At 39.3% G+C, this 72,089-nt stretch overlaps 3 protein-coding genes and 1 pseudogene across 3 annotated transcripts; 1 reads left to right on the top strand and 3 right to left on the bottom strand.

Moving 5' to 3' along the window:
- Nucleotides 1-6,597: 6,597 nt before the first annotated feature.
- Nucleotides 6,598-7,403, bottom strand: LOC122653058 (annotated as a pseudogene).
- Nucleotides 7,404-15,931: 8,528 nt separating this feature from the next.
- LOC122653059 lies at nucleotides 15,932-24,620 on the top strand. The gene is made up of 4 exons (XM_043846990.1): nucleotides 15,932-16,136; nucleotides 16,233-16,314; nucleotides 16,427-16,543; nucleotides 24,242-24,620. Exons 1-4 carry the CDS (start codon nucleotides 16,018-16,020, stop codon nucleotides 24,290-24,292), a joined length of 369 nt encoding a protein of 122 aa, XP_043702925.1. The 5' UTR covers nucleotides 15,932-16,017; the 3' UTR covers nucleotides 24,293-24,620.
- A 4,101-nt stretch (nucleotides 24,621-28,721) lies between these two features.
- LOC122650915 lies at nucleotides 28,722-41,559 on the bottom strand. Its single transcript, XM_043844276.1, has 6 exons — nucleotides 41,241-41,559; nucleotides 41,075-41,138; nucleotides 32,462-32,789; nucleotides 31,294-31,504; nucleotides 30,526-31,055; nucleotides 28,722-28,995 (listed from the first exon to the last, which is right to left on the bottom strand). The coding sequence occupies exons 1-5, from the start codon at nucleotides 41,557-41,559 to the stop codon at nucleotides 30,541-30,543; spliced, it is 1,437 nt and encodes a 478-aa protein (XP_043700211.1). The 3' UTR covers nucleotides 28,722-28,995; nucleotides 30,526-30,540.
- Nucleotides 41,560-50,041: 8,482 nt separating this feature from the next.
- LOC122652102 (mitogen-activated protein kinase 9-like) lies at nucleotides 50,042-71,825 on the bottom strand. Its single transcript, XM_043845776.1, has 12 exons — nucleotides 71,797-71,825; nucleotides 71,333-71,763; nucleotides 69,278-69,686; nucleotides 69,064-69,191; nucleotides 68,839-68,898; nucleotides 57,681-57,830; nucleotides 57,244-57,399; nucleotides 57,004-57,141; nucleotides 56,834-56,907; nucleotides 51,111-51,212; nucleotides 50,769-51,018; nucleotides 50,042-50,350 (listed from the first exon to the last, which is right to left on the bottom strand). The coding sequence occupies exons 2-12, from the start codon at nucleotides 71,705-71,707 to the stop codon at nucleotides 50,279-50,281; spliced, it is 1,914 nt and encodes a 637-aa protein (XP_043701711.1). The 5' UTR covers nucleotides 71,708-71,763; nucleotides 71,797-71,825; the 3' UTR covers nucleotides 50,042-50,278.
- Nucleotides 71,826-72,089: the final 264 nt, after the last annotated feature.

Below are 72,089 nucleotides of genomic sequence, written 5' to 3'. Positions count from 1 at the left end.
TGTGTTCCCTATGTGAAGTCTACTGATCAACTGGCTGATGTGTTCACAAAGGGTCTGAGTGGCAAAGTGTTTCGTCCTTTTCTAGCCAAGTTGGGCATGTGCGACATCTTTGCACCAACTTGAGGGGGAGTGTTAGAATATATGGGCCAGAATACCGTAGGGGTATTCTGGTCCTTTTTCCCACTTTCTCCCTCTTTATTTTCTGTTTTTATTATTCTGTAATTTGCCTTTTATTTCTGTATTTTTCCCCTTGTCGATCTCTATTAGAATAGACAAAGGGAGCACTCCTAGTTTGACTAGGAGTGTGCATTCCTAGTTGTTTCTATTTCTGTTATTAGCATTCCTACTTTGATTAGGAGTTGTACTCTTTGATTCTATTACTATAAATAAAGGGCTAAGTGATAGGATTAATCACTTAAGCATTAATCAACTAGTTGTTCTCTCAACACCTCCCCTTCTTCCCTAACAAATCAAGTTCTTCTCTTACATTGATTTAAAACTCACCACCAGCATATCATTTCTCCGATCTGCATCACTACATGTACATGTAATTTCGGTACAACTACATAGATTAGGAAGTTAGTTATGCATTGAAAGTGCTAACAGATTCTGCTGAGACCACTCAAGTGCCTTGCCAATTGCCATGGCTGTGCTGCTATGACCCGAGTAAAAATGAGGGCGGGGGTTATAGAGACTAATATATTGTACAAGGAAGTGGGGGCTTGGCACAGTCTCAGCTGGAAGTGGAACAGCACACCCTGGACCCCAAGGTCATCTGCTCACCTAACAAGTTTCAGCCCAATCTAAGTTTTCCTAGTGTCAAAACAAGGTATTGAAAAAAATAGGGACTACAATGGGGTGCATGGACATACATAGGTGGGTTGGGTATTTGGTATTCCTACATATGAGAGGATACCTTGTTTTGCCACTCAAGTGCCTTGCCAAATGCCAGGTTTGTGCTGCTCAAACTAGAGGAAAAAAGAGGGCGGGAATTATAGACAATGATAAGATGTAAAAGGAAGCATGGGCTTGGCATGCTCTCATGATATAGATCGAAGGAGGAAAAGAAAAGAAAGGGCAGTCCAACCAGCCATCGAACCAGTAGCCCAACCAGCCCGCGGTTCTGTTTAGGGCTTGACAACTGGGCTGGGTATCGACCAGCCTTATTTCTCAGCATGATTGGAAGAAGATCAGATCTTGCGTGGGATCTACTTAGAAGATTGGATGCTGATGGAAACTTCTTGGTTGCTATGGAAGGATTCTGTTGGAGGCTACTTTAGATAGTTTCTAGTAATTATTTAGCTAAGGAGGAAGAATTCTGTTCAGTAGTTTCTATTTAGAACTTTCTATTTTTCTAGATAGTTACTAGTTATTCTATGGCTTTTTAATTGTAAAAGATCTCTTACTACTTGAGGGAGTTTTCTATTTGGTGTGTAGCCATCAAGTTATTATAAATAAAGCGAGGGACTTGGCGTCCCACGATTTTTACTCTCTAAAAAAGATGTGAGAAGCAGTGTTCCCTGGTGGGATTCCAGGATGGAGACAGGTGGGATGCCTTCTGCAGTAGGTGATATACCTACATATTTTTCTTCCTTCCATTATCTTCTCTTCTTCTCCTACAAATTCAAATCTTACTGTATTGCTGGAACAGCCTTTCAAGGCACTCATCGATTTTCCATTTAGGACAGAATAATATCTTCTTCTGTATGATGCGGCAGGACCCATTTAAAGCTTCACTTATGTCTACCTTAATCCCTTTCTGTGTTGCAGGTTCAGGCTCTGTTGTACAGCTCCCAGCCCTTCGAGTTCTGATTCTGCAGGATGGAAGATTGTATCCATTGATCTGCCATCCCAGTTACTAATTCTCGTTCTTGTTCTTAAATTAGAAACTGCTGTTATTCTTAGTTCACTACTATTTTTTCTGTTTCAAAAAACCTGAGATTAGTTACAGTACCTAATTTTTTAAATTCTGGTTTAGTATAGCAGTTACTAATTACATGCCCTCTACTTTCTAATTCTATCTCACGTTCTAATTTCTACTGGTTGCTGTTCCTCCCTTGTGATGCAGATCCAAGCACTAGGAAGAAGAAGCTGAAACTATGAAGTGGCTGTTTTACTATTTTGGTTGGAGCCTTTTATTTTCTGTAATTTGTTTTTCTTTAAGTAGGGGTAAAACAGTCTTTTAGTGTGCTTAGTATCCCCTCCACGATTTTAGAGGGATAGGTTGTTCTTTTTATTATTTATTTTATTTGTTGAAACTTGTATTCCTAGTTAGAATACAAGTGATTCGGTTGTAATTAGATTTCAGATTAGTGTCACTAGTGTAGGATTAAGCGCTTGCCAATCCCCCAAAAGACGTCTTGTGAGGGAAGGTGCAACTTTAATTCCTTTTGCACACCAGCCAGCACACATCGCTCCCTCGCCCGAGCCGGGATCTGGGCAGGGCATTTTGGGTCACTCCCAACAATCCCCCCCCAAATGTACGCCCAATAACAGAGCACCCATGGCACTAATGCACGCCCAATAACAAAGCACCCATGGCACCAGGGAGACTCGAACTCGCGACCACCTGCTCTGATACCAATAGTAAGATTAAGTGCTTGTCAATCCCCCAAAAGACGCCTTGTGAGGGAAGATGCAACTTTAATTCCTTATTGCACACCAGCCAGCGCACATCGCTCCCTCGCCCGAGCCGGGATCTGGGCAGGGTATTTTGGGTCACTCCCAACAACTAGTCCTAGTCTGATTAGGACTGGTTTTAGGACTGAACCTAGGATTCCAAGTTATATTTGTGTAAGGCTTTTGGCCATCTCTTTTTATTATAAATAGATAAATCGTAGGAATCTCCCCCACAACTTCTACTTCAAAAATTCTCTGATTTCAGATCTGAAACTGCTGCACTCGAACTGCTGCATCTTCTCCTTCTGCGAGTTTATATCCTTGTGGACTCAAGGTGGTTAAGGGTGGGTTCTCCTGCGACTCCTTGCACTGTGAAGGTTAGGAGGTTTCTTCAAGTATTCAAGCTGTTGCTGCTTCTGCACATTCAGACCTGCAACTGTAAGTTATAGCTGTTCTCTTACTCCCTTGCTTAACCCTAGTCTGCAGCCCTAGTTCTTCTTAAAACTCCAAAGCTCTTAACACTGCCCAGCCCTAACCAACCATCCAAATCCCTCCAAACTTCAGCCGAACTCTCTCCCCCACATCTGTGACACTCGGCCAGAAGCCCTTGGCCTGTCTCCCCTTAGAAACCCTAGATCCCTTTATTCCCTTCATGCCCAAGACCCTAACCCTATAATTCTGAAATCTTATTTCCTATTCAAACCTAATTAGAACCTATACCAATAGACTTCTAAAAACCTGCATACCATTACCTAATAAAACCCTAACTCCAACTCCACTTCCTAACCCTAATTTTGCCCTAATCAACCTAATCTGCCCATTCGGCCAACCCTATTACACAACCTGGTCCTAAGTGAGACTTATTCCACCTAGGCTACATCAAATTGGTATCAAAGCTATGGAAGGACAAAGCAACCCTGTTGTTGATCCACCACGGCCACCCACACCTGATCCAATGGCTGCAATTCTCGACATGCTCCATAAGATCAGTGATCGGTTACAGATTGTTGAGCAAAGGCCAGTTGTGCCTATTGTAAACAACCCTCTATATGTAGAGGAGGATCGATTACAAGTACATTCTCAAGTTCATGGAACTCGGGAAGGGATGAACATCACAAAGATCATCCTAGACGTCACAGGGGACCACAGAGATCGCCTAGACATTAACGAGGTTACAGGGATCGACGTAGGTATGACGAGATGACTACAGAGAAGACAGGGACAGAACTACTGAAGCACCTCGAAGACCTAACTTTGAGGAATACTTGAGATCCTACTTCACTGGAGATGAAGGCCATAACAGGAGATTTGATACACAGAAGGTCAAGCTCGAACTGAAAGAGTATGATGGGCATGGTGATCCACAGAAATTCTATGATTGGCTTGCTGCTCTAGATGACTATTTTGACTGGTATGACTTGCCTGAAGGCCGAAAGATGAGATTGGCACGTACTAAATTAATTGGCTCTGCTCGAGAATGGTGGCGTAAGACAGAGAGGGACATGGAACGTGAAAGCAAAGCACCTACCAACTGAGAGGATATGAAGTATGATCTGAAAGAGAAGTACTTACCAAGACACTATACAACTCAGATGTAAGATCAATTCAACTCCCTTCGTCAAGGGAACATGATTGTATCCGAGTACATGCAAAAGTTCGACTCTCTCTCATCTCGTACTGACACCATAGAAAGTGCTACTCAGATGCTATCTCGATTTCGGTTGGGATTGAGATTTGATATCATTAGAGATATTAGCGTTGTGGATGTTCTGGACATCAAGGATTGCTTTGAGAAGGCATTGAAGGCTAAAAACCTATTGAGCACCACGAGAAGGTTTGGCTCCACTGCTATTGACACCAGAAAATCTTTTCCAGCATCCAAACCAACTAATGGTTACAATAGAGGTAATAACACCACTGCTGGTTCTACACGAACAGCCCCCTACTCTGGCAACTTTTCACGTGTGGGCAAGGGCAAAGCCCCAATGACCACTAGTGAGTCAAATACTTGTTATCGCTGCAATGAAAAGGGACATTATGCTAAGGACTGCCCACAAAGACAAAGACCAATCAATGTAGCTGACAAGGAAGAAGATAGCCCTGACGAATTTGATGAACAAGGTATTTATGCATTACCCCCTGATGATGATAATGATGGGGCTGCTTATTTTGACGACTTGGGTGATGAACTTGAAGATACCCGAGGTGTACACGTAGTAGCACGTATATTGAGTGCTGAATCTAAAGGTGAAGATTGGCGACGTAGTTGTATCTTCTATACCCGCTTCTGAGCGGTGACGCACGCCGGATAATTGTTGATAGTGGTCGTTAATGTTGTGTCCGAAGATCTTGTGAAGAAGGCGAATCTGAAATTTGAGAAGCACCCGATGCCCTATAAAGTCTCCTTATTGAATGGGAATAAGCTTGATGTGAACAAACGATGCTATGTTCCCTTACAAGCCCAAAAATATTCAGAGGAAATTTGGTGGGATATCATTCCGATGAGAATGACTGATATTCTACTAGGGAGACCGTGGCTTTATGACAATGACGTTGCTCTCCTAGGAAGAAAAAATCTATGTGTATTTCAACATAAAGGAGAAGAAATCAGGTGGTACCCACCTAATTTGCCTGCAGAAATATGGAAACGTCGTGTCATGCGCACTAATCAAAAGGGGACAGAATCTGAAAATAAATTGCTAGCTGTTCCGCAAAAGGAATTTGAACAAACCAGCCATGATACAAGTCTGGTTCTTGCCTTGGTGACTCAAGAGGTTGCTGCCCCATCCGAACAGAAGTTTACACAGCTCATCAAGGAATTGCTGCAGGATTTTTCAGATGTAATACCCGAAGAACTGCCCAATGAACTACCTCCACTCAGAGACATTCAACATGCCATCGACTTGGTACCTGGTGCTATGTTACCAAATCTGCCCGCCTATAGGATGAGTCCCTCCGAGCATGAAGAGCTTAATAAACAAGTTGGAGAGCTTCTCAAGAAGGGGTTTATTGAAGATAGCATAAGCCCTTGTGGTGTCCCAGCCTTGTTGACACCAAAAAAGGATGGTTCGTGGCGCATGTGTGTGGACAGCCGAGCTATCAACAAGATCACCATCAAGTATAGGTTCCCAATTCCTAGGCTTGATGATATGCTAGACATGTTGTCCGGTTCTAAAATCTTCTCCAAGATTGACCTTCGCAGTGGATATCATCAAATTCGCATCCGGCCTGGAGACGAATGGAAGACAGTCTTCAAGACCAAAGATGGACTATTCGAGTGGAAGGTCATGCCCTTTGACCTGACGAATGCACCTAGCACCTTCATGAGAGTCATGACCCAGGTACTTCGTCCCTTCATCGGTAAATTTCTTCTTGTTTATTTTGATGATATTTTGGTGTACAGTAAAGACCTAGATGAGCACATAGACCACCTGAAACAAGTTCTCAAAGTACTCCGACAAGAGAAGTTGTTTATCAATTTAAAGAAATGTCCCTTCATGCTGCCCAAGGTTGTTTTCCTTGGTTTTATAATTTCTTCAAGGGTAAAGTAAACGCACCCCCCTAGAATGCACCCAATATTCCTCGTACCCCCCTAAGCGGCTCAATATTCCACGTACCACCCCTGCTTTACACCCCAAATGCCATTTAAGTCCACACTAGGTGTTAAATGCTATAAAATGACCAAACTACCCTTTCTTCTATTTTTTCTAAAATTTGAAAAGACCTAATTGCCCTGACCTATTTGCTAAAATTTGAAAAGACTAAAATGCCCTCATCTTCCCCAAATCATCATCTCGTTTTACATACCCACCACCACTACCACCACCGCCACCACCACCCCCAACCATTAACTCCATCACCATCCCACAGTGAAGCCCCACCTCACTGTCTCTCCTCCCCTCCTCTACTAAAAGCAAAATGCATTGGTACACATTGCCTCAGATAACTATAATATCAAACATAGCCCCAAAAAACATATGAAAGAAACCAAAAAACAGCTTCAATCTTTGTAACAGCCCAAGAACTTTGCTAAGTCAAAATGTACAGAAAAGTGAAAAACAAAACAAAATAAAGCAGGGCGGGGACAAAGCATCACCTCCTCCGATCCCCTGGATACTGCGACAACGGCACGAGCTCCGACAGTGGGGTCGATAACGGAGTGGGTAACGGAGAATTGCGACAAACAGGGCAAGAAGCATTAAGCCTCAACCAAGCATCTATGCAACAGAGATGAAAGAAATGTCGACAATCGGGCATCATCCTCAGCATTTCCCCGTCCTTGTAATCACAAAGACATATCGGATACATGGAATCTCCATTCCCACGATCCCTCGGCTTACAGAACAGGAACTTTGGGTACGAATTGATGACCATTTGATCGAGCCCAACACCATTCTCCTCGTCTCCACTGCCGTCGTCGTCTTCGGCAACAAAGATAATGCGAGGGAGGATAACACCGTTAACAATTGAGGAGTCGGAGTTGGAGTCGGAGCTACCTAGGTTTAAGAACGAGAATCGAACGGCACGGCAGCATAGGAGGCAAGGAGGATAGTGGAGAGGAGGACAAGAAACCCTAAAGCGATGGCAATAGCGTAGCCAAGACCCAGGCTTGTGAGGTTCCTAAGGAAGTAACCGGAACTTCCACTACCACCACCGTTACCGCTGCCGGTGGAGGCGCCGGCAAAAGCGCTGTTGGACATTTTGCGGCAGGGTGTGAGATGCAGAGTTTCATCTCTATGAGAAGAGTGAGACGCATTAGCGGAGCCGGAGAGGTTTTCTTTTTTTTTTTTTTTCCTTGGGAGGTGGGTGGGTATCCACAACTGTTGCATTTAAAACAAAGTTAAATGGTGGGGGGTGGTGGTGGTGGTGGTGGTGGTGGTGGTAGTGGTGGTGGGTATGTAAAACAAGATGATGATTTGGGGAAGATGAGGGCATTTAGTGTTTTCAAATTTTAGCAAATAGGTCAGGGCAATTAGGTCTTTCCAAATTTTAGAAAAGATAGAAGAAAGGGTAGTTTGGTCATTTTATAGCATTTAATACCTGGTGTGGACTTAAATGGCATTTGGGGTGTAAAGCAGGGGTGGTACGTGGAATATTGAGCCACTTAGGGGGGTACGAGGAATATTGGGTGTATTCTAGGGGGGTACGTGTAATTTACCCTTTCTTCAAAGGGTGTTGAAGCTGATCCGGAAAGGGTCTGAAGCGTTGTTGAATGGCCTACTCCGAAGACATTTATTGAAGTGTGAAGCTTCCACGGTTTGGCTTCTTTTTACAGGTGATTCATTCGCATTTTCAGTGCCATCATGGCACCTATAACCGAATGCACCAAACAGAACAAGGGTCCGTTCGCATGGACATCAGCCGCTCAAAAGGCCTTCCAAATGATTAAGAAGAAGATGACTGAAGCTCTGGTGCTACGCCTGCCCAACTTTGACCATATTTTCGAAGTTGCTACTGATGCTTCCCATGTTGGTCTAGGCAGAGTTCTTATGCAAAATGGGCACCCTATTGCATTCTACAGTGAGAAACTCAATGATGCCAAGACTCGGTACTCTACTTATGATATAGAGTTTTATACTGTTGTTCAGGTCTTGCGGCATTGGAGACACTACCTCATTGGCAAAGAGTTCGTCCTGTGCACTGATCCTGAGGCTCTCAAGCACCTCCACTCACAGAAGTCCATTAGTACCAGGCATGCTAAATGGGTTGCATATTTACAGGATTTCAACTTTGCCCTCAAATACAAGTCAGGAAAGGAAAATACAGTAGCTGATGCACTGAGTAGAAAAGTCCTAACCTTGAACACTTTCTCAGCCCATGCACTTAGCATCGAGTAGATCAGAGACAAGTATGCTAGTGACAAGGACTTTCATGTCCTATATGCTGATTTGAAGCAGGGTGGACAGCACCCTAAGTACTCATTACATGATGGTTACTTGTTCTTAGGAACCCGACTGTGCATTCCCGATTCGTCCTTACGACACTACATTATCCGGGAGTTACATGGAGGAGGTTTAGGAGGACACTTCGGGAAAGATAAAACCATCTTATAGGTGATTGATCGGTACTATTGGCGTCACTTGGCCAAGGATGTGGAGCATGTAATCAAGCAGTGCCGAGCTTGCCAACTAGCTAAAGGTACCAAGCAAAACACGGGCCTTTATTCGCCATTACCGATCCCTCACCAGCCATGGGGTGATCTCAGTATGGATTTCGTACTTGGTCTTCCCCCTACTAAAGAGAGATTTGACTCCATCATGGCGGTGGTTGACAGATTCACCAAGATGGCTCACTTCATTCCTTTTCGGAGAACCCTTGATGCTTCCCACATTACCAACCTATTCTTCAAGGAGATTGTTCGCATCCATGGGTTACCCAGTACCATTGTATCCGATCGTGACGTGAAGTTTATGAGTTATTTCTGGAAGACTCTATGGCTGAAGACAAACACCAAACTTTTGTTCTCTACTGCATTCCATCCCTAGACTGACGGACAGACAGAGGTAGTCAACAGGAGTCTTGGCAATTTGCTGTGATGTTTGGTCCGAGATTATGAGAAGACGTGGCCCTCTATCCTTGACATTGCTGAATTTGCATACAACAGCTCCGTGAACAGGACCACCGGTCGTACTCCCTTCGAGATTCTCCTTGGGATACAACCCCGCCGCCCGATTGATCTCATTCCCTTACCTCCTCAAGCTCGGGTGAGTGTTGAAGCCGATGAATTCATTTGCCATATCACCGAAGTGCATGCAGATGTTTGCCGCAAAATTGCATTCAGCTATGATCACTACAAGTCCACTGCCGACAAGCATAGCCGGTTCGTTGAGTTCAAGCCAGGAGACATGGTCATGGTACGGGTGAATCCAGAGAGACACCAACCGGGTGTCAACCGTAAGCTCCATCCCAAGAAGATAGGTCCATACAAGGTGCTGAAACGTATTGGACCTAATGCTTATGTTCTAGAGTTGCCTGATGATATGGGCATAAGCAATGTTTTCAACGTGGCTGACCTATACTTGTACACGGGGCATCATTCAGATGATGGCGATTCAGAGAACATGTTGCGGCTGCCCCAACTGAAGCCACCTTCGGAAGATGTGATTGAAGACGTTCTAGATGATATGCTCAAGATGACCCGGCAAGGAGCCGGTTACCATTCTTTCCTTGTCAAGTGGAAAGGTCGCCCCCGTCAGGAAAGCACTTGGATGCATGTTGATGATTTCAAGAGGCTCGATCCGGAGTTATATGACCGCTACATGGCATTCACCCATTCATCGGAGATGAATGTTTCTAAGCCGGGGAGAGCTGATGCAGATCCAAGCACTAGGAAGAAGAAGCCGAAACCATGAAGTGGCTGTTTTACTATTTTCGTTGGAGCCTTTTATTTTCTGTAATTTGTTTTTCTTTAAGTAGGGGTAAAACAGTCTTTTAGTGTGCTTAGTATCCCCTCCACGATTTTAGAGGGATAGGTTGTTCTTTTTATTATTTATTTTATTTGTTGAAACTTGTATTCCTAGTTAGAATACAAGTGATTCAGTTGTAATTAGATTTCAGATTAGTGTCACTAGTCCTAGTCTGATTAGGACTGGTTTTAGGACTTGGAACTAGGATTCCAAGTCATATCTGTGTAAGGCTTTTGGCCATCTCTTTTTATTATAAATAGATAAATCGTGGGAGGCTCCCCCACAACTTCTACTTCAAAAATTCTCTGATTTCAGATCTGAAACTGCTGCACTCGAACTGCTCCTTCTGCGAGTTTATATCCTTGTGGACTCAAGGTGGTTAAGGGTGGGTTCTCCTGCGACTCCTTGCACTGTGAAGGTCAGGAGGTTTCTTCAAGTATTCAAGCTGCTGCTGCTTCTGCACATTCAGACCTGCAACTGTAAGTTACAGCTGTTCTCTTACTCCCTTGCTTAACCCTAGTCTGCAGCCCTAGTTCTTCTTAAAACTCCAAAGCTCTTAACACTGCCCTGCCCTAACCAACTATCCAAATCCCTCCAAACTTCAGCCGAACCCTCTCCCCCACATCTGTGACACTCGGCCAGAAGCCCTTGGCCTGTCTCCCCTTACAAACCCTAGATCCCTCTATTCCCTTCATGCCCAAAACCCTAACCCTATAATTCTGAAATCTTATTTCCTATTCAAACCTAATTAGAGCCTATACCAATAGACTTCTAAAATCTTGCATACCATTACCCAATAAAACCCTAACTCCAACTCCACTTCCTAACCCTAATTTTGCCCTAATCAACCTAATCTGCCCATTCGGCCAACCCTATTACACAACCTGGTCCTAAGTGAGACTTATTCCACCTAGGCAACATCACCTTGTATTACTATTTGTTTCCTAAAACTGTTTGTTGGACTTTCTATTTCTGTTGCTGCCATTGTTATTCTATTTTCTAGTTCCTGTTTTCATCTATTTTATAATTCTGAACAGGGTATAAAACAAGATACAACCATTGGATTGAGGGGATACTAGAAGGCATTTGTTCCCTCCCACCTAATAGCCCATCGGCCAGAGTTATACCCCCATCTGATTGGTTGCATGTGAGACAACTAAGACCACTAAATTCCGGTTTATTAAAGCTCTGTGATTCTGGTCATTGCTGGAATCCCTATTTCACCGTCGTGTGACCTAGGTTTCCACATTACCTCACCTGGAAAATAGCCAGCAGTCAGAATTTCTAAATCACCCTTCCACATGACAAAAAACACAGGCATGGTGACCTACTTTTGGGTGAACTGTATCATTTCTTTGTGAATTTCTATATGGAACTTTTGTCTATGGGTCTCTAGGTGGTTCTATTGCTGGATCAGTTTCCTCATTTCTCTTCTCTTCTCTTCCTCTACTCTCTCTCTTTCTCTCTTTTCTCTGGTTTTGGTTTCATCTAAGTGCTTATCTATTAAATGGTAACAGAGCACTTCTGAGATACTAATTTCATCACTAGATTCTGGTTTGAAGTTCTGTCAAGATCTTGGTTGAAAGTTGCAGCAACCTATGCTGCTTTATGTATTGTTCTAGACCCTAAATATGGGAATAATATGATAGATAAACTAGGGTCTCTTCTGTCAGTATTATTGATTACATGGAGTTATGAATTTACTGGATCAATCTACTGCAATTTTTTGTTGAAGTCTACCGGCGGCATGCTCTGTTTTGATGGGTTGGAAGATTGATCACACTATTCTATCCAACCAGCAAATCAAGTTGAAGTTTGAGGGTTTGTTTAACCCCCTTGGAGGTACATTTGATCCCTATTGTTGGGTGTTTTGAACCATTATGTTTCTATCTCTCACTTTCCTTCTTCTTCACATACTCTTACCTTGTCCATATCTACTTCATTCCCCAGACTTATCAACCAACCTTATCTCATCCTGAGTGGAAGGCCGTTATGGAGTAGAGAGGCACATCCGGAGTGCTGTGTGATCGACGTATTCCTTTAAAGCTCAAAGAAAAGTTTTATAGGACTGTTGTACGACCGGCTATGATGTACGAGGCAGAATGTTGGGCAGTTAAGAAGTGTCATATTGATAAACTTTGGGTAGCAGAGATGAGGATGTTAAGGTAGATGTGTGGAAAAACAAGGAAGGATAAAATACGGAATGATCATATTAGAGCGGACTTGGGAGTCGCCTGATCAATGACAAGCTTCAAGAGAGTCGACTGGGGGTATGGTCATATTCAACGGAGGCTTAGAGACGCCCCCAGTAAGGAGGAGTGATATGATTCCGATTGAAGGAGCTAAAAGAACTAGGGGCAGGCCTAAAATGACCATAGGGGTAGTGGTGAGGAAGGATATGCATAGTCTGGGCCTTGTACAAAGTATGACCTCAGATAGAGCCTATTAGAGGGCAAGGATCCATGTACCAGATCCCATTAAGTCCTGACGTGTTGGGTTGTGCCTCTTCCATCTTACTATCTATTTCCTTTTTTTCATTCGTATTTTCCATTTTCATTGCTCTTCTCTTCCCCCACCCCTCTATTCCCATCTTTTCCTTCCCTTTTTTGGTTAGAGCTCAGTTTTCTTTACTTTGTTTTGTTTGGATCCATGTTGCCGACCCCATTAAGTTGGCATAAGGCTGAGTTTGTTGTTGTTGTTGTTGCAATGACACAACTGGTATTGCAGAGGTTAAATCCTTGTACCATTAGCAATTTTAGATGAAGGACTTGGGTGCTCCCCCTAGTTTTTTTCTTGGTATTGAGGTACTTCGAAGCAAGAAAGGCATCAGTTTGTTACAACGGAAATATGTTTTGGATCTTTTATTTGAAAGTGGTATGCTTGCTTGTAAACCAGATGACACCCCTACGGGCCCCCCATCAAAAGCTTGGCACAAATGATGGTGAAGTATTTGATGATTCTTACCAGTACAGGAGATTAGTTGGGAAGTTATTTATTTGACTGTAGTCGAACCTGATATTTCATTTGTTGTGGGTGTTATTAATAGTTTATGCGGTCACCAAAGAAAGTTCATTGGGAGGCGGCTTGTCATATCTTAAAGGCACCTAAAGGGGGCTCCAGGCAAGGGGCTCATTTACCGTCCACACCAAAATGTTGATTTGGTAAGATTTTCTGATGCTGATTGGGCCGGTGCTGATGGTGATAGACGGTCTACTACCGGTTATTGAACCTTTGTTGGTGGAATCTTGTTTCCTGGCGCAGCAAGAAGCCAACTATTGTGGCCATGTCTAGTGTTGAAGCTGAGTATAGAGCTATGGTTCATACGGCAGTTGAGTTGATGTGGTTGAAGTTTCTTCTTCAAGGGTTGAGTTTTCCTATTACTCAATCCATGAAGATATTTTGTGATAATCAGGCTGTTATATACATTGCCAACAATCTAGTGTTTCATGAGCGAACCAAACACATCAAGGTTGACTATCATTTCGTGCGATATGATGTTATGAAAATGTTGATTGTCAGTCCGTCTGTTTCATTGGCTGACTAGTTGACTGATCTATATACCAAGTCTCTTTTTGGTCCTACCTTTTGGAAGTGTTGTTCCAAGCTGGGCATGGGAGATTTGTATGCTCCAGCGTGAGGGGGAGTGTTAAGAGTGTGCCAGTAATTAGCTTGGGTGTATTCATGATACGGGGAGAATCCCCATCATGATATGTCTCTTAGTTTTGGCGGTAATTAGCTTGGGTGTATTCATGATAGGGGGAGAATCCCCATCATGATATGTCTCTTAGTTTCCTGTTTTATCTTTCATTGTTTCGTTAGTTTCCTATTATGATTGTGAGTCCCTATTAGACCTTGTAACTGTTTACTATTTTTCTTATATATATAGTGGTGGAAGACCAACGAGAGAACACACAGTGGTTCTATCATTGGATCAGTTTCCTCTCTTCTCTTTCTCTCTTTTCTCTGGTTTTGGTTTCATCTAAGTGCTTATCTGTTACAGTAACAAAATATAAAAAACCAAACTGATATGGCAGCATAGGTTGCTGCAGCCACAAAGGGAAAACCCTAAGAGAACTTCAAACCAAAGAATAAGAGAGTCGGTACTGGTTAAGAGAGCTCTGATACCATGTAACAATACAAGAACCTGAAACCAGTACCTATGAGAGGAAGGGAGGAGAAGAAGGATATATGAGAGAGATTACGATGGAGAAGAAAGGGGAGAATCCTAGAGCTTCGACAGGATTCAGAATCTTATCATGGTCTAGGCCTAGTACTTATTATATATTAAGAAATCTACTAGGAGTCAATTTATAATTAAAGTAAATAACAATGACTCAACATAAAAATCTGCCCTTTCACGATTTAACAATGACTCCCCCTCACAGTACTGCTTAACCCAAATGAAGTATGTGAGGAAGGGCAACAGTGAGACACCTTTTAGAGTGATGTGTGTGTGTGTGTGTGTGTGTGTGTATATATATATATATATATATATATATATATAGAGAGAGAGAGAGAGAGAGAGAGAGGGAGGGAGAGGGGGGAGGTAAAGTAGATGTTGGCAAGACATGTACATGAAGAGGAGCTTAGGTAACAGTGAAGAGAAACTTAGGTGGAATTAGACTCAATAAGAGAACATTGTTTGTTTTGTGGCAGTGGTACTTGTCTGGGGAACAACCTTATTGTTTGTTGAGGTAACGTAGAAGGTGTTGACAGAAATACCAAATAGGTTGTTGGATGAGCCTGTAGCTTATGTGACCAACAAAAGAGAAATATAGGTGGAGGAGAGAGAACTATGTTAGTTTTGTTTGTTTGCTTTACTAAGCTGATTGTCTGTGATAGATAAAATGCTGATCTGGAAAGTAGACCTTACAGCAATTGTTTGGTCAAGGCTGCTTGGGAACTCATACTGGTGGATTAGACTTCTGATTGTGATTGGCAGAAAAGGATTTCTTCCTGCCTCCCTCTTTCTCCCTTTTCTACTCATTTTTTTTTTTTGGGGGGGGGGGGGGGGGTGGGGTTGAAGGAGCTTCAACAAAGAAGTTTGATTGGTGACACTATCCAAACCTTTTGTCTACAGGTCACTCTCGATGTTGTTTTTGCTGTTGTTGTTGTCGTGTTACCATGCAGTTATAAGATGTAAACCATCTTTTCAGCAGGGGTTTCCTAGAAGAAAAAAATACCAACCGAGGCAGAATCTTCGCCAATCTGGTAGTTGTGGAATTTGTAAGGCTCAAGCTTCACATATTGGTCGCATTTCGTTTGGTCAAGCTTTGTATCTGAGACTCTTACTTACAGTCTGATCCTATCTCTCTTAATCTGTCTCTCAATCTCCACCTTCGACGTTCACTCATCCTGAATCCAGAATTCCAGATACTGGATTACCGTCTTGAGATTGTAGTTTTTGATAAGTTGACATAAAATCATTTGTTGGGGGGAACACACAGCATAAGTTGTTACTACTGACCTTACAAGCATTGGAACAAGAATTGTTTAAACCTCTATCTACCTTCAATTGAACATCCTGTGGCAAACTTCTTGAAAATTCCATAGTTTCTTTTTATATTATTTTGAATATTAAATTCCATTTTTATTTTTATTTTTTGTTGTTTGAGCAAGTATTGAAACTTTGAACTCATGTCCTTGTGTTTGTGAAAGCATAAGATGGTTTTCTTTGAGCATAACAGACATGTGAAACTTGCTCAGAACATGTCCTTGACAATGTCTAGGGACTGAAATTTGCTTATTTGGCTATTAAAACATTCTTTTCTGGTATCCCACTCCACCCCCCCCCCCCAAAAAAAAAAAAAAAAAAAAACTCTTATTAAATTGGAAAAAGAAAAATCTTGAAGCTCAACCTTTTCCTTGATTCCTAATTTATTTATTTGCATAATTGACTTACGCAAGCACAGGGAAGTGCTTGTTCCTTCGATTTTCTGTGGATCTTTAGATTTTTTTTTCACAATCATCAGGGAGACAGTTGTGATAAATCATGAGGGTTTACGATACTTGGAAAGCCATTCTGAGGATACAGAAGTTCAGGAGAATTGTGTCCTACACTGGATTTTATTGCTTTGCTTCCCTCTTGAGCTATGCCTACACAAGCAATACGTGAGTTATTTTAGTGCTCTGCTTATGTGTAAGGAAGCTATTTTATGGTTTCCCATTAATTTTGGTTAATTGTTTGTTTTGATTTTTTTCTTACAGAACTAGAGCTGGGATCTCAAGAGCTGACCAGTTTTATGCATCATTTCCAGCTGGTACAGAGCTGCTAACTGACACTGCAAAAGTATGTGTGTTAACTTGAAGAAGACCTTTTGTGGCTTTTTTCCCAAGCAGCTTACCATTTGATTTCTGACCTTCTGGTATTGGATATGGATGATAAACAATTTTGTCTGCAGTTATATAAAGCTGCACTTGGCAATTGTTTCGAAATTGAAGAGTGGGGTCCCATTGAATTCTGCATCATGGCTAAACACTTTGAGCGCCAAGGGAAACCTCCTTATGCATACCATTCTGTAAGTTTGATACCTCTATATAGACAAACCTACTATCTTTCTTTGTTTTTTGTATTTCTTTCTCATCTCATAGCCACTGTTGGACGCATTATAATCCAATGATCTCTTAGGAACAAAAACCTCATCTCTCTATTGTTTCATAACATCTTGTGCAATGCCTATATTTACTTCAAGTAGGGTGCATGTTCCAATTTCTTTTCACATGGAAAATTATTGGAGAAAATATAAATTCTTACTTGATGCTCTTGATATAGTGCTTGGATCCAGAGGAAGGAATAAAGCATAGGGTTGCTTCTTGGAGGGAAAAAGTAACTTCTCAGTGAACAATTTTTTGGACACGCTCTAATGGTTTTCTCATGTAGAGTGGTGGCAGGTTTGCAGCTCAAATGTCGAGAAAAGGGGATGTTTGGCTTTTGGGGGGTGGGGTAAGAAAAAGATGTTGAAACATAATATGTTTTTGAAGAAATAATGATAATAATGGCTTGTGTAGAGCAATGAGCCCTCCACGATTTATTTATAAAAGTAAATCCATAAGAAACCAATTACAATTAGAACTCTAACTCTAACTAGCTGACTAGGCAACATAGTATAGCTAGGAATAGGAATAAACAACTAAATAGAAAAAACAACCTCATGGGTCGACCATATATCATGGGTCAACCCATGTCTCACGGAAAGCCCATATTCCAACACTCCCCCTCAAGTTGGTGCATGAATATCTATCATGCCCAACTTGCACACTAGAGGTTGAAAAACTTTTCCACTTAATCCTTTTGTGAACACATTAGCCAACTGGTCTCCAGATTGCACATAAGGAACGCAAATAGTCCCAGATAAAACGACGGTCAATTTCAATATGTTTCGTCCTATCATGCTGCACTGGATTATGGGCAATACTTATTGCTGATTTGCTGTCACAGTAGAGTCGCAGAGGTAGAGTAATAGGAATGCTCAAATCTTGTAACAAGGTTTTGAGCCACAATAGTTCACAAATACCGAGAGCCATAGCTCTAAATTCAGCCTCTGCACTTGAATGGGCCACTACTGTTTGCTTCTTGCTGCGCCATGTAACACAATTTCCACCCACAAATGTACAGTAACCTGTGGTGGATTTTCGATCAGGGAAACCAGCCCAGTCTGAATCAGTGTAAGCCTCAATCTGTAGATGATCATGACGGGATAATAACACACCTTTACCAGTCGACTTCAAGTATCGTAAAATCCTGAGTACTCGCTTCCATATGATTAGACCGAGGATCATGCATAAATTGATCGATAAGACTCACAGATAGGCAATGTCAGGCCGAGTGTGAGATAAATAAATGAGTCGCCCGACTAACCTCTGATATCTCCCTTTGTCTACTGGTTCACCATCAGTGTCTCGGAAACGAGCATTTGCCTCAATAGGCGTATCAACAGGAGAACAGCCTAACATGCCAGTTTTAGACAGAAGATCTAGAGTATACTTGCGTTGAGATAAGAATAGCCCTTGAGAAGAATGAGCCACTTCAATCCTTAGAAAGTAGCGAAGTATGCCTAGATCCTTGATCTCAAATTCCTTGGCCAAATATGTCTTCAACTTGGAAATTTCAGCAGGGTTATTTCCAGTTACAACTATATCATCAACATATACTATGAGGAGAGTTATAATGCTGTCTGATTTCTTGATGAATAAGATGTGGTCTGCGTTGCTTTGTTTATAACCAAATGTCAACATTGTCGTCTGAAAGTGACCAAACCATGCACGTGGTGATTGTTTCAGGCCATACAAAGCACGCTTAAGTTTACAAACCTTGCCGTGAGTTGCAGCAGATGAGAACCCAGGAGGAACATCCATATATACTTCTTCCTCTAATTCACCATGGAGGAAGGCATTTTTAACATCAAGTTGCTGTAGACTCCATCCTAAGTTCACAGCACAAGAGAGAATTACCCTAATAGTATTCATTTTGGCAACCGGTGCAAAAGTTTCCAAATAATCTAATCCCATATGTCTGAGTAAATCCGCGAGCAACCAGCCTTGCTTTAAAACTGTCAACAGTTCCATCAGCTTTCTGTTTAATTATAAATACCCACTTGCAGCCAACAGTCTTCTTCTGTGGTGGAAGTGTGACAAGATCCCATGTACCACTCTTCTTAAGAGCTTGCATTTCTTCGACCATGGCCTCTTTCCACCTAGTATCTGCAAATGCCTCCTGCCAAGTTTGTGGTATAGAAACAGAGGATAAAGAGGAAACAAAAGCATGAAATGAGGGGGATAAAGACTCATACGAAACAACCTGTGAAATTGGATCATAGTTGTCATGGCGTCGCCATGGCGTCCTGGCGCTGGAGAAGCATGCATGGCGACCTACGCCATGGCGTCCCTCTTCTATTTCTTCTTCCTGTCTCTCTTTCCTTCTTCGATTTCTTCTTCCTGTCTTCGATTTCTTCTTCCCTCTTCGATTTCTTCTTTCCTCTTCGATTTCTTTCGATTTCTTCTTTCCCTCTTCGATTTCTTCTTCGATTTCGTCTTCGATTTCTTTCGATTTCTTCTTCGATTTCTGAATTTTCTTCTTAAAACTTGAGAAACAATAGAGAAAAAAATAAATAATGGCTTGAGTATACATCTATTAAAACATTAAAAATAGAGAAAATAAAAAATAAAACATGGTCGACATGCTGCGACATGTCGATATATCGGCGTGACACCCCTCCACCGACTTGGATCGCCGTGACGCCGTGACAACTATGAATTGGATGTTGCGTACAAGACCATTTTCCCTTCCTAAGAGCAATGGGTAGATCAAGTGATGGATCAGAAATAATAGGAGAAGGATCTAAAGGATTAGAGATATTACCAGAAGAAGTGTCATTTGGTCCTGGTTCAGAGGAGAACTCTTGGTGTGGTAATACTACATTGGTGGGCTATCTTAGCCCTTTTTTCTTTCTATAATACTGCTGATTAATGTCTTTCTCTGGCTGTACCTGCTGCCCCCCTGGACATCATCATCTAAAGGTACATGGTAACCATCAATGGGTTCATCTAGAGGAGGTGGAATAGTAACCGGCACATCTTCTAGAGTAGGTGTAGACTCCCCCTGAAGAGGTGCCGAGGAGGGAAAGAAAGCCACCGCCTCATGAAAAACGACATCCATGGAAACAAAAACACGACGAGAGGTAGGGTGATAACACTTATACCCTTTTTGAGTAGGAGAATAACCAATGAAAATGCAGCGGAGACCACGAGGATCAAGCTTACCATGGGCATAGTGATTCCTAACAAAACAAACACACCCGAAAATCTTGGGTGGAATAATATATGAAGAAGACCCCTTTAAAAGATCAAGAGGGGACCTGTAGTCAAGAACCCGAGAGGGCATTCTGTTGATAAGGTAAGCAACCGTTAAAACAGCCTCACCCCAAAAATGAGAAGGGACATGCATCTCAAACATAATAGAGCGAGCCACATCAAGGAGATGCCTATTTTTGCGTTCAGCCACTCCATTTTGGGGTGGAGTGTCAACGCAATTGGTTTGATGAATAATACCTTGAGTAGCAAGAAATAACTGAAATGCTCCATCGAAATATTCACGACCATTGTCACTCCAGAGAGTTTGAATGGTGGCCTGGAACTGAGTTTGAACCAAGCTATAAAAAACTTTAAAGCAAGAGAACACTTCACTTTTGTGTCGCATTAAATAAACCCAGATGGTGCGTGTGTGACAATCAATAAAGGTGACAAACCACTTAAAACCAGAAATAGAAGATGTACGTGAGGGACCCCAGACATCAGAATGAATCATAGAAAATGGTTTAGAACATCTTTTATTGGAACTAGAATAAACAGAACGAGTTTGTTTTGCAAAAACACAAGCCTAACATAATAAAGAGTGAGGATTACAATGCTGAAATAAAATAGGAAAAATCTTAGCTAATGTTCCTAAAGGTGGATGGCCCAATTGACGATGCCAACGATGCAGTTCAGATAAATGATGGTCAGCGGAAGTAGCAGTAAGAGCCTGTCCAGACTTAGCAGCAGCAGTACCAGAGATAAGATCATCGTCAAGCAAATAAAGGCCACCACGCATTTTACCAGTTTCAATCGTTTTCCCTGTCCCCAAGTCCTGAAAGACGCAATGTGAAGGATAAAAAATAGCTTTACAATTTAGATCAGAGGTCAAACTTCTGATAGAAAGCAAATTAGAAGTTAGCTTAGGGACATGCAAAACAGAGGACAAAGATAAAGAAGGAGAGCAATGGATGGCCCCCTTCCCAGATACAAAGGAAAGAGAACCATCGGCTATTTTAATTTTATCTTTGCCTGAACAAGGAGAATAACGAAAAAACAAATTAGATGTACCAGTCATGTGGTCAGTAGCTCCTGAATCAATTATCCAAGGATGAGATAATGCAGAAGCACACTGACCAAGCAAAGAAATACCTGGTTTGGAGAAAACAAGGTTGGATTCAGAAGAGGGAACCACAGTCGAGGTAGAGGCAGATGCAGATGAAGATGCAAGAGATCCAAAGTTTGTCATCATACGACGAAAAATAGCAAGTTCCTCTGCAGAAAGGGTAGTAGTAGGGGCTGTTTCAGTAGCTTCAAAAAGGTGAGCCTGTGTGCCACCACGACCACGGCCTCGACCACGACCACGACCACCCCCACGACCATCAGATGAATCAGATGGCCGACCATGCAACTTCCAGCAATAATCCACAGTATGTCGTTCTTTTCCACAATGGGTACACTTAAGAGGTTCCTTCTCAGATGAGGAATGGGTACCAGTATTAAAAGAGCCACCCCCAGAGGAAATTAAAGCAGATCTCTCTGGCTATGTAGTTGGTAACATGGTGGAACGACGAGTATCTTCCAATTGTATCAAAGAGTAGGCTTGCTCCAAAGTGGGAAAAGGTGAACAACTCAGAACTTGAGACTGAAGCTGATCATATTTCACATTAAGGCCAGTCAAAAAAGTGTATACTCTGAATTTGTCATCCCTAAGCTGAAATTTGGTAATATCAGAAGGACAATCAAGTTGAAAGTTATCATAATAGTCAAGCTCCTGCCACAGACTACGGAGTTCACAGTAATATTCGGATAAGGTCAGTTCACCCTATTTGGTTGCATGAATTTTCCGTTGAATATCATAAACTTGTGCATCATTCCCTACCTGGGAATAGGTACCCTTAGCAGCTTTCCAAATTTTTGCGGCTGAATCAAGTAGTGTATAGCCACGGGCAATGGAAGGAGTCATTGCACTGAGAAGAAAAGACATAACAAGAGAGTTACTTGAACTCCACTTGTCTTGTAATGAACCAGCCTCACTTGGCTTGACAGTGGTACCATAGATATATCCCTTATAACCCCTTGCATCAATGGAGAGAAAAACTGATGTGGACCAGAGTAAATAATTGATGCCATCGAGCTTCACTGGGCTGACTGGAAAAGAGGGATAATCATGATGATTCCCTTGTGCAGTAGTTTGGCCAGTGGCCACTGTAGAGACTTCTGAATCAGGCATATTGATCACAAAAAAATCCCAAAACAGCCAAGAAAATTGCAGATATCGATTCCAAAAAAGTGCAGAAATCGATTTCTGCAAAAAAAAATCTCGGCTTGTGATGGAATACTGGTTCTGCTTATGTATAGTGCAGAAAAACTGAGAAGAACAAAAAATCTGCAGGAATGCTGGAAACCGAGAACTGCAGAAACAAAAAAATCTGTTGTGGCTGCAGGTCTGCAACAAGAAAAAATACCTGCAGGTTTTTTGAATAATCTGCAGGTCTTCGAAAAAATTGCAGGGCTTCAAAAATCTGCTGGTCTTCGAATAAAAAATTGCAGGTCTTCAAATAAAGCTGCAGGTCTTCATAAAAAAAATCTGCAGGTCTTCAAATATAAATAAGCTGCAGAGCTTCAAAAAATCTGCAGGTCTTCAAATAAACTGCAGAGCTTCAATCTTCAGACATGGATCTCACGATTGTTGGAGATCATAAAAAAAAGAATACACGAAAGGAGGTAAGATTATGGGCAGGTACTAGATCATTATGAGATCACCTTAAAGTACCGCCTCCATAAAAGAAGAAGAAGAGACGAGAGAAGGCTTTAGGGTTTCAGTGGGTTTAGGGTTTTAGGAAGGGGAAGATGAGTGGGAGCAGAATTCAATCTCAAGTAGAGAGATCGATATTGGGATGTGAGAATTATCTCTCAGGTATTGTTTTCATCTCTGATACCATGAAGAAATAATGATAATAATGGCTTGTGTAGAGCAATGAGCCCTCCACGATTTATTTATAATAGTAAATCCATAAGAAACCAATTACAATTAGAACTCTAACTCTAACTAGCTGACTAGGCAACATAGTGTAGCTAGGAATAGGAATAAACAACTAAATAGAAAAAACAACCTCATGGGTCGACCATATATCATGGGTCGACCCATGTCTCACGGAAAGCCCATATTCCAACAGTTTTTTTTTTGTCTATCAAATAGTCCAAGCGACTTTCTGGGGGAAAAAAAAAGAAAAGTTATGTAGTCCAAGCCAGTAACAGGATTTTGTGTGAAACGAAATTCATGTGGTTAATAGATTGTTGTTGCAAAAACTTAGTTTGTGGCTTTCCCTTAAATTTTTTGGATCAACTTATGCTTGTTTTTGGAAGCCTTTTGAGTACCCAAGTCATGGCATTCTCCATTGGTTTTTAGTCCATATATCTGGTCTAAAGTCACTTGTCATGCTCATCACCAGAAAACAAACTGAATGATCTCTTCAGCTTGTTCCTATCTTTGTGCTGTCATGGGTAGAATCCATCTCCAGACCTTGCTTTCTATGCTTGGGACATTTCAATTATGACAGCTGCAGAAGATGACTCTATATGAGTACCAGAAGGTGGGATGCTGGATTGGGGGTGTAGGGCATTAAATGATAGTCTAGTTCTTGTTTGTAACTTCTGCTGTTGGCATGAGTTGCTTGAATATAACAGTCATCATGACACCAAAAGAATGGCATGATCCTTTCAAGTAAGAATTTGCAGTTTTTTTCTCTTGGAGCTTGTTGTAGCTTTTATATTAACCAGGGACACTTCTCCTTGAAAGAAGCACTGGTTGCTACCATTCATTGTGTGACTGCTCGAGAATCCCATCTACATTAATGTTGAATCATGTAAAAGGAGGTTGTCAGTATACAGATGCATTCTGCTAGTACACTTTTGAGGTTGCTTATTCCTTTGCATTAGAGGCTAAACCTGTAGCAATCATCTCATGTTTATTGACATTGCATTTATACATGAAGACTTTGATTCTTTGAAAGTACGAATAACAAAATCTGTTAATACTCACATAAATTTTTTTTTTTTTTTTTTTTTTTTTTGGGGGCGGGGGGGGGATCAACAACACAGAAATCTCCTATAGATTATCAGTGATTCAGTAGAATGCTTCTCATGGTTACTTCAGCAGATGAAGGATTGTTTTTAAACATGTGAGAGTCATAATCATAATGAAAGTAATCAACCCTCGAGTGGACCACACGTGAAGATAAGATGAAGCTTTTTATCAACCATTTTAGAAAGAGTTTGTTGCATGGAAATAGGATCTCTTTTTACATTTTCACAGGAGGAATTCACTGTTCAAATGTTCACATTTATCTTTCCTTAAAAAGTGTATTTAAATTCTTTGAAGTTGCCAGAGTTTTTGATAGGCCTTCTTTTCCATGCTTTACCAGCAATACATGGCACACCTTCTTTCTCATGGACAGCTTGATGGGAGTGGCTAGCCATTGATCAAGCATCACCACATGCAGTGATACATACACAGCCAGCGATTTAGCAACTTTTTGAAGTTGTATAGGTACCAATCAAGGTAGGTAAAATATTGAAGTTGTGAGGCTGTAGGAACTCTTTCTTGACAGCAGAAGCTGCCACAATGATAAGTTCTTTCAATTTGTGTTAGAGAGAATCCCAACCTCATTTTACTGCTGAGCTCCATTTGTTTGTATTAGATGTGGGGTTTTCAGTACTATCTGATCTAAAATTGCACAACATAAATTGCAGTTAATATTTTATGGTAATAAAGTGCAACTAATTAAGCTGCTGTTTTTATCACATAGAGCTACAGAAGTGCACTGTGCCCTTTACTGTATTATAGACTTTCTTATTTGTATGTCTGATGAAACCCCCCACAATAAACCGCTGCGAACCCCCCCCCCCCCCTTCTCTGATGCGGATCTGGGGATCCAAAACCCGACTCGGATTCCTTATGAGCCTGTCAAATCCACAATGGAGTGGCACGAGTGGCACAATTGAAAATAATTAGAATTTTAAATGGGTAAGTTAGTAGTTGAATGGGAGAAAGGACAAGAGAGGCATTGTCATGTATTGCCTAGGGACAAACTTGTAAGGGTTGTAAAATGAGGATAAATTACGATAATGGTAGATGTAAGGGGTATTAATGAAAATTAAATAATAAAATAAAAGAAGAAAGCAATCATGGGAAGAAAGGGTTGTCTTCAACCTTGAATCATGATAGGAAGTAATCAGCAGTGGTAAATCGGCTTAGGTTTTGGGTGATCAAACTCATCCTAAACAATCTCAATTTGACTCGAAACTTCAAGTGAGGGAAGCTACTTCACTACTCTACCGAATGCAGAACTGGCTGACGGATGTTGATACTTATCCCCGGCCTTGGAAACTTTTTCATCAACTTTTTGACATCAAAACTTCCTTTAGTTTATTTGGTTCTGTAACTATTCTGAAGCAGCCTAGTCATTATATCCAACTGGCTCATATTTTAGCTTATCAGACTAGGACTAGGAAATTCTCTACAACCAATATTCAGGATATTGTACTATTTTTGGATTATTAATTAATTTTCTGCTTCTCATAAAAAAAACAATCCAGAGAGATAGAAATCTCTGGAAGTTTTATGGCAGAATGAATAGTACCAGCAATGGAGATGAGTTCAGATCTCTCTAACCACAACTTGGGTTAGCTTCAAACTAGATAGACTGAGTCACTCTAGAGTAATAGACAAGGTTTCCAAAGTTTCTGATCCAAAGAATGGGATACAGGTGAATTCTAACTGATTCTGCTAAATCCCAAGGTACCATAAACATTATTAACAGTAACCAAAACAAAGGAAAGAAGAAAAAGGAAATAAAGGGATAGAGAAGATTCTAAAATTTTGTAATTCAGATTCCTTGCGTTGGATTCGCGTGAATAAGTAATCCTACTTTCTACCCAAAAAAAAACAAAAGAGATGGGAGAGGGAATTTCAGAGAGAAGAGAGATGTTTGCACACAACTTTTGGCAGCCAAGGTATGAAGCCAACTTTCATTAAATTTTCTAAAATTTTCTGTCCAAAGATGGTCTACACATGATCATATAAAAAGATCCAAAAACGATCCTATTCCTATTCTGAAACCAGACGAAAGATAAAGTTCATCCTGACTCCTATTCATACGTAACCTTGGAAATAAACTTCCAATCTAATTTGGATTCAAAACTGAAAACAAACTCGTACTCCTACTATTAAAGACTCTATATTAAGATAAAGAATAACAAATTACTTAATTCACTAAGTATCCATTCACATAATTGCATCACCCTTCCTGTTTCTCTTCCCCTTCCCTCCCCCCCAAAAAAAAAAAAAAAAAAATGTAAAAGAGTGAGAGAGAGACTAAATGCTGAGAATTATGTAAAGGTAATTTTTTTGAAAATGTAACAAGTCAATAAGAAATGGCTTCTGCTATCCCAAAAAAAACTAACAAATAGATTCAAATTTTGGAGTTTTTTTTTTTGTTTTTTGGGTGGGGGGGAGGGGGCGGGTTCATCCTTCCATCAAGTTAGGGTTCTTTATTCAACGGTGGTGGGCTTCATAATTTGGATAGGAAATGAGGTCAATGTAGATTGTCTTCCAGAATATTGAGACAGATCAAATTTTGAGAAAGTTTATGATAAAAATAAGGGAGAAAGAACGATGTTGTGTATCGTCGTGTACCTGTGTCCAGACATCTGGTGCGAGAAGACTGACACAACCCTGGAAAGATGAAAAGGTTCAGGGTGCAGTGGTCTTTTTGCGCCAAACTGTGTTTAGGCGCAGGTACACACCCACACACAGCATCAGTTAGCGATCCTTTTCCTTAAAAATAAATTGGAATACAAAATTGAAGTGTTGAGGATACTTTCTAGTTTTTAACAGTCAATTTAATCAAATTGATGTCACATTTTAATAAGAGTCTCCCAACCAACCCATAGACCATGCTCTGGGGACTATTCTATTCAGGACGGTGATACTAGAAATGCAAAATGGATGTTGTACTAACGGCTATTCACTTCTCCCATGGATTATTGTAGTTTGGAGGCTCTTTCTTTTGTTTGTAATTCTATTTCTAGCATTGTTCAAAAATCTGAATCGGATCTGTTGAATCGTTGGATTTGGATCAGAAATGATCATGATTGATCTCATTTCTAGGCGTTTCAGAGTGGCTGATTCTAAGGTTTTTGGTACCAAATTACTGTGTTTTTAGATTTGAGGAGCTGATTCTAGGGTTTTAGAGACCAATTCCAATTGATTATTGGAATTGACAAGAAGAAACCGATCGACCCCTGATTCCAAATTTAAAATTCTTAATTTCTAGTTTATAATGAAATTTGCTATTGTGCCTCCCAATAAAAAAAATTTAGTTATAGCTTGAAAGCATTTTACAATAACACAATTCATGTAAAATGATTTTTTTGGGTAAAAATTCATGTAAAATGTTGGTCACTATTTGGATGAGTAATGATACTGAGGGAAAATAATTTAGTTCATGATGGCCCATAGGATTAAGTTTTCATTATGGTAACATGGCCATGGTTTTAGTGCACGGTATTGGATCGGGTATCGATCATCTTCAAAACTAATACAATCCTGATACAGTATCGGCATGGATTGACCGTGTTAGACAAGTTTACCTTTAGATTTCCTTAAAAATGAGTTTTCTTGACTATTTTACCCCTTGTCCATACCATTCCACCAATACAATATCTATCGTATCACGCAATCCCATACCGATACCTCAAACCATGAACATGGCCAACCCAAATGACCCACTTTCTATCCAATGGTTAGAACAGTTAAGGTCAAGCCTTCCTAGTTTGAAAAGTCAAGCTATGAGGGGAAAAAAAAATGGGCATGGTGAGCCATAAGATAAACCACAAAACAATCCGATTTCATACAACCCCATCCCCTCCCCCTTTTTCGTTGGAATTTGATACCCAATCTATAGACAGTGAATTAGCCAAACCAACTCTTCATAGGATAGAAATAGCCTCCAATAGACCACTTGTCTAGAGATGCATTTCCAAGGTGCCAGTAAAGACTATTTCCCCTGATAAAGAATTGTTATAGTGGCCAGATTATGCTACTTTATTATCTTCTTTTTTTGTTAACCTTAATACATAGGATATCACAAATGTAAATTGTAAAAGGAATATTGGTTTTTTTTTATTTTTTATTGTATTTATTGGGAGCGGGGTGAACAGTGAGCAGAAACCAGAATAGTGGGAAAATTCTAAGAACTTTCAATGATATTAAAGCGTAATTAATGACACAGGTACTCACCCTAAAAAGTGAGATTGTCAAACTAGAAAATGTTTTTTTTTTTATGAAAAAAACTAGAAAATGTTTGTAAGACAGGAATTTATGATCCCTCGCAGTACCTTGCTTGGCACCAAACTCGGTGCCCAGGTAGGCTCCATCATCACTTATATAACTAAAATTCTATAAAAAATCAGTCCAACCTAAGCCTTACATGCAGGCCATGTGTTAGATTTTTGGCAACAAGCCACTGCTCTTGTTACACTAGGTAACTTCTTCAAGCTAATTGTCTTTCAATCTTCTCTGGTGAAAAATGCCCACATGGGGTTAATTCAAAAGTTAATATTGCCTCTCTCGAACCAACCAGAGTCTTTACCTAAAAAAAAAACAAAAAACCAACCAGAGTGAAAATTTAAAAATGCCCACGTGAGGTGTCCCTGCCTCGGTATGTCCTTACTGATAAGGCTGAACTGTTGTGAAACAGGAGAAGATTGAAGAGAACTTCTAGCAACGAAATAGACAATGAAAACATCAGATCTCATAACAAGTACCTGTGACCAGGGTTTTGCTAAGTGAGGTAAACTGGTTTTCTTTTTCATTAGGGTAACCAACTATCTATTTTAACAAACAAAGCAGAAAAAAAAAAAACACAAATTTCTATTTCATCCAACCAGAACTACAAAATGAAGTTCACTACATATGAACATCAGGTATATTTCAATTGCATCCAAGAAGCAATGCATAATCAGTCATTCCAGTTAGACTGTCAATATGTATAAGCATCAAGTGCTGCAAAACATCTTTCTTACGGAAGAGAAAATGAGGGAGCATCCATAGACCGCTACTCATTGGGATACAGAAAATGAAGCAATCAGATTAATGATGGACATGACCTGTGACCTGCATTTTTCAGAAGAAATAATTACTCAATGATAAGGAAATTGAATGGGATTAAAACCTTTTAGAAGAGCACTAAAGAGGAACTAGAATACCAGATGCATATACTTTATGGACAGAAAACTTAACCAGAAAGAAAACAAACAGCCTTTTTCTTTTGACAAAGTCTAGTTCTGCCTCATATAGTCATATGTGCTCACTTGTAGTTCTTTCCCAAGTGAGTGAAGTTTAGGCAAGTGTAAAAGAAAATAGGACTCTTACATGACAAACTAAATGCTTAGGACTTCCACACTTGTATAGTAAGAATTTCATGGCTCCTTTCCAATGGAGCATTTGAAATACTAACACCTTGACCACCATTCCACCCACCCCTTCTTTTTTGGGTAACCTGACCAACATAAATTAAGAGCTATATATACAGGTTTCTGTTCTTGGAAACTAGGGGAACATAACTTTTATGAATTTAAAAAAGGAATGGTTGTACATAACTTCTATATTGCGAGGACAATCAATCCGAAAAGGTTAATACATGTTCTGCAAATATGATAATCCCAGATAACAAAACCACAAATACAATGTTACATTGTTGGCCAAATGGTATATACCACCCAATCTACTCATTGTACTACATTCCTTTGTCCCTCAAAGTATACAACCACTGGCCGAAAGAAAGGCATGGGAGTTAAGCAGCCAATGTAGACGTGTTTCTGTCCAAGTCTCAAGATGAGCTACCAAATGATCCCAGATGAAATTAAAAACATTTCACAAAGAGCATTGGCATATTTAGTCACTACATGCCACTATCTCTCTGCTTTCTTCCTTAATTTCAGCTAAAAAGACCATAGAAGGTATTCCATATTTCCAAAAGCTAGGGGGTTTGGGATGCAAAATGCATCTTATGTTGTTTCTAATCCAAGCATTTATCAAGCAAGCTAAGCACAGGCAGTCTATAGTGAGTGAGTGTGTGTGTGTGTCTGGAGAAAGCTTTATGGACAGGCTGCTCAATTCCGACAGGAAGACTGGCGCACAAAGCTCTCAATGGGGCATAGCGCCAGAATGAAACCTATAAAAATATATCCCATCAATGGCCTAAGGAAAGTAATGACAAGATTGAACCTAGATGTAAGGAAAACCTCCAACATATGTAGATGTTTGGGAGAGGGGGTTTGAAGATAACTTTAATGGACATGCTGCTCATTTCCACTCCACATGCCTCGGTTATGGGGCACAATGCCAGAACAATAACTATTAGGTAGATCCTTAATGAGCCACAGGAAGTGAATGCAATTTTTTTCCTAAACTTCACCAGTTGTGCCAGTTGGCAGCTTCTATATACTTTGTCTGTATATAGATATGTGACCCTGCATGTGTGGAAAAAAAAAACATGATAACCCACACCCTTACTTTCGTAACAGAACCAGGACTACACAATACGGCAAAAGAAGAGCACCATTTATTTTGGGAGGAGGGGTGGGGGGGAGACGAAGAGCCCAATATAATGCAGAAACAAAAAACAGGATCTTGATAGCATACCCTTCATTTCAGAATCTATTCTCCCACCCTCTTGTTCTTTTTGCGAGAGCATTTCACACCATCTGTAGTGCCAACTGTGCCCTGGGAACTGCCTCCAACAGCAGAAAGCTGTGCCAGCGGAACTTCGTTTTCGACCACAACTGCGCCTTGGGAACTGCCACTAACAATAATAGCACAAGGCTGTTCCAATGGTACTTCATTTTGTACTTGGTTGGGATGTGGCTGATGAGCATGAGGAACAGGCAAAGATGTTAAAAAACAATCAGTAGATGTTTCACTTAAAGGTTCCAGTCTTGGTTTTTTGAGTTCACGGCCATGTGCCTCTGAAATTGAGACTGGGCTGGTATCCTGTTGTCCTTGAGATGTTCCAGCATATGCAGGCATTGGCAACGTATCAGTTCCTGGGAGGACTCCAACTTCTCTTTTTATACTTGTAGAGGTGCCAGAATCCTTGATCTTATGCATTGCAGCATAAAGTTTACCTTTAGATTTGATGATCTCAGAAAGGCACGATCCTGAGTGGGATTCACCTGCAATAACATTAAGAAATTGGCTCCTTGTCGATAGATAAGTGTAGATTCAATTCTAAATGGACATAATATTGTTTGTATGGGAGTGCGCGTGAGTGTGTGTGTGTGTGTGCGTGTATGCGCACGTGAGTGTAAGAATGTGTGTGTGTGTGTGTGCACGGGAGTGTAAGAGAGAGAGAGAGAGAGAGAGAGAGAGAGAGATCAGGTACTATATGCATCTAACCAATAGAGAAGGTACCTAAAATTGACTGGATAACGGCACGAGCAGCCAACTGTTCAGCCTCTTTCTTATTTTTGCCTGCACTACCAGTATAAAGTTTACCATTGAAAGACAGGGAAGAGACAAACACTGGAAGCAGTCCTTTTGATTGAGTAGTCTCATATGAGGGCTTCTCAAGGTTCATCTTAACTGCATACTCATTAAGAATAGATTTGCAAAATATTGTATCCTGCAACAAATAAACAAAACTTAGACAGCAGCGCAATTTCAGAAAGAAAAAGTTTCAAAAAAAAATCAAACTCTATTTTAATATCACTAGCAAGGCAAACAAAGAAAGCATATGTCAACATTAGCATCATTCATCAGACTGGGAAAAAGATTATTAATCATTATTAACCATTTGGTATTAGCATCTTTTATCAGAATGACAGAAAGATTATTAGCATTTCAACCATTCAGAAGATCATCAATCTTATATCCATACTAATCCATTCCAGTTTAATTATTTGAAACTGTAATAAGCAAAACATGGAAACAGCCTTTGTGCGAAGCGGAGGTAAGGCTGCACACATTTTCCCCTCCCAGACCCTGCAGTCTCGGGAGCCTCGTGCACTGGGACTCTCTTTGTTTGTAATAAGAAAGACAAATTTTGAAGAACAATCTAATTTACCACATCATATTAAAGATTTGAGTAGATTCAACTTCATAATGCTATCTTTTTTTATGATCAGGAAAAAGCAATGGGAAAGTCCTTAATAATAACTCAACAAATATATATATATATATATATATATATACACAGAAGATCTCTGTCAGGCTGCGTGGCCCCTGCCCTGCACAAGCACGGGGGCCAATGATAGCACACACAGGGGCATCAACGGGGGTGGGATTTTTCATTTCAAGGGGACGGGGTCATTTCGTGCGGTCCTGTGTCTGGGTGCAGGCTGCATGCAGCCTGGAAGGGATCATGTATATATATATATATATATATATAAATTTGTGTGCGAGTGTGTGTGTGAAATTTGCCATAACAAACCAGTACTAACTCGATTGAGTCACAAGAAAAAGGGTTTCTAAATTGAGATAACTAGATCAAATTGCCAAACGAATGAACTTGTACTAGTGCAAATCAGGCATTCATATCCGATACAATCAAAACAAATACTCATACTGAAACTGAACACACCTCACTCAGTAGAGGGCATCCTTCATTCTTTATCTTTTCTAATATATACTCAAGGGCATATTTTGCAACAGCCTGCTCTGCTTCTTTACGATGTGAAAATGTCTCAGATGACACATATGTAACCCCATCAACCAAGACATTAGCCCTAAACCTTGGAGCATGGGGGGATCCTTCATTCATGGTTTGATACGCTGGGAGTGGAATGGCTGATCTTTGGGTGTATTCTTGCAAACGGTTTTTATGCATTAAATGTTCTGGCACACCTACACAAGTCAAATGAAAATATATGAGCCCAGTACCAACAAATGTAAAGTTATAATAGACATTTCTTTACAACTTTTAATAGCATATTGCAGCAAAGGGTAACGAATTCTGCAATTTTAAATAAGAAGCTGTGCAAAAGAAGTATATGCATGTAATATATATTCACATCATTAATTTAATTATACAAATCAAACCTGAAATAAAACCTATTTGATGGGGGGGAGGGGAACCATAGTTGTCAAGGATTAAACCCATAGTTGCTCAAAGAATATTGCTTCAATAGCTTACAAGCACAAGAATTAATGAAAGTCCAAAGCATTCAACCATAGTTGTCAAGGAGACAAGGCAGCCCAAGGTGGTGGAGTGCCTAAGTGCTTAGGCGACAAAGTGCCCAAGTGTTAGTTTTTATTTCCCCTCTTTTCTAACATTATTTAGTATGCTTCACTATATACCTTATATCATAAAAAAATCAACATTAAGCCACATCAAGTCATCAAAAATCAATATTAAGCCACATCAAGTTATCAAAAATCAACATTAAGTCACATCAAGTCATCAAAAATCGAGATTAAGCAACAGAAAATCATAAAAAAAAATATCCATATAGAACTAGAAGACAACAGAACTGAAGAAGCAAGCTATTGAAAGTTTGAAACAATCACAACATACACTTGGGTTATACTGTTCTTGGAAATGATCATTGTCCTGGTATACCTAGTCTCACATTTGGTTTATATCGTTATTGAAAAATATGATCTTATCTATAAGTAGTTAAACTACTCTCGATTCAAAAAAATGTTCTTGTTCTCTGATAAGTTTGACTGGTCAAATGTTTTTTATTTTTACATGAGACTTTTTGTATTATTAGGTAGAACATAAAACCAGCTTTCCAACAAATCCAAGATTGCTTAAATCTGATTTATATTGAAGGAATTATGTTCCGGTCAAACCTTATTTGGTGTGGGCGATTGCTGTTTAAAATCGCCTTGAATGAAAATAAATTTTACACATCAAAACAAAAGATTATTTTGCCGCTCTTTTGGTTTTTAGTGATGTTACATCACAAAAAGATTTATGAAATTTTTAGATTTTTGGGAAAAACGAGGGCATTTGAAATTTGAAATTTGAAATTTGAAAATTGCCCATACAACCAAAAATTCAGTTTTTGTTCTTGAACTGGGAGTAGACTTTTTATCCTTTGGTAATTTGAATTTTTAAATATTTTTATTAGATTCATCTGGGGGTGTTTGCTAATTTACGAATAATATCCTAGTTAAACGGAGTCAATTTACTTAAATGATGTTTGGCATAAAACAGTGCCAAACCTGGTTTGATGATCCCAAAAAAAAAACCCGCTTAAACGCCAAGGCAGTGCTACTGACCTCAAAAATAATAATGAGGCATATTACATAATTCAGTTTAATAGATGGTTATCTGGCCTAAAAAATCAAATGCAATTGGACCCTGGAAAATCAGAAAACTGCTTAATTATAAAATGCATAGGCTTGAATTGCCCAAACGCCCTTGGAACTCCTGGTCAGCCAAGTGCACATAGCCCTTGAAAACAGCAGTGGCTAACTTTCCATGTCAAAGATTCCATGATACGATCCCGGGTTCAATAACCCTGATTATGGGTTCGCTATGGTCCCACCACATTAATAGAACTCAAATTAAGGGTTCAGTGGCAAATCCATAATTTCTGAAGCAAAACAGATACTTAAAAGTAAATAAACAGTAGCTAGAATAAATCTGGAATTAGAATTTTAAGATAATGGACTATACTGGAAGTTAAAGAAGAGAGGCAATAAACAAAACTAAAGTTTAAAAAACAAGAGATTTTGTGTGATTAAGGGTAGTTAGTCCTTGTAAATTTCGGAAACCTGCCGCCTTCTCTCGATTAGAATACAACCACGCAGACACCAGACTTGCTTTCACTTGAACGAACTCTCTCAACAGGCCTCTGTTTGCCCTGAAATTTCAGGAGGAGGTAGCTATCCCACAAATCTCTGAAGATCGACCACCAGCTACTCGATTTGTTAACCCAATAACCAATGAAAGATTTTCCGAAACTTAAACAGACAGCAGAATAGGGAGCAAGGTGATCTGGAAGAGATGGGATTCCAGGGCAAAAGGTGAGGGATCAACTGATGCAGTTAAATCACCTACATAGGCGTATTTTATTAGAAATAAGCTTTGGGTTAGGTTATGTATGTGTTGGGCCTTTGTTCCAATGTGTTCTCATTGTACAGGTCACTTTAATGGGCTTATAATATGAGTAAAAGCTAGGCCTACAGTATTAGTTAAGTCTTTATTTCAATTGTTTATGTTGTTTTTTTAAGTTGAAGACTTTTACCTAGTATAGAGGGTTTCCCTTTAAATGTCCTTTTTGTTTTAAGTTTCCCATTGGCTATGTAAATTGGTTAGACAAGTTTCTTACTTAGCCAGGGAGTCTTTTATTTTATATAGACTGATTGTAGGCTATTTGGCCATCCAACGATTTGATGACTGAAATATGGCTTTGCCTCTTTTGCTTCTGTGAGATTCAGTGAGGAGTGAGAGACTCTTGTGATTAGAGAGATTCTGATCTAGGTCTGTTGGTGGGAAATCAAAGGTCATATCCCCTTCTGCAGATTCTGTTTTCCTCTTCTCAAGCAAGTGTTATTTCATCTATGGTCATTGATGATTGTTGAAGTTGATTTAACTTGAGTTTGGAGGGGTTGATCATCAACTTTCACTGCAGTTCATATACTGTTCATTTTGAGATTTAAATCACAGCATAGAACCACCAAATAGAAGTTGGAGGCAACCCTGTTTTGGGCCCTAGTGCTGAAGTTGACATTGGTGATATAAGGGAATCTGTCCAGCAGATTGCCCTCATGTCTTGGGGTATTAAAGGGCCTCCAAGAATGATGTGGAACACCGGTCACAAAACCCTATTTGGGTTCGCAATTGACCCTACCCAAATACCAAATACCAAAGTTACAAAGGAGTGGCAAAATCTGTGATTTATCACAAATTCTAAAAGGGGAATGGCAAACTTGTAATAAACCAGAATTTGAGAGGGTTATTGGGTAACTCAATAGGAGAGGATACAAGATTATATTTATTAATGAGAGTTAGACATGGAAGTAACTCAAGAAGGACATACGGGATAAAGACAAAGGGGAGGGGTATTAATGGAAGTTGAATGAATAATGTTAAATAAGAGGATAAATCGTGGAGGGGAAGAGTTGTCTTCAACCTCTCGACAGCAAGGGAGGCAAAAAAAACCAGACTCTTTCGAAGGAGAGAAGTCCTTCGTAGGTCCTCTGTTGGCGCTGGAGTTTTAGGGGCAGAACAATGAGGGAAAGACTCTTGATTGCTCTACATTAGAGATCCAACGACAGTCACAAAGATTAGATTGAACACAACTTGGATCTCCCAACTCAGGTAAGCTTTGGACCTCAAAACTCACAAAGTACTGAATCGGCCTATGATATGGATGCAAACAATCAATTATCAGCTTGAACCATGAAAAGTTTCAGACCAAGTTACGAGAGATTTTCTCAAAACCAGTGGTACCAGTAGTAGTAGGGAAGGAAGGGAATAAAAAGGTAACACGAAGGAACAGATGAATAATTACGGAAAAAAGTATACGGAGGTGGCTAAACTGAGAGAGAAGGGTCAGTTCGAGATTGGACAGAGAGGAAGGAATAAGTCAAAATCGCAGGAGAGAGAGAGAGGGGTGGGGGAAGGGCGCACAAGCACAAGCCACACAGGCACTCAAACAATAACCAATTTCATTCCATGATCAAATCTATCCAATGGATTGGGTTACAAGCATATTTATAAAAACCAGCTTCGACCCGGTCCAAAGAACTGCTCTTGCATCGTGAACGGGTCCTTCGACCAGCCTTTTGTGCAGATCTGATCCTTTGATCTGCTGCTACAAGAAATCTCCAAAATTTTGGTTATGGGTTTCAAATATCACTGTTTTGACTGTTGACTCAAATCTGATCGTTAGAACAGTGCAGTATTTTGGGGATTATTTAGTCTAATAGTTTATGAATGGTGGCCATAATCTGACCTTCATAGGATAAGATTGACTTTGACCTATTGTTGACATAAATTCTGTTTTAGGGTTTTCTTGAGGTCCTGTTAAAAGGGGTGTGTAATCTGAACTTAGGGTTCATCATATCTACCCACCGCCATCAACACCCAGAGTTCCAGGACGAAAAGAAACAAGATGAGAGAGGGAGAGAAGAACTAGAAGAAAGGCGGAGGAAGCAAATTAACAGCAGCGAAGAAAAAGGAATACCACCCCTGATTAGAGAGAGATCAGAGAAGTTGACGATAATAAGAAGGAAAGGAGAGAGGGAAGGACCCACGCAGCCAGCCTTGGCTTCACAACAGCAACTCAAAAAAAAATTCATTCGATATTCAATTCTCTAATCTATGTCAATGGGGTGATTACACTCTCAAATAACTCCAAAAACATTAAAATAGCAACTAACAAGAAATGAAAACTGTAGTTGAATAGGTAACTAAAGGGCGTACCCAATGCATGAGGCTCCCGCCACTACAGTGTCTGGGGAGGGTCATAATGCACACTTGCACCAAGGTCCACCCTCTTAAATAGGTAACTAAATAATAATCAAATCTCCTATGCATACCCAACTTCCCTAAAATAAAATAAGTTCACAAAAATTACAGGATAATCAAAATCTCCTACATAATCCTAAAAGTAATTACATCATTCCATTAGACAAGTGCGCCCACGTTTGCACCTTGGCCATTAACATGTGGTCTATGGCCATAAGGAACAGGTGGACAATGCGTACACCCAGGAATTAAATAAATGCACAGCAAAAGATGTCAGGGAGGAAGATGATATACCAAATGGAAACAAAATACCTGCCCAGACATTCATAGAACTTGTGTTGGCCCTCCATCAACAAAACTTGTGTTTCAGAAAATCAAGTAAACAAATCAAATGTTGGTGTCAGCTTAATACGTCTTCAAAACATTTCCTCCAACTCATATTTACAGTTAGTTACGAATGGATAAAGTTTGTCTGCACAGTAATAGCCTTTTCAGATGTTCACTTGAAGACTTGAACCTCACACAACAAAGACAAATAGAGGGAGTGGGATGGGAAGCGGGAGTGGGGATGAGATAGAAAGAGGAAAGACTGACAACAAACATGTACTGATATAACCGATTTCTAGTTCAATTCACAACATGTAATGCACGCAAGAGTAAGGGATTTTGTTTGCAAAATGACCCCCAAAAAAAATTTAACACCCAAACCCGAGAGAGAGGGGGGAGAGACAAATTCACTCCATCCTTCACTACCTAAACACACACACAAAAAAAGTGAATTTCTATGATGATCTCCCTTGATAAAGAGAGAAAGATTTCAAAATAATCTTTCATACCCCCATTCCTAATATAAAAAATATAGAAAAAAAAATCAGTGATAGAGCTTTTACAAGAATCGAGCTGAAACACAGACAATGAATAACAAGATATAACAAATAAGAGAGCAGATGTAAGCAAATGAAGAACATGTTCTATTATAGGTTCCTCAGTTCATTTTTCTCCGCAATGTAAACCCTTAACAAAATCAAACCCAAACCACAAACGTGAGCTAAAGAAGAACCAGTTCTATTAATAAGATATAACAAATAAGAGAGCAGATGTAAGCAAATGAAGAACATGTTCTATTACAGGTTCCTCAGTTCATTTTTCTCCGCAATGGAAACCCTTAAACAAAATCAAACCCAACCCACAAACGTGAGCTAAGCAGACGAAACCAAGACCACAAATCACCACATTTCGTCTAAACATTTCTAGCAGAGATAGAAGAAGATCTCCGATGGTAAGATGCTCACCGGCTTTAGAGATTTCCAAACCCTCTTGTGCTTCAGCCATTTCCCTCAGCTTCGGACACCAAAATTAGCCGTTTGAGAAGGAAAACTGCTCTAATACAGTCCGCAGTGGCATGCGAAGGGAATGACTGAATATATATAATTATTTTTTGGGAAACTAAAATGATGGCCAACTCCGTACAGTCTCAGTTTAGGCATTTAATGCTAGGTGCCTAGTATCGTCACTTGCAAAACCGATATGGAATCGGTTTTTTGTCATTGGCATGGATCGGCCATATGGGACAAATTTGTTCCTGAATTTCCTTCAAAAATAAAGGATCAGGATCGTCCCCGGGGAGTCCAACGCCCACGGGGCATCCAGTGGTTGAGCTGTGCCGTATATATCTCGGTGCATTCCTAAGGATGTGTGCAACACAGTCCAACGGCTGGATACACCCTTAGCGTGCTGGGCTCCCTGGAGACGAGCTAAATTCTAAAAAAAATGGTTTTTTTTTTCTATTTTACCACTCGTCCATTATGTGTCACCAATATGGTATTGACACGGTATCAGGATCGGTGACTTGTGAAATCAATACATATCGGCCAAAATGGCAAATCTGACACTGATACCTTAAACCATGATTCAACCGCGCAACTTGACTACTTGCCACACAACCTGGCTCCTAAGGTTTTGGACCTCAGTGTGTTAAACGGTCTGGTTTGATTCGATTCGATTCAGCATGCTTAAGGGCTTAAGGGTAGAGAGTGAAACAAAACTGTTTAGCTAAACGATTTCAATAAACAAAACCTGGACCGTTTACTAAACATTTCAATTCAAACAATTTTATTAGGTTTTTCATAATTTTTTATTCAAACGATTTCTTTCTTTTTAATTTTTTATTGAAATGGATGTGAACTTAACATTGAATTGAATTGTTTATTATTATATATTTTATTTTAATAATTGTAAGGTTATAGTTGTTTATTATTTATACATGAATGAACTAACTTATTATGAATATGTTAATCTGTTTTAAATGGTTTGATTCGGTTTAAATCATTTAACTTTACAATTCAATCCTGAAACCAAAACTGAACCATTAATTAAACAATTTAATGGTTTTGATTTAAACAGTTTGCTTTGGTTTCGGTAAATAGTTTCAATTTGGTTTTGACACTTTTATGTTTAGTGCTCAGTAATGGTCACCTTAGAAATCAATACAATATTGATACAGATCAACACAGATCAGTCTGTATCTGACAATTTTGACCATAGAACCAACTGCATTAAGCACTTAACTAGGTAAGTAGTTTTAAATCCAACGGTTTCACAGTTCTAAATCGAACCAAAACCGTTTCAAAACATTCAAAATCAAAACTAAATAATTCAGTTTGATTCTACTCAGTATTTAACACTCGGTTTCGATTTGATTCGCCGGTTCTGATTCCAATTTGATATCCTTACAATATGATATCAATCCCTTAATCTTTATGAGTCAGTCAAACCCACTCTATAACTGAGTTTTGAGACAAATTACTAAGTACAAAAAGGGTGTCAACCAGCCAAGCTGCCTCAATTCAATTCAATTCCTAAGTGGGGCCAAAGTTCTCTCATCTCAATTTATGGGAGAGGGCGGGATTCATGAATGGGTATCGGGAGGATATTTTAGACACCTTCTGTTCCTGAACAACTTCCTTCACAAAGTTGTACTTCACTTCAATATGCTTAGCTCTGGTAGAATGCTTGTAATTGTTGGAATAGTACACAATAGCGACGTTGTCATAATAAAGTCTTAGCGGCTTCATGATAGAGTCAACACCGAAGCCCTGAGATATAATTCCGTAACCAAATCGTCATTGATGTGGCCTCAAAGCATGCCACGAATTCGCTTTCATGGTGGAATTGAATACACAAGTCCGTTTTTTGGACTTCTAGGAAATTGTCCTACCAACTAGTAGAAAGACATAACCAGATGTAGACTTCCTACTGTCGAGGCAACCAGTAAAATCAGAGTCTAAATAATCAACCACTTCTAACTAATCAGTTGCTCTGTAAGTAAGCATGTAGTCTTTCGTTCCCTGTAATAACACATCACCTTCTTGGCAGCCACCCAGTGATTCATACCAGGATTACTGACGTATTTGCCTATCATCCCAACAACATAGCTAATATCTGGACGAGTACAAGTCATGGCATACATAAGACTTCCCATAGCTGAAGAATAAGGAATGTTTTTCGTCCATTCTCACTCCAAATCATTCTGCGGATATTGACTCAAATTAAACTTATCACCCTTAATTATGGGAGCAACACTAGGTTTGTAGCTCTTTATACCATATCTCTCAAGAATTTTATCAATATAGGCTTTCTATGATAGCCCAAGCAGTCGGCAAGATCTATCTCAGAATATCCTTCATTTTAAAATTCTTAGAGAGGAAAGTTTTTATATCCTTTAACAAACCAAGATCATTATTGGCAAACAATATATCATCTACATACAGGATCAGAAATATAATCTTGTTCTCACTGACTTTTAGATATATACATTTGACAAGAGTGTTCTCTACAAATCCAAAAGATACGATGATATGGTTAAACTTTAAATACCATTGTCTAGAAGCTTATTTAAGTTCATAAATTGATTTCTTTAATTTACACACCAAACTTTCCTTTCCTTGTATACTAAACCCTTCTGGTTGGTTCACGTAGACCGCTTCCTCTAAATCCTCGTTCAAGAATGTTGTCTTCACATCCATTTTGTGAAGCTTCAGGTTATAATGAGCCACGAATTCTAAAATGATCCTAAGTAAGTCCTTCTGAGTGAAACCTTTCACGACTAATCTGATTTTATGTCGTTCAACTTTACCTTTCGAGTCATGTTTGATCTTAAATACCCATTTACAACCAATCATTTTAGACCTTGAAAGTAGTTCAACAAGCTCCCAAACATCATTATCGCTCATGAATTTCATCTCATCATTCATGGCATCTACCTATTTATTAGAATCATTGTCATTCATAACCTGTGCAAAACTTAAAGGATCATCCTTGATTCCTATATCAAGCTTAGACTCCTAGAGATACACTATGTAATCATCCGAAATGGTAGACCTCTTCATTCTCTGAGGTCTACCTTGTACTTTCGACTGAGGTGGAGGTAAATCCACAATGTTCTCAGTGACAACGTTCTCATAGAGTGGTACATCCTCTGTAATTTGTTATTCCGCAGGATCATCATTAGTGATGACTTGTGAAAGAACAACGCCATCATGATGTATAGGAGCTGGAAGTGTAAATCTGAGCTCTTCAAATACCATATTGCATGGTTTATCACTCCCACTAATGTCGTGATCTTCTAGGAATCTAGCAGTTGATGTTTTCACAATCCTAGTACTATGATTAGGTGTGTAAAATCTAAATCCCTTTGGCAGTAACCAATAAGGTAACAACTAATGATCCTAGGGTCGAGTTTCTTTTCATGTGTATTATACAATATAGCTTCAGCTGGACAGCCCCATACGTGTAAGTGTCTCAAACTAAGTTTCTTTCTCGTCCATAACTCATAAGGAGTTTTAGGAACTGGCTTACTAGGAACCCGATTTGAGATATACACAGTTGTTTTCAAAGCCTTGCCCCACATAAACTCAGATAACGATTAGTTGCTTATTATACTACGAATCATTTCATTAAAGGTACGATTTCGTCTTTATACAACTCCATTCTGCTCAAGTGCACCAAGAAGTGTGTATTGGGGAGTAATACCCTTCAATTTGAGGAAGCGGAAAAATTATCCCTTAACTTGTCCTAGGTCTGTATGTCTACCGCAATACTTACCTCCTCTATTAGATCTCACAGTTTTGATGCTTCTATCCAATTTGTTTAAGCTTTCAACACAAAATGTTTCAAATACATTTTTGCTTTCAGACTTTTCCTTCAAAAAGTAGACGTAACAATATCATGAGTAATCATCGATAAAAGCGATGAAATACCTTTCACCAATAATGCAAGAGTCCAATGGTCCACAAATATCACTCCTTATGACAACAACTTTATTTGTCTTAGATTGCTTACCTTTTATGCAATCTATACAAGTACCAAAGTTAGTGAAGTCTAAAATAGGCAATACACATTCCTTCACTAACCTTTCCATCTTAGGTCTGGAGATATGACCTAGACGTTTGTGCCATAAGGTTGAGGAAATATTATTATTGGATTTTCATTTAGTTCTAACATTCAGATGCAGAGTAACCAAAGATCATTCATAATCGGAGTCCAAATTAAATTTATAAAGACCATTACATAAACATCCAATAAATACTAGATTATTGGTTTTATAAACTTTTAAAACATTGTTCCCAAATATAAAGCCAAAACCCTAAACATCAAGTTTAGACAAAGAAATAAGATTCCTGGAAACCCAAATATAAAGTCAAAACCCTAAATATCAAGTTTAGACAAAGAAACAAGATTCCTGAAAATGGAGGGAACGTAAAAGGTGTTCGATAAGTCAAACTGGTATCCGGTATCCATAATGAGTCTGTAAGTGCCGATCGCCCGAATTTCATACTCCATCTGGTTTCCCATGTAGACGACACTCTCACTAAGACTTGGGCTCCGGGTTGAAAGGAATCCTTATAGAGAATTCGTAATAGCACAGTTGCATCAGAATCAATCCACTATGTATTACAAGGAACATCAACGAGATTGGTTTGAAAACAAAGTAGGATAATTTTATTTTTTTTGTAAGAAACTAAGATAAAAATTATTACCCTTCTTTTCGAACCAAACTCAACGCTTCTGACAGTTCTTTCAAAGATTTCCGGTCTTCTTGCAGAAGCACTTCATCTAGTTAGACTTTTCTTTGTTCTGCTCTTATGTCTTGTCGATCTTCTTTGTTGCACTGTTGCTCTTCTTTCATCATTTATGTGACACCAAGTTCGTCACTTGTCCTCATGCCTGTTTCAGTCTCTGCTCCTCCTGAACACACTTGCTCTAAAGTTCATTCAGATCCCACTTATCGTCGTTGGTGTTGTAATGGATCTTAAAAGTTTCAAACTTTTGAGGAAGAGACTGAAAGATCAACGCGACAAGGAAAGGTCTATTCAGTTTCTAATCCAGCTTGTCCAGTTGTGCAGCCAAGTTTGCCATTTCACAAATGTGATTGGCTATATTACTACTGCCATTGTTCATGTTGACTAATTTGGACATGAGAGTGCCTACAAGAGATTTGTCTGATGAAGAAAACCATCTTTCAACAGTGGCCAGGTAGGTCTTTGCATCAACAAATACAGAATCGATCATTTAATAGTCTTGCCAAAAGTCTTCTTGATGAACAAGAGGCACAACTGGTTCGATCGGGTCCACTTCTCATTGAAGAGTTATCTCAGTCATTGTACACTTATTAGTAAGATCAATTGGCTCTCAGTATGGAAGCAATAATCATGATTAACAGCAGTTAGGTAGTATATCAACTCCTCGTGCCAATTCAAATAGTTTGAGCCAGTGAGGATAGGACAAAATTAGGTACAACCATAGGGATGGTCTTACTAAAAGGAAACAAAAATACATGCTTACTTATCTATAATGTTTCAAATTTCAATAATATTAGAACTATAATTCTAGAGGGAGTAACCTATTGCATCATTACAATCTATCATTCGGGATCAAGAATGTAATAGGCTAGTGGTTCACTCGACGGGTGTTGGAAGTCACCTCTTAAGACTAGAAATCTAACTACACAGTCAAGTAGAGATGTGTGCCTTGGGACATTCTCATTCCAACCCAATTGTGAGACTAATGATTTATCATAATGCCCTATTTTACCTTTAATTTTACATTTATGTCTAGAGTTGACAATTATAGTCATCACAACTATGATGAAACGTGTACCTTTGGATATTTTCGTTCAATCCCAAGTGTATGAACTAATGCCCTAAACTAATTGCATTCTATTTGGGATGATTTGTGAATCAACTTAAACAAGTAAAGATGTGTGTGCGCCTCCTTGTTGCACCCGGTGAGGTGCAATAAGGATTACCCTTGTAGTATGATTACACTTTGCACAACGTAATGACACTTCCATCCAACTCGATTACGATGTCTTTTCATTAATGATAGTTGGTTTAATTATTTCGGTTCAATTACCTTGAATTTTCATGATCGATCCACTTCGACAATAATCGAATCACTAGTTTTTCTTTGTTTTATCCCTAAAAATTCCAACATCTAGTCACGCATGACATCAATAAATTATTAATTTATTATCCTAAAACTAATACAACTAAGGTCATCAATAACTTTACCTTAAGATTCTCCTAAATTAACATTCATAGGAGAAGATGTAATCATAATTGGGTTTAAAATGAAGACAGAATTACAACGAAAATGGTTATATAACAATTCTATCATATATAAATTTTCATCGCTAAAGGTTCTATTTTTGCTGCTAATAACAAGTTTCTGTGCTAATAATTTCTATCACTAATAATAAAAAATAAACAGAAACTTATAAAAATAGAATATGTTTATTTTCAGAAACAGAAATAAAAAACATAAATAAACAGGAATAGAATTCATATAAACAGAACATATTTTATAAACAGAAACAAACCAATTTCTGTTTATAACATAAATAGAAAAGAAACAGAAATCAATTTAAACAGACATAATTATAAGTAGAAATTAATTCAAAAATTTAAACAAACTAATTTATGTTTTGATTGGTTGGTTTAATTGTCGGACCATATGGTCTGTACATGGTCCGTCTTAATGGGTCAATATACAATAAATTTGGGTCCCTTTCTTCAATTAAAACCATCATATGGGCTTAAGCCTATTACTTCTTTTATTAAAGAAATGCCCAACAGAGACATTGTCAATAAAAGAAAGAAAAAAATTCTATAATACCCATTATGTTCATTTCTTCAAGTTTAGGATAGTTGAGGGAAAGAAAAAACGTAAAGGTTAAATCTGATTGCAATCCTTAATAACGATCACATGACACGACGGTTAGGCTTCAAATCTTCGACGAACACCCAAATTGGTCCGACGAACATTATGCCGACGATCATTGTCGGTTAAATCAAGCCTATATCTCATTTGTAGAAATCAATATATAACCCAAAACCCCTCTTTAATGGCTGATTCTAGTGTCCCAACCTATTTTTTTTCAAATGAATAACACACATCATAACGATCATTAATCTGGTGATTTATTCTAGAGTTTCTTTTTTCAATAATCGATTTCAAACCCAAAAAAACACACTATAAAACCCTTTGGTATTTGAAAACAATTTAGCTTCTTCTTTAATAATTTTTTTTTTAAATCGGTTATTCGGCAAAAGGGGTTTCATAGAAAAGAAATCAATAATGTGATTTAAAGCATGAGGGCTACAATCTTGGCTCTGATATCACTGTAGGATAATTAATAATATTGTAATTCTCGATTAAATGTTTACCCTATGCAATGAATCAATAGAGTACAATATGACATACCATTCATCGTCGAGACATTAGTTGCAGTAGAACTTGATGAAGCTATTGTAACATTTTTGTTGAGAAAAATATCAACACAAAAGAAAAAGACTTCTTCCCTCTATCTTTCTATATGCAATTCTTTCAATGAGTAAAGAATAATTTTTCTGAATGTGGATGAGAGGAGGGACCTTCTCTTCTTTAAATAATCATAATCTGTCATATCCCATAAAGATTTGACAGTTATAATAAGGGATTAATATCTCATAATAAAGCCTAATAATGAGAAATAAAGAACTTAAGTGTAACGAAAACAATAACGAGAACCATTGAATTGGGATGTACTTGGTCAATTGGCCAATAAGAAATTTTCTACACCTCCTACTTGATAGAGTTGATGGGAGAATCTCTTATGTATGTCTTTCCTTAAAAAAAATATAGTCGATGTCACTCAGTCACTATGCTTGGATGTAGATCCAATTGGTGGACCCCACATTTTTTTTTTCCCATTAAATTTCCTTATTAGACAATTCAATTTTTCACCTTTCATTGTCTCGATGGCGAAAAATTGCACTATAATGTTGTAGCAAACCCAATAATACAAGAGGACAAGTTTCTTAGTCCAGTGGATGGAGAAAGTTCGATGGGGCTGAAACTACCTAGATAAGTAAATCTAAAGGTCCTTTACTCACTTGCCAAGTCTTAGCATGAACATATTAGGCAATATGACAAAACAAAACATTTACAAATCCACCACCACAAAGATTACTATTGAGAGGCTCCCATTGGGTTGCTTTTGGGAGTCCCCTTTTTCTAGGGATCTCATAGATATTATAACACCCTTCTTGATTCGGCCTAATGAGAGGATATAAAAAAGAATTTAAATATAAAATTTGACATATAACCAATCAAGACCATTTCCAAGATACCGAAGGACTAGCATGCCACATCACCTTTTCCAAATTGCACAAATAAATGTGGATATTGAAAATTTTTAATCTTCCAATTCAGGATTCTTTTTTGCATTTATGCCACTAGAAGAAACAAAGGATTTGTTTGGTGCAAGGGAAGGGGAGTATAATTTTTAAACTTCAAAAAGAAACTTTTGCAATCATTAACCCACATTATTATATTACTTACTCCAAATCATTCCATATTTGGTTATAAAAATTCTTTTTACTTTGCATCTAAATCTCTTAGATTTGAAAAGTAAAATAAAAATTATATTTAAAAAGCATCATTACTAAATATGGAAAGAAATTTTAGTACCGTATACAGTTAAGTTGGATAATGATCAACAAAATTTATTTTTTAGATTTAAAAGTGTTCACTTACTTTCTCTTTAATTTTCCTTGCAAACAAACGGAGCCAAAGGAAAAAACTAATGAAGATTTGTTCACCCTTTTTCAATGGGGCAACAATTGAGCAAGAAAGCAGGCATGTAGTTGAGCATTTTTAACAATTTGACTCGTATTTAAGGAGTGCAGGTTCAGATTGAGTTTAATCGGACAGCTTAAAGGTTGATACCATTCGAGCATGGATCATGTACAAATAACATTCAACGCCCTGCACGGCCAGTCACATGTAATCCACTGTGGGACCCACAAGAAGAGTGGATTCCATGTGAGTGGCCCTAGAGGGCCTTGGACGGTACTTGTACAAGGACATGATCCGGTCTCATACTATTCCACCCGCAACTATATCAAATAAATATACTCATCCAGTGAGATATTATTATTACAGTACGATGAAAATGTTTTAATGGTCTCTAAAGAAGCACAAGGAGAAAGTTGTTATCCGTATTTACCTATTTTAAAAGGGGCCAAAGATTTTACCACGGCCATGCAAGCATGCACGGTTGTGTCCCCTCTCACATGGAATAGAAAAAGACATAAACCCCCTCCCCCTATTTAAACCTTGATACCATACCCCCACCCTCTCACATGCACGGCTTGCACAGTCGTGAATGAAAACCATCCTCTTAAAAAAAATTGAAAAAAAAAGTTTACCACCATTTCTTTTTTTTTGGTAAACAGAATGAATGCAAATTCTGTTGCCGAAAGAAACTGAATTGTTTTATACGTGGAATAATTGAGGTTAAAATTGAGTTTGATTTGGTGACCTGTTGTTGCTGGAGAACTAAAACAATTGGAAACCATCATAAGATTGATGCCAAATCAAGGAACTTGGCTAATTATGGATTTATTTTAATAGCTTATTTGAAGTAGGGTAAATGCCATCTAAGGTACCTAACATTTTGATAAATTATAATTTAGATACCCTATATTTCACATATTGCGTTTGGGTTCTCTAAATTGGATTATAATCAATCCAATTACCCTTTTTTTATTTTTTTAAATTTACCCTTATAAGTAAATATTTTTAAATTTTATATAAAAATCTAAGAGAACCCACATCCCCGTCCCTACTCTAGCAACCCACCGGCCCCCATTCCCTGCAGAACCCAACACGACCCCACCCGCCCCTACCCCCTATCTCTTACCCCCATTCCCTATATCTTTGATTTCCTGCTGGATTATGATACGATCCTGGATCTCAGCCCATAAAATCGGTTCAGTAGGTGAGGGTGCCCAGGATTATATTAGTCTACATCAGAGTTCATTACTCTCCGATGTGGGATACCCACCAGAGTTCATTACTCTCAAGTGGGACAGCAGGATCGTAACATTCCACCACACTTTCGAACCGACGTCCCCGGCGGCCCACTCCATGGTGGCTTTCACTCCGAACCCCTCGAGCACCAGGTAGCCCTTTCCATAGGTCGCCCCTGCCGGTGCCCCGACCCGTAGACATGGCAGCCTGCTTTGATACCACTGATACGATCCTGGATCTCAGCCCACAAAACCGGTTCAGAAGGTGAGGGTGCCCAAGATTATATTAGTCCACACCAGAGTTCATTACTCTCGAGTGGGACAGCAGGATCGTAACAGATTAATTCTCATTTCCCACTGATTGAACATTTTGTGCACTCTCTCTCTCCTGGTGTCTCAAATCTAACAGACGTTCATCACCGTATCATAACTGATGTAAGTTTTGTGCAACCTACTCATGAGTCGAGATGGGCTTCTTATCTTTTTATCGATAACGATCACATATATTTTGTATATGATTATGACACTTCAGGTTCAGCAGCTGAAGCAGAAGGCAAAGCAATGGAACAAGGCATCAAAGATGCAATTGATAAAAGCATAAAGTGTTTAGAAGTGCGTATAGACTGAACTTAGATGGTTACTTAGGTTAATTTTGAGTCCGACTAGCGAATGGGCTTGACCTCTTTTGCTCTACTCTAGGATACTACTCAAACGTTTAAACTTTTCAATCAGTAATAGTTAGGAAAGCTACTAGTAATCATGTACATAGGTTCATGTTTTTGCAACATCAGTTCAGGGTTTAAAGCTCACTGATACAAAATTTCAGCTCCAACTTAACTACTACAGCGTAATAATTAGAGGGCTAAAACCCTTGAGAGGGTTTGTGAACCCTAAGCTGGTGGGTGAAAAATCCTGTATGGGTGGAGGAAAACTTTGTTCTTTGTCCTTTCTATTATGTATAAATTCCAATTCTTAACTTGCAGTAAGTTACCAGAATGAATAGTCATGTATATATGGATACCAGTCTCACCTAATTTCTGACAGCTGTTCATGAGATTCATCCAATGTTCAAAGAGAAGCAATATAGAAAGCTCCAAAAAGAAAAAGGGAGACAAAGCAAAAGCCCCTCACCAAATAAAAGGGTTAATCTATCAGGGGATTCACAACAAACAAGTTCATGTTTTAGCATTAAATGGTTCACATCCAGAAAAGGAATGGTGGGTGGGTGGGTGGGGGGGGGGGGGAGGAGGAAGAAACACACTATCTCCTATGAGAGCACCCTCAGCAAAGCTGAAAGATTTCAGTGACACTATACATATTGGAAAACTGGACAAAGAATCTTAATGATTCCTAGTCCAACTCATAATTAGCAACTAAAGTATGCAATAAGGGCAACAGTTCTATATCTTGAAATTCTGTGAGATAGGACAATAAATAACAACAATGATGATACAAACTCTAGCGACACCAAAAAGCTTGCTTCTACCCAAAAAACAGTTAGCATCTTGAATTGAGACTGAGGGTGAAGCAGCCATCAGTCCACAGAACTGCAAGAAGATGTAGGCCCATAAAAATCCAAGCCATTCTATTCAATGTTAATCCAACCAAAGGTACTGAGTCAGGCATAGAGCACTTCTAACTTTTGTGATAATCCATCAACTGCTTCATCATTCTCGGCAATTGCTTCTTCCTGTAGAGAAAGTGAATGCATTAATCCTTATAATATTTCTATTCAATAAGTTACTGGTTTCTAATACCAATTGCAAATGCAGTCAAATATAGTAAACGATTCTAGATGACAAATGGTTACTTAGATTACTTTTCATCCCATTCATGATGGAGAAGTACATCCCACATCGACTTAAGTTATCCTCTTTCTATAAACTGCCCATATTGCAATCTACAGGAATTTCTTTTAACAACCAATATATTGTCCACATGCAATGCACTTGACATAACCTAGTTTGTAATTTTGTATAAAGTTCAAACTAGGAAGTACGATGCAGTTGGGCTACATCGACCACCAGCCATACATATCAATTCATTTGAATGAGAGGAATACAAAATTTATGCAAATGGCAAGAGAAACTTAAAGCAGCACACTTTACCTCGGTATCTCTTCTGCTTTTTACAACCACACACTTGGAGCCACTGATGCTAGCACTCTTCAACAGGCTACGAGCACTATAGTTTGGTTTGCTTGGGCCATTCTGTGCAGCAGATGCATCCCCATTTGCATTTTCTGATTCCTCAGATTGATGCGGAGGGCTTTGTGTACGAGCAACAGAAGCAGCAGTTCGCGTTTCAAAATTGTTACTTTGGTCAGTAGCCTCATTCTTGGGTGCGCAAACCCGCTCTCTGAGTAGAAGTGGAAGCAGAAGATAAACACAAGATTAAGTAAAAGAAGGGGAGTAGAACCATAAATAATCATGACTCCTCACATACTCTACCTAGGCAAGGATGCATGCTGCCTCTGAAGTGGAGTGCTTCTCTCCCCTTTACTATAATGCTCTTCAAGATGGGCAAATTGTCGCTTAAATCGATCAACTCCACTGCGTAACAAAGAGGTCAGATTGAATTAGTAGTTAATGATTCAGCACCCAAACTATCTAGTGGAAGGGACTCGCTTTTGATTACTTGCACAAAAGACTATTCTGAATCTCAATGTATTCATTAAGCTGCTGTGATTCCACCCCCTAAAAGCTACATGATATTACGGCAATCCTGATGTCCATGTTATATTTCCTCAAAAAGTAAAGGTCAAGACAAAGTCATTTAATATACTGGCTAAAATAATGACGTGTTATAATTCAGTTCCAAAGGAATCTCTTTTTTTGGATGAGTTGTTCCAAAGGAATCTCAACAAACCTAGATATTATTGAGAACAATATCTAGTATTTCAATGAAAATTATCACTCAGGTTCATAAACGCATTGACAAAAGGAATCTCAATATTGCTCTCTTCATTTATTGAAGAGGGCTATGGCCACTATATTCATAATTATAGCAAGTATCTACATGGTTCTGTATTATTGTCACAAATATTGATAGGCAAAAGGTTCTTTGGATGGCTCACATAGGACTGTGTCAAGTTTTAGATCTAAATTCAATCATATATCCCCATGTATTGGTCATTACCTTGTATTTTCAGTTGTCCATTTGTTTTCAACGATTTCTTTAAAGTTTCATTTTCTCATTGGAATTCATGTGGCAGCTCTGCTTAGGTTGAAATTTGACATGTGCACAGCACATAAATTTGACATGTTGCATTTGAGCTATTCTAGGGAAATCGGACACAAAAATTAGAATTTGGCTCAATTAACCACCAATTTGGAATCAAAACATGGAAGTAGTGCTATCCACCTACCAATAGTCTAAAACATGTGTTCTGTAGGCACGCATCCATAGATAGAAGCCCAGAGCTGCATTCAAACACATTGTGCTGCATATGCACTATTCTATGTAAATCAAGCACTAAAATTCCAATTTGCTCAAACAACCACCAAATTGGGTTTGGAACATGAGAATATTTTTGTCCCAATCTAAAGCGTCTCAAAATTGTGTTCTGTAAGCAGACATGCCTAGAAAGTAAACAGAGGCCTAGAGTTGCACACAAACAGAATGTGCTGCATATGAGCTATTCTAGGTTTGGGGCCCAATCCAACCAATCACTTTGCAGATATCAGGGACATAAAGGAATGGCTTCCTGACTTCCAAAGTGGGAAACTGTTAACCCTATCGGAAACACAGGTAATGCATGAAAGCAGGGGAGATCACTTGCTATAATGGTAAAAAGCTTGGGCTGCCAGCATGAAGACGCAGCTTTGAGTCTGAGAGCACCCACTTGTGAAAAAAGGCAGAAGGTTAGGACTGACTCCAGACAACCCCTTTCGTGACCCTGCCAAAGCAATACTTGCACCCACTCATGGCACCTCTAGGGAAGGTATGAACCAATGCACATTTTAGTAACACTAACTACTATAAGATATATGCATTATTGTTCTCTTTTATATGTGGCACCCAATTCTCACTGAAACCCAGAGTGTTTCTTCTACAGAAATTCTTGGCTCCTTATCTCCATAGGGATGTAAATGGGCAAGCCCACAAGAGGTTTCATGCTTTAAAATATTCAAAAACATCAAAACCTGATCCCCATGTCCAGCTTGTTTTCACCCTAACGCATTCAAAAAACATTTTACTTTGCAAAGGTACATTCAGTCGGCTTTTGTTTGAGACTTTCTGAAAATCATTATTTTTGCATCTCTTTTGAAATTCATTACGGTTTTCTTGGTTTGATAATTCCTGAAGCTAATACTGTTTCCTACATGTCAGTATCTTTGTTCCTTGTCCACTCTAAGATAATTTAAGAACACATTTGTCTTCCATTTTATAATTGTGCTTTGCTCTTACTCATCTTTATTTTCACGCTGCCTTTAATAAGGTTAATTTATGTTGGGCTGCATGAATGACATGATAACATAAAGGCATTTCAAGTGCTCTGTGATCTACCATTCGTAAGTTTCATTTGATTTGAGAGGAAAATACAAAGTGCCATGATGCAGTATAAGTCCCTTGATTTAAGCCCAGGTCCAACCAAGTTTCTGCTCAATATAGCCCATTGAACCAGCATGTTTGGGCCAGATTTAAGCCTATATTTTAAGCCCATATTTTTCTAGATTATGTGCCCATTGACCAGCACTAAATTTGGATGATAGCTGACAGTTTTGTGGGGCCCATAGCCAGCTCGCATGGAGAAGATTTGGAGAATATTTAACAGATCTGGTGGGACCCATTCCAATTGCGTGTTCCGTATTTTCTGGAATGGATGGTAATTTGCATGGAGGAGTCTTGAGACATTCTATTAAATATCTGTTTCTAATTTTGTTATTACTTGATTGGTAAGTGTGGTTGCTAACTTGCTATTAGACTGCTACATATCAGTTCCTATTTCTACATATCTTGTAATCAGTTTCTATTTCTGCTAGGGTAGTTTCTACTTTGATTACTTCTATTTCTGTAACAGTGTTGGTTTTATTTAAACAATGAAGGGCGGAATAGGGGAACGATTTGAGTAAAAGAAAAGAAAAGGTTAAGCTTTTTGCTGAGTGAATCATTGGCTCTGTGAGAGAGGTATGGTGAGAGACCATGGGTGAGGGGCTCTTCCCTGTCCCTTCTTTCTCTTTGCTTTCTTTTGTTTCTATTTTATTACTGATACAACCAATGTCTTGTGGAGTGATCGAAACCTACTACAAGAGTGTTATTATTTCTGGTTATGAAGTTGAAGTGTGCTCTCATCAGGCCAGTATCACGTGAAGTCAACTGTGCCATCATCCCTACTTGCGGCATTGTTTCTGTTGGTGATATCTTGCAGAAGATTTCTAGTCCAAGAACTGCTGATCCACCCATCAGATTCTTAACAAAATTTGACAGAGTATTTGGCGCAATCCAGGGTTCCAAAAACCCGGTTTGGATCACTTATGGGTCCACCCAAACACTTAAAACAACTCAACTATCAGGAACAATGGCAAATCTGTAATTTAATATAAGTTCAACTAACAGGAAACAAAATCAGCAAGAGGAATAGCCGTATGAATGGGAAGGGTATTCTTCGAAGAATGAGGAAATAAGATTTAATGGGAATAAAAGATGAGGGGGTATAATAGGAAATGGTGAAATAAAATAATAAAGAATATGTCGTGGGTGAGGGGAAGAAGTGAGGTGGTCTCAGGATAAGGAACCAGCGGTAGGGGTTTTCAACTTCAATAGAGAGACCTCCAGATCACGGGATCCTCTCAAACCGGGGAGTGAGGACTTGAACTGCAACTACAAGGACTCCAAACTCAGGTATTTGCAAACCCGTTCTGCAACCCTACTAACGATTCGCAACTCTAAAAACTCCATGGCGGGAAAACAAGATGATTTGTGCAGTGTTTGATTCTCACAGTGAGAGAGACGAGAGGATTTGGAATTCTAAGGTTCGAAGCACAACTAAGTGCCTCTGAATCTCAGGTAATAACAAACCTGCTCCAAAATTCAATCAATAACATCAACATCTGAACAATGGTCGCTGGCAGTAGAACAAAGGTGAGTGAGATGACAGCAGTTGACTCGCAACAGTTAAGTTGCTACGGCTTGGAAACCCAACCAACTTAATCAAGTTCAAGTTTCCGACAATGCAAGGGTCGACAGTAAGTACTGGTGCTTAATAGATGAGGTAAAGAAGAGGGTTAAGGAAAAGAAACCAGGGAACAAAGAAAGAAACAGAATGAGAATGGATGTTGTACCTTAGAGGGAAGAGAGAGAGAGAAGAAGAAGAATGTGTGGCTGGTCAATCACGACTTCACATACTACAACTCAAAATATCTCCATTGAATTCATTCAAATCTTCCTTCTACCTTATTATATTGTCAATATATAAAAAAAGACAAGACATAGCAATGGAAACCCAACTAAAATAGAAACTAAACAAATTAGGCAATGCTATAAATAAAGAAAATTCCAAAACACTTCCTACGTAATCTACCCACCCATATAAAATTGCACCCTTTATCAACTATTAACCCCCTTTAGACCAGAAAATCAGGTTGGCGCGGTTGCGTCTTGGCTTAGCCTCCAAAGAGGGTCATTCCAGTCCACCCAAGCCAAGGCAACTGCATCAGTACTACCCATCATAAAGCCTTCCTTAGATGGTAATTTGAGATGGATCCAATAGCTGGTTTGGTTTAAACAATTAGTTGCTATTTTAAGTTCTTACTTTCTATTTCCGAGTCACCCTCATAACTTGATATCCAGCTGTCAGTTTTGACTGGGATTTGAAGACTAGGCCTCTGGTTGCTATTTCTGTTACTCCTTATTTTCTGAGAGTTCTGTCAACTTTCTGTCCAGTCGATAGACCAGAATTGTCGCTGTCTCTTTCCTCTGTAGTTAGACATTAACCAAAGGTGCTGCTATCCTTGTTAAGAGTTTAAAGAGTTAATTACTTTGCCGTCCACCACTGTTGGGGGTCACTGTTGTTTCTAGTTGCTGGAAATTGGAATGTGAGGTACTGTTGTTGGTTGTGAAAGATCCTAATGTGGAATTAGTTCCTAGTTATCGAGTTGGGGACTGGTTCTACTTCATGCCATCTATGAACATTAATGTTCCAGTGGACGCGCAATTTCTCAAGCAGTGTTATCATGCATAAGGTTGGGGAAGGACCATAAATATTTGGGGGATGCTATGCCAGGCTGATAGAGGGTGGACCTCGGCGCAATAGTAAGGTTGCAGTCGGGGAAACATCCTCTCTGGGAAGTGGGGGTAAGGCTACGAACTTTATCCAGACCCCGAAGTGGTGGGGGAGCCTTGTGCACTGGGTATGACCTTTTTTTATGCCAAGCTGATCATGTTTTTTCTTTGATTTTTATTTTTCAGTTACCCCTTGGCCCGGGGGGTGTTCAATTCCCTTGTACCTACATTATATTGTTTCTAATATTTCTGTCACTTATCACCATAATAAAAAATTAAACAAAAAAAGAGATGTATTTTTTCCATGTAAAGAAAATAATACTTGGGAAATAATAAGACCTGAATCTTTTAACTAATTTGCAGAATAAGGCCATAGAAAATTCAAAGTGTTGATTAAAGGTGAAGCAATCTCTATAGGATTCACTGTGAGGCAATGACCAGGAAGAATAAAACACACTTCCACACAATGATAGTACACTGTCTGGATAGAGCTGCTTGCATTTGATTGCATAATCTTGTAAACCAGTATTTCAAACTTTCAACCCTTTAAAAACATTGTATATATGATAACCTCAACCAAGGAACTCCAAAATTTATTTTTAATTTGGTATAATATCCACAACGAAGGAGAGAATGATACATATCCATGTGACGGATTCATAATTGTAAGTCCTAGCATGACAATGACAACAGAGAAGAAGGCTCCAATGATTTGCAAGAAGCGCAAGACTAACTTCAAACTCTAAGGTTTCAACCCTATATATGACCACAAAGCTGAATAAATAATCAGTTCTGTAAGCATAAAGTTGATAATGTTGTTTTCACTTGGAGTGGTATTTTCTACCCATCAAACCTAAATATCTTGCATAAAGAAATGATATAGTACCAAATCATAGACCAAGAACAATGGGAAACTCAGGTTATGGCCGAGCACAAACAAATGGCTAACCTTGGGTACATGAAGCTAGTTTGGTCTGCACCTCGAAGGTATTCCTGAAGCATCTGGGGATGATACTCTAAAATCTGTTTACTTTTAAAAGAAAATCCATTATAAGCAACAGTTTGAGGAAAAACTATAGTCCTCTTAATGCAAGTAATAATCAAGCAATATGGTCATACCTCTCGGTAGATCAACTCCCTTACATCGTCCTTTGTCAACTTCCTTCTTTCAAACTCAAACTCCAGTTTCGAAATGGGTTGTGTTGATGGTTCACGATCCACATTTGCTAAACCATGAAAATATGGATCTGCTAAAGCCTGCAAAAACAAGCAACACCAATATCAGGAAATAGGACAATTGGAATTTGATTAGATTATGAAATATTAAGCATATCAACTATCCAAGTTACTAAATCTTATCTCTTCGGCAGTGGGGCGATCTTTAGGATCAAATGCAAGCAAACGCTCAAGTAAACGAAGAGCCAATGGATCTACACCAGGGAACTTTTGTGTCAAAGGAACTTGGGGTTTTTTCCGCATGCTACTTAAATATCTTCTAGCCTTTTCATTCCGAATCTGCAGACATGAAAGATCAGAAAATGATGAGAAAAATTATATCAGAACAATTTAGAAACATAGCCAAAAAATTTGATATTAGGAAAATAGCACGTCCTTAACTCACTACCCAAGACCAATATAATAAATATAGAAGTAAATTATTAATAATAATAATAATAAGGCGATATCTACACTAACTTGCAACAGCAGTAAAAATAGAACTCCAGAGGAAAGGAACACAGAAAAGAACTGGCACCAAAAAGAAAAACATATAAGCAAAAATATAAAAGATAACTAACCCTTGCAATGGATTCAGGAGGAGGCGTTCCAAGTAAATCAGTCATGAGATCCAATTGATGCACCACATTCTTCCCAGGAAACAGTGGTTTTCCCGTAAGCATTTCTGCAAATATGCATCCTATGCTCCAAATATCAATTGCAGGAGTGTACTGCAAAACACACAGCATTAGAATCAGAAACCTAATCTAAATCAGCCATAATTTTAGAACTAAAAAGTAAATCCTACAAACAAGAGCCATCTCGAAATGAAATCTTGTCGAATAACCAGAAAGAAATGAAGATAATATTAAATATGATTTTAGGCCATATCATGCAATGACTGCAATGTTGTCAATCATTCGAAAAAATAGCAGGAGAATTATCTCCTATGCCAAAGTCATACTGCATTCCACATATCATGCTCTCCAAGAATGCCATTTACTCTTTTAGAGTTAACTATAAGCTCAATTTTTTTTTTCTTTCGATTTTCATGTATTTTCAGTCCCTTGAAAGATACAAGAGGAATACAACATCATAAATTTCAAAGATTTAAGGAGACCAGGGAGAACTATATGCCTCCATCTCAGGAAATGAAAAATGTAGAAGTTTCGTTAGAGGAAGAGGTAAATTTCAGAAATTGAAAGGCCTAATTAGACTTGCATAACTTTCAAAACTAGTACTGGTGGAGGGCCGGTTAAAGAGGGAGAAATCTGAGATGGAATCTTAGAGTTGCAGAGGAGAGAGGGAATCATGTAACCCACACACTCATTTTGAGCAACCCAAGCACTTTGTATTTCAAATCTGTCTCTCCAACATTGGCTGGCATCGGCTGCTCCCTCTGCTTCTGGTTTCATGGGATCAATTCGATAAATGGAATAACGGATGCAACAACCACCTCTGCCTGTGCTAGGTTTTGAAAATCGAGATATAATTAACTGCTAGACCATGTCCCCTACTTTAGAAAGCTGGCTTTCAAACAAGAAAAGCGCGTGAACGGCTGGCTCAGGGCAAGTTTAAATAAAGCATTAGCCCCAGGATTATGTAGTGACCCAGGGAACTAGCTCTTCTCTTCAACCTGTTCAATTGGAGCTAGCTATAGACCACACTTTTTCTATGCTTTATTTACTTATTTTAAAGGGCAGGCATCCCCAGCTAGAAAGCCAACCACATAAGCCAAGAAAGAGCAAGTTTTGTGTGCACTGATTTAAAATCAGCCCGACTTTGCACCAAGTCGGAGTGACGAGATAACTCTTAAGCAGCTTGTTGCTACACGATCTGAAAGTTACAAGGTATAAAAAACAAAAATCAAAGACTCTTAACTAAACTCTAAGACTGAAACTAACTGAACATGATAAACAAAAATATAAAGAGTAACTAAACTACTACCAACCCTTATTAGACCAAAAACCTGGCTTGGGCCAGTTCCATCTGGGTTTGGGTTTCCAAACCTGGTCATGCTGGTCCAACCAATCAAGTGCTACTGCATCAATTCTCTTCCTTAAAAAGAACTCGATTCCGTCGTGTTTGGATAAGGACCAAGGAAGCTATTTGAGTCAACCCGCAGGAGGAGGAATGATCCCGCTACCTTTTTGAGCTTAATACAACAACTACTCAGCCTTTTCCCAACTAAATGGAGTAGGCCACATGGATCCTTGCCCTCCAATCAGCTCTATTCAATGTCATACTTGATACAAAGCCTAACCTATGCATATCTTTCCTCACCACTTCTCCTAAGGTCATTTTAGGTTTACCCCTGGCTCTTTTAGTTCCTTTAATCTGAATCAAATCACTCCTCCGTACTGCAACATCCAAAGGCCTCCATTGAACATGGTCATGTCACCTCAAACGACTGTCTCGTAGTTTATCATGTATTGGAGCTACTCCCAAATCAGATTTAATATGATCATTCCTTACTTTATCCTTCCTAGCTTTTCCACTCATCCATCTCAACATCCTCATCTCCGCTACACTGAGTTTATCTATACGATGCTTCTTAACTACCCAACATTCCACACCATACATCACAGCCGGTCATATGACTGTCCCATAAAAAGTTTCCTTAAAGTTTTAAAGGAATATGCCAATCATACAACACTCCAGATGCACCTCTCCACTTCATCTATCCTATTCTAATAATTCTCTATGAAACATCATCCTCTATGTCACCTTTTTTATTTATGATTGAGTCCAGATACCTAAAATAATCACTTTACGGAATCTTCCTGACATTAACCTTTTTGAGCTTAATGTCGGGGAGAGTTTTAGCATGAAAAAACTTCATTTCATTGTTGTTGTGCTTAAAAGAGTAGGTATTCGCATACCCACAATGTTGTGCCTTCTGATCAAATAGCCATGATCGACCAAAAAGAATATGACACACCTTCAGAGGGAGGACATCACATTGTACTGTATCCACAAGCTCACCAATAGAGTATGTGAGCAAACACCTATCAATAATCTTGAGATTGGTTTTGTTTATCTATGCAACTTTATAAGGATTTGGATGTGGCTTTGTCTACAATGTAGGCTTATAAACAGCATCTTCAGAGATAACATCGGTGCAACTACTTCCATCGATCACCGGGCTACATAATTGGTCATTGCATTTCACGCAGGTCGGAAAGAAGCTATTGTGGTGCCAATCTTCATCCTCGGTGACCTTGTTAGTGGTCAAAACAGGATAAAGAACATAACAAGGGTGTCGCTCCTCATCACTGTTGTAATGATTCCAGAACTTAAGAAAATAGAACCAAAGAAGGGTAAAGGAGAAAAAGAAGAAGAAGAGAGAAATCGAGAGGTAGAAGAAAAAGGGTTTGTGTGATAGATAGCTTGATCTATCGCCAATCTATCATATTTATATTTGGGATTTTCTTATTGACACCCCTCACGGTGTCAAATAATTTGTAACCTTACATTTTTCCTTTTAGTAACATACAACTTTTTCAATGAGGGTAAATATTGTTATTTCACATGTATACTTAAAAAAATGTATGACAATGAAATCTTTAGATAATGACATAATGATACCCCACTTTCAAATTATTTTTGAAAACCCTTTTATACCCTTAACTTAAGAACTTTTAGGAATAAGACAAGGAGCAGTTAAAAGGAGTCCAAGTTCTAAATTGTTCACCACCACTTCACCTAAAAGCTCGAACTGTTAGGTGGAGGGACTCACATGTATATGAGGGGACAGAAGGTCTCAGGGCTAACCAATGTGGGATTATTCTCCCAACACTCCTCATGTGTAGCCTGCATACACGTGCACAAATGAATAGAGGCAGGTTTTGGAGAGACCTGTAGTAGGACTAGAGAAAACCCACTCTGATACCATGTCAATATCGAACCCATTGCAACGGGAAGGTTGCTCCATTGCAACCTAGTGGTCACGAGTTTGAGCTTTTATGTGAAATGGTAGCAAACATGGTATCAAAGCAAGGAGGTCGAGTGTTCGACCCCTGGGAAGTGCATCAGAAGAGTTTTCCCGACATTTCTTCTCCATTGTGCCGCGCGAAGGAAATGCCATGTGAGCTCCACGTGCAAGGACCATGGGATTTTGGCCTGCACGTGCAGAGGAATGTTGATGTATACATTGACGTCACCCTTCCCTAACAGTTCGAGCTTTTAAGTAAAAAAGTAGCAAACATAAATACACCCATAGAGGTGTCATTCAAATGCTCCCTTTATATTTAATTGTCCAACATTAAATAATGGAACAAACGTCTTTAGCAACTAATCTTAAAGTCTAATCACAATAGGAAACTAAAAACCTACTTACAATAGAAAACTCTAAACTTACTTAGACAAGAATATCATCCCACGGTATAGAGGTCCATGGACACCCATGGGCCTCCAACCGATACACACACACATACTCCAAAACTCCCCTTCAATCTGGAATATATATCTCTCATACCTAGCTTGAAACAACCACTTAGAAAACCAGGTTGAAACAGCCTTTGTAAACAGATCACCAAGTTGATTATCGGAATTGACGAACGGAGTTGAAATGAGCTTTTGCATAATTGCAATTCGCACAAATGACAATCAACCTCAATATGCTTGGTTTTTTCATGAAAAGCTGGATTGCTAGCAACATAAATTGCAGCTTCGTTATCATAATATGTCTTCCTTGGGTGAGGAATTGAGAATCCCAATTCTTGTAGGAGAGACTTCAACCACATCAGCCATGTTGTAGTATGAACCATAGCTCTATACTCAGCAAAGAAACAAGATTACCACCAACAAGCGTACAATATCCAGTGGTTAATCTACAATCATTGGCAGCACCAGCCTAATCAGCATCAGAATAGCCCACAACATCAATGTGACCATGGCGACAATAAAATAAAACCTTTGCCAAGAGCACCTTTACGATACCGTAGAATGCGACAAACAACATCCCAATGAGCATATTTAGGATTCTCCATAAATTGACTGATGACTCCCAGTACAAAGGAAATATCCGGATTAGTGACAATCAAATAAAAAAGTTTTCCAACTAGTCTTTTGTATTGATGTTTATCCTCAAACTCTTTGCCACCACACTATAAATTTCAAATTCAGATCCATATGGTTGTGAACAAACTTACAGCCCAATATACTGGTCTTAGACAGAAGATTTAGAACATATTTCCACTATGACAAATTGACACCTTTATTGCAACGAACTTCAATCCTCTAAAAATAACCAAGCACCCCCAATTCCTTCATTTGAAATTTTTGATGGAGATATATGCCTTGACCTCTTCAATGTAAGAAGGGTCATTTCCTGAAATTATGATATAATTAACATACACAACTAGGATCACGACCATGTCCCCCTGATGACGCACAAACATTGAGTGACCCATAACCAACAATAACTTTACTAAACTTGTCGAACTAGGCACATGGAGAATGTTTCAGCCTATGTGTGAAGACATCATACCTTAGACGCATTCTCCCCCTGAGCAACATACCTGGAGATTGCTCCATATAAACTTCTTCCTCAAGAATATATTTTTTGTATTTAGTTGAAACAAAGGCCAATCAAGATTCACTGCCAAGGAGATAAGAACTCAAACAGAATTAAGAAGCGCCACTGGAGAGAAGGTGTCAAAATAATCGACACTGTAAGCATGAATAAAGCCTTTTGCAATCAACCAAGCTTTAAGACGCTCAGCTGAACCATCAAGAAGATATATAACTTTGTACACGACACCTCACAAGCTCCTTCCCTAAGGGTAAGTCAGTAAGAGTCCAAGTTTGATAATCCAATAGGGCATCCATCTCAACATCCATATCACGTTGCCAACCAGGGTGCAACAAGGTGTCTTGATACTTATTAGGTACATATATAGTAACAGATTGGGACACATGATAAGTAATCTAAGACTGTCTAGTACAGGTTTGAGTAACTTTATAAAGAGCAACTGGCAAGTCAGGAGCTAGAGGATCCCTAAGCAAGGAGTCTAAAGGAGCAGTTTGGCTCGTGGGAATGGAATTTAGACGGCACTTGTAAATTTGTGATTGCTTAACTGAAGCACTATCAGAAGGAGAGTTAGTAAAAGGAACAAGGACTGAAACTGATGGAGATAATAGAATATCAGCATCTATCTGATGGCTCTCAGCAGAAAAGTATGGGATAGATTCAAAGAAGGTACATCAGCACTGACAAAATATTGATAGATAATAGGATAATAGCAATTGCAACCTTTCTACGTGCAAGCATAGTTAAGAAATACACACTTGGTAGCACACGGAGTTAATTTATCAATTCCAGGGCGAAGGTTGTGAACAAAACAAACACAACCAAACATTTGTGTGAGCTCCACGTGCAAGGACCATGGGATCTTCACATGCACGTGTAGGGGAGTGTTGATGTATACATTGACGTTGCCCTTCCCTAACAGTTTGAGCTTTTAGGTGAAACGGTAGCGAACATGGTACCAGAGTAAGGAGGTCGAGTGTTCGACTCTTGAGAAGTGCATAGAAAGAGTTTTCCCGACATTTCTTCTCCCTCGGTGTCGTGCGAAGGAACTGTCATGTGAGCTCCATGTGTAATGACTACGGGATCTTAGCCTGCACGTACAGCGGAGTGTTGATGTGTACATTTATGTTGCCCTTCCCTAACAGTTCGAGCTTTTAAGTGAAACGGTAGCAAACATGGTATCAAAACAGGGAGGTCGAGTATTCGACTCCTAGAAAGTGCATCGGAAGAATTTTCACGCCATTTCTTCTCCCTCGGTGTTGCACAGAGGAAATGTCGTGTGAGGTCCATGTGCAAGGACCATGGATTTTGTCCTGCATGTGAGGGGGAATGTTGATCTATACACTGATGTTCCCCTTACCGATGTTCCCCTTACCTAACAGTTTGAGCTTTCAGGTGAAACAATAGCGAACATGGTATATGTGCGCCCACACATGACACGAGGGGGAAAAAAAGTGTTTTTGCACTTCCTAGGAGTCAAACACTTGACCTCCCTGCTTTGTCGAACACTTGACCACCCTGCTTTGATACCATGTTCACTACCATTTCACCTAAAAGCTTTAACTGCTAGGGAATGGCAGCATCAATGCATACATCAACACTCCCCCGCACATGCAGGCCAAAATCCCATGGTCCTTGCACATGGAGCTCACACGACATTTCCTTCACGCGAAAGCGAGGGAGAAGAAATGTCGGGAAAACTCTTCCGATGCACTTCCTAGGAGTCCCTCCCTGCTTTGATACCATGTTCGCTACCATTTCACCTAAAAGCTTGAACTGTTAGGGAAGGGCAGCATTAATGTATACATCAACATCATCCGATGCTCCTTTGGCAGTAGGGTCAAACATTACATTAGCTGCAATAGCCTGATCCATGCTGTTCCACAACCATATCAAGAGGGCATCATTCTCACACATCCACTCCTCATAGGCTTTTAGATGAGCAGGTTCTTTGGAATCAGCGTTAAGGAGGATTAGATTGGAGGTACTTCAGCTTCCCCTTTGCATTAATATAAACCTTGATTGTCTGAGCCCATAACCAATAATTTCCAACTCCGTTGAGTTTTATTATGGTGACCTAGAAATTAACATTATCCGTGGATTACTTGGGTTCAGTCATCATGTACTAAAGAAATCAACACAAAAATAAAATTCTGCCTAGCACAAACAATCTTCAAAAGGACTGCAATAGTGCATTTCAACTCCAGATGGATCTCCAAGCCTGGAGATATGAAGAATAGTAGTAGGTAATACAAACCCCCACAGAATAACACTGATATAGATATCGATTTCAGACAGACCGCAGAACACTACTTCAAATCTTAAGTGAAAATTCCAGAAGTAGGGAGATTTTCAATAGCACACTATTGGGTGGTCAAACAGATCCCAAACCAGAATAGAGTCTTCTATTTAAGAGGGTTAACAATCCCCTAAAACCTTAATCTGATCTGCTTGTCAGATCAGAACCCATAGCAAAAATAGATCATGAGAAAAAAAACCTGAAAAACAGAGTATCGCCATATGTGTGGAGAAATCTGACTGCCGATAATCCAGACCTCTGATTAACTCAAAGCATAATTGAGTCCCCCCTTGCCAATAATATGAATGAATCCCCAATAGAGTAGGGTTGAAGGCTGGCTTGATGCAATGTATTGATGACACACCTTGCTGCCACAATGAGCAACCACAGAAACAGGGGTTGATGCCCTAAAATGGATCGAAATCAATTTTGAAGGAGAGAATCCTTCATGAAAAGCCGGCAACTGATAGTATGCTAACTAGGTTTACATAACAAACAGATGCAGCAAAAGGTGGCTGCGCACCTGTGTAGAGAAAACTATGTAGGGCCTATCAAAATATAGATGGAGAGGATGCTAGTACTTATTATAAAAGCTCTGATACCATGTAATGATTCCAGAACTTAAGAGACCAGAAGCAAAGGAGAAAAGAGAAGAAGAGAGAAACTGAGGTAGAAGAAAAGGGGCTATGCGATAGATAGATTGATTCATCACCAGTCTATTATATTTATATTTATATTTAATTGCTCAACATTACAAAATGAAAAAATTTCTTTAGCAACTAATCCTAAAGTCTAATCATAATAGGAAACTAAAACCACTCACAATAGGAAACTCTAAACTTATTTAGACAAGAATACCATCACACGGTATAGAGGTCCATGGACACCCATGGACTTTCAACCGATACACGCACACTATAACAACTGTCATTGCCGTTGACTTCACCCGGCTCATGCTCTGCCTCTAAATTAAATATCTTCATGGACCTCCAACCGATACACACACACACTCTAACAATTGTCATTGCTGTTGACTTCACCCAGCTCACGCTCTGCCTCCAAATTAACTGTCTCAAGATTCAGTTTCTCTCCTGGGACATAAGGTATAAGAGAATCCTTATCAATATAAATTACCAAACGGTTGGGACACTGAACACTAAAATGCCCATACCTTTGCACGTAAAACACTGAATGGCAGCACAGGAGGTCTTTCAGAACAACGCCAAGGTGGAGAATATGGTCGGTTAGGTTGTGACTATGCCATAGATGAACCACTAGCCTGTGGTTTGCTGAATGATTATTCCTAAGGAGAAGAATACAGCTGACTGGAACAGTTACCCCTACGAAAAGTATTTGTAAAAGTCTTCCGAGTGTATGGCCGCTTCAGACTTTCTTCTACTTGATATGCCACCTGTACAACATCCTCCATGATAAGCAGTCTACTGGATGCTAATGCAGCATTGATCTGAGGGTGCAAACCACTGCAGAACCATGCCACCAATGCCTCCTCCTCCCACTCAAAATCAGATCGAAGTGGCTAAATAGTAGAAGCTGACCACATACTCCGCAACTGTCATGCTTTCTTGTATCAACTGTGCAAACCTGAGGTGCATGTGCTGGTTGTAGTCGTAGGCAAGAATCTCTGGTTCATGGCTTCACTCATCTCAGCCCAAGTGACAATTAACCCAATGCCTTGAGTCTGATTCTAGTGCTAGTGCTTCACCCACCAGACTCGAGTCATGCCCCTTCAGCTTGGCCTCTGCAAGTAGAATCTTTCTGGCCTCAATCACTGCCACCATCTCTCCAAACTGTGAACCCAATCAAGGTACTGTTCTGGGTTCTCTGCATAAAAATTGAGGACGTCTAACTTCGCTCCTCTTTCAGCTCCATAAAGAGTATCACCATACAGAGTCATAGACCAGCTCCATATGTGGTGGTGGTGGTGGTGGTGGCCGTGGCCGTAGTGTAACATAAAATGAACCCTATGGGATGGAGTTGAAGGAATCCCCAAACTGCATGGGACTCTTTCCTTTATCAGAAGCCACCAGTCGGTCAATAGAAACTTGCATGGATGCCATCATTGTAAGGATGAAATTGACAGTTATGGTGAGGGTATCGACACGTTCAATGAGAGTAACAAGTTTTTCATCAATTTCACCTTTATAGAAGTTGAGCTGTTGGAGAATCTCACTATTGGCCACCATGATTAGGATACGGATAAAATCTCTTAATTGGTGGCGATCCTAGGGTTCGGAAACCCCTATTTAGAATCGTTATGGGCCCGCACGAATAAGAGAATACTCAAATCAAAGAGTTAATGGCAACTGCAAATAAAGTGAAGTTTATAATAATAATGGCAGAATTGTAAATAAACTGAAAGTCATAATAAGGTGGCAGTACCGTAATTATTGGAAGTTCAACTATAAAACACGAGGAGTGTAACGCATAGGTGGGAGGGGCAAACTTGGAAGCTAAGTGAAAAAAGAAATGGGAAAATTGGTAAAAGACAGAACAAATAATAGAAGAAAAGACACGAGAAGGAGGGGAAGAAGTTACCGTCTTCTACCTTACGAGAGGGACGAAACCAGCAAGAGGGAGTTTAGTTTCAAAGAGGAGTCCTTCACAAGAAACCTGATCGACCTGGGATTTTTTTGGTGGTGGATTGCAGCTTTCAGCTCTCCTACGAAGACCAACAGTTTAGCCAAAGGAACCTGCAACAAGGGAATTCGAAGGGCCTAAATCTAGGTCTGGCAGTAGAATGGGTTCAGAACTGGTTTCAGGTAAGGTAATTCACCCTGTACAGTTCCAATCAATTTGGAATTTAAGGGTGATTTTGCTAACCCACTAACTTTGAAATCCCATCTAACAATTGATCACATCAGCGACTAGAGTTAACAAGAAAAGAATCTGAAACAAGCTTGCCAGAAAGAGGGAAGGACGTGAGAGAGACCGAGTTCTCTTCTTGTTTTTTTATCTTAACTCTCAGCAGAACAGAAAATAGAAATAACAAGAGAATAATGGGAAGGGAGAAGAGGAAGGAGAATCTGGCAAGGAAAGGGAAGAGAGAGATTGACAGGGGAAGACGGAGGAACTTAGGCTCTGATACCAAATTGGTGGGGTCTGGTTAGAGAAGAGGGAGAAATCTTAGATGGAATCTCAAAGTTGAAGGGGAGAGAGAGAATCACGTAACCACACACTCACTTTAAGCAACCCAAGCACTTCGTATTTCAAATCTGTCTCTCCAACGTTGGATTAGTAGGTATAAATAAACAAAAATCAAGACTCCTAACTAGATTCTAAAACTGAAAACTTGCAAACAAACTCTATCTCTCTATTTCCTATTCCTACGTAACGCATTCAAAACAAAACATGATAAACAAAAAACATAAAGACTAACTAAACTACTACCAACAATTATTAGACCAAAAACCTGGGTTGGGCCGGTTCTGTCTGAGTTTGGGTTCCAAACCCGGTCATGCTGGTCCAACCAATCAAGTGCCACTGCATCTACTATATTATTTCTAGAGGATTATATATAATATGGGGGCACCTGACTGGTAAACATAGGGCAGTCTGCCACCACCCTTCCAATCAACAGCTTTATTCGACATTTTGACCTGAAATCATGATCTTTATTTTCTTATTAACTTTTTGCTCCTATATAGCTATCTCCATGTGTACAAATTTCCAATGTAGTGAAAAGCCACACATATGGTGGCCATTCCCAATCAAGGGATTTTCTCAATGATTCTTGAATTTTAAAAACAAGTGCAGTAAATGATGGCAAATATCACTAATTTATTACTAATCGAGAACAGCTCAAAAACTGATAACCCCCTCCCCCCCAAAAAAACAGAAGAGAAAAAACTAATAAACTGTACAAAATTAGAAATATCAATCAGCTTACTTTAGAGAAAAAAGAGCCACAGAGTTCAGGAGCACGATACCATCGGGTTGCCACATAATCCTTCAAAAACATAAATAAAAATAATCAGCATGTATTGGCTATGAAAAATGCTAGAACTAGAGAATATGTAATTAAGGCATAAAAATGGTCTAACTATAACCCATTCCAGAGGCTGTTAAGATAAATGGTAAATTCATGAAGTTATGCCAAAACAGAGCTACATACAGTCCAGAATATAGCTGATGGGGCATCATTGAATGAAACACGAGCAAGCCCAAAATCACAGATCTTCAATTTGCAGTCCGCATTAGCAAGGATGTTTTTCGGCTTTAAATCTCGATGAAACACGTTTGCTGCAGGAGAAAAGGAAAAGTTCAACAATGATAATGATGTGGTAAAAGCCAAAGGAGATACCACAACATCAAAGCAAACCAATGACCTGTATGGATATATTTTAGAGCTCGAAGAAGTTGGTATAAGAAAAACTGATAATGTTCGGGTGTAAGATCATCATTAGCCTTAATTACTTGGTGAAGATCAGATTCCATCAACTCAAAAACAACATATATATCTTTAAATTCTCTTCGAGATGGAGGAAGCATTATATGCTTTATTTCTACAACATCTGGATGTCGAAGCAACCGAAGAAGCTTGATTTCTCTCAGAATACGTGTAGCATCGGAAACATGCTCAAAAACATCATTGATCTTCTTAATTGCGACCCTCTCTCCCGTGTGAGCATCAACTGCAGCCCCAACAACGCCATAACTACCTTTCCCAATGACCTCTTGTATTTGATATTGACTGGCCTCACCATATTCTGTGAAGAATTCAGTGTCAAGCATGCTCTGAGAAAACAAAACATTATTAGTAAATAGTAATCATTAACTTACAAAGAAGTAAATAACCTCTTGCAAGGGCGGTGTGAAGGAAAAGGAACGAAACAGGATATAACTGTTCCAGTACCATCAAGGGCCAGTATGAGCAAAATTTCACAACTCCCTCCCCTCACCTCCCCAACCCTAAACCCACCAAAAGTATGAAAAAACAATAAGGGAAAGGAAGAAAAAGTATCCTGAAGATCCAAAATCCATATGTTAATCAGCTAGAAATAAAGCAGGATAATTTTATATCCCATAAGGGTGACTCAGTCAATGATAGCACGAGCCATGTGAGAGTATGGTAAGGTCAAGTAACACAGTATCCTGATTCTTCTAAAATATATACCACCACCACCATCCCCACAAAGAAAAAGGAAAAAGGGGGTAAAAACCAATGGGTATTTAGTCGTTTAGACCACCAAGAGAGGCCAAAATCAGCAGCTCCAAATACCTTTCAAGGATCTGTAAATTTTAACTTCTCCAGCAAAAGAAAGTACGATTTAATGCCACTTAAGCAGATTGAAACCCTAAACAAACAGCTATATGAGTGATGTAAAATGAAGACTTTACAGTGTACCGATTTTACAAAACATCTTTTTTCTGTCAAAAAAAAAAAAAATTCAATATCTCTGAGTCCTCAAAAATTCAACTTGTTCCGGAAAAACTTTGTCAGGGATTCCTAAATAACGAAGCTGCCCAGATATCGAGCCAGTTCCTACAATTTTTTATTCTACTGAATTGTTATTCAGCGCATCAATCTAGATCCTGATTGTTCTTCAAAATACACTTTCAAATTCAGTTGGGACTCCGGGAGGAGATCCCGTTGAGTGTTGAAGGCTTACATGTGCCAACATTGAAGGATTAAAGGACAGGGAAGTGATGAGAAATTTGTCATCGAACAAAGTGAAGAGTAAAGAAGAAACAGAATACACCTCATCAACTAATAGTTAGAAGAAACATAAATGACCAAAGAGGGGACCTTGTCGTTGCCCTGATGACTATTTGTACTCAGAAGAACAAACCCGCTCCAACTACACATTTACAGTTTACCCAGAGTGGTTTGAGAGATCGGCAGCTCAGCCCAACCTCACCCCTCCATAAAAGATCCTTGATTTCGCAAGAACATAAGCAGCATTAAAATTATCTCACCCAATTGTCCACCCCCGAAGAAAAAACAAGGAAGGAATGAACAACAGGAGATCAAGTAATATCGAAAGAACGAAGATAAAAAGAGGAGAGAGCTCATTAAGTGGACCTTTATCAGCTCAACTGATGAAATCATAATTCAGAAATGAAGATACAGTAAAAAAACAAAGCCAATTTTTCGAAAGTAAACAAATAAAATTAAGCCGATGGTCGGAATTTTATTTTATTTTTGACTGAATCCAATTTTCGACTTTTTTCATTTTCTTTTTCGGCCATTTCTGATGCCTAATAATTAATAAAGTCTTCGCTCCCAAATGAAGGAAAAGACTGAAATTAATCCTACAGATCTGAGAGAGTGGCGTAGAGAAAGATAGAGAAGGATGGAATGGAATTTTATTTTTTTTTTTAATTATGAAAGGAGGAGGAATGGATCTGAAAATAGAAGTCTAAAGGAAACGAAAACAAACCTTCTTATGAGCATCCATGTTTGGAAATCTGGTAGTTCGCTTGGGGACTTTGATGAACTTCAACCCAGAGAAATCGTAGTCTTCGACGATCTTAAGCTCCCCAGGGTCGTCCTCCTCTTCCTGCGACTGTTGTTGTTGTTTTCCTTGTCTTTGTTGATGATGATGATCGGATGATGTTTTTGCTGTTATGGGCGATGTTGATTCAGGTTGAGCGTGGTTTTCGGCTAAGACGACACGATGGCCGTTGTCGTTGAGCTTGCTGCTGGTGTGGTTCTGAAGTTTATTGTTGTCATTACTGTTATTATTAGTAGTAGAAACGGAAAAGTGACGCTGGAACCAACGACGAACGCCATCCGCTACAGCTCCTCCCCCCATATGCAGCTCCCGATCGATACGCTACGGCTTATTGCTCGCAGCATTGCCCGCTTTTCCCTCTTTTTCCGCTCACCATTCCATCGTCTCTATCTCTCTCTCTCTCTCTCCTCTCTCTGAAGTCGTTCGATCCACCAGGTGCTCTCGTTGTGCTGTGTTGAGCTGTGGTGGATCTGTGGTAATGGTGACTATTTCAGAGAGAAATAGAGGTGGGAATAGAGAGGAAAACAAGGCGAACGCCGCTCTGTTAATTTCTTGGGACTGGTCCGATCATATCCTCCCCGCTCAATCTACAGTTATTTAATCAAAAATTTTCAACGACTATGATTGTAGATGGGGATCAGATGTTTCGGATTAGAATCTGATCAAGTCCATTGTAGGTGGG

The sequence above is a fragment of the Telopea speciosissima genome, chromosome 2, assembly GCF_018873765.1.
Source record: "Telopea speciosissima isolate NSW1024214 ecotype Mountain lineage chromosome 2, Tspe_v1, whole genome shotgun sequence".
NCBI classification, from domain to species: Eukaryota; Viridiplantae; Streptophyta; class Magnoliopsida; order Proteales; family Proteaceae; genus Telopea; species Telopea speciosissima.
This window is presented reverse-complemented; position numbering and strand designations above follow the sequence as displayed.

Bases quoted from the DNA above. Each gene is read 5' to 3' on its own strand.
- LOC122650915 (XM_043844276.1), bottom strand. From the start codon at position 41,559: ATGAATGATGAGATGAAATTCATGAGCGATAATGATGTTTGGGAGCTT. The intron at 41,139-41,240 runs GTTTGGTGTGTA...TTGGATTTGTAG, and splicing joins TAGTATACAAGGAAAGGAAA to AGAACACTCTTGTCAAATGT. The intron at 31,056-31,293 runs GTACCTTCTCTA...ATGTTATTGCAG, and splicing joins CGTTATCCAGTCAATTTTAG to GTGAATCCCACTCAGGATCG.
- LOC122653059 (XM_043846990.1), top strand. From the start codon at position 16,018: ATGAGGGTTTACGATACTTGGAAAGCCATTCTGAGGATACAGAAGTTC. The intron at 16,315-16,426 runs GTATGTGTGTTA...TTTTGTCTGCAG, and splicing joins TGCTAACTGACACTGCAAAA to TTATATAAAGCTGCACTTGG. The intron at 16,544-24,241 runs GTAAGTTTGATA...ATGCTTTACCAG, and splicing joins CTCCTTATGCATACCATTCT to CAATACATGGCACACCTTCT.
- LOC122652102 (XM_043845776.1), bottom strand. From the start codon at position 71,707: ATGGGGGGAGGAGCTGTAGCGGATGGCGTTCGTCGTTGGTTCCAGCGT. The intron at 68,899-69,063 runs GTATGTAGCTCT...ATGTTTTTGAAG, and splicing joins CATCAGCTATATTCTGGACT to GATTATGTGGCAACCCGATG. The intron at 56,908-57,003 runs GTATGACCATAT...AAAAGTAAACAG, and splicing joins GGGAGTTGATCTACCGAGAG to ATTTTAGAGTATCATCCCCA.